The 72,089-nt window shown below is 32.6% G+C and overlaps 6 protein-coding genes across 8 annotated transcripts; 3 read left to right on the top strand and 3 right to left on the bottom strand.

The window, feature by feature from the left end:
* Positions 1-1,988: 1,988 nt before the first annotated feature.
* LOC124847093 (uncharacterized) lies at positions 1,989-6,656 on the top strand. The gene is made up of 10 exons (XM_047324486.2): positions 1,989-2,132; positions 2,416-2,668; positions 2,798-3,002; positions 3,234-3,324; positions 3,412-3,557; positions 4,482-4,725; positions 4,842-4,946; positions 5,061-5,243; positions 5,351-5,555; positions 5,994-6,656. The coding sequence occupies exons 2-10, from the start codon at positions 2,449-2,451 to the stop codon at positions 6,476-6,478; spliced, it is 1,884 nt and encodes a 627-aa protein (XP_047180442.2). The 5' UTR covers positions 1,989-2,132; positions 2,416-2,448; the 3' UTR covers positions 6,479-6,656.
* A 15,001-nt stretch (positions 6,657-21,657) lies between these two features.
* LOC148194081 (uncharacterized) lies at positions 21,658-27,511 on the bottom strand. The gene is made up of 6 exons (XM_088097721.1): positions 27,202-27,511; positions 23,192-23,693; positions 22,993-23,119; positions 22,636-22,914; positions 22,440-22,544; positions 21,658-22,360 (listed from the first exon to the last, which is right to left on the bottom strand). The coding sequence occupies exons 1-6, from the start codon at positions 27,509-27,511 to the stop codon at positions 21,842-21,844; spliced, it is 1,842 nt and encodes a 613-aa protein (XP_087953847.1). The 3' UTR covers positions 21,658-21,841.
* An 8,995-nt stretch (positions 27,512-36,506) lies between these two features.
* LOC148194080 (putative calcium-binding protein CML50) lies at positions 36,507-40,246 on the top strand. The gene is made up of 5 exons (XM_088097368.1): positions 36,507-37,104; positions 38,466-38,512; positions 38,631-38,806; positions 39,371-39,389; positions 39,919-40,246. The coding sequence occupies exons 1-5, from the start codon at positions 36,606-36,608 to the stop codon at positions 40,021-40,023; spliced, it is 846 nt and encodes a 281-aa protein (XP_087953494.1). The 5' UTR covers positions 36,507-36,605; the 3' UTR covers positions 40,024-40,246.
* Positions 40,247-54,453: 14,207 nt separating this feature from the next.
* Positions 54,454-57,976, top strand: EIF3E (eukaryotic translation initiation factor 3E). Of its 2 annotated transcripts, none has more exons than XM_088097525.1 (8): positions 54,454-54,607; positions 54,755-55,155; positions 55,901-56,128; positions 56,223-56,344; positions 56,508-56,727; positions 56,886-57,028; positions 57,349-57,486; positions 57,635-57,976. In XM_088097525.1, the coding sequence occupies exons 2-8, from the start codon at positions 54,793-54,795 to the stop codon at positions 57,732-57,734; spliced, it is 1,314 nt and encodes a 437-aa protein (XP_087953651.1). In that variant the 5' UTR covers positions 54,454-54,607; positions 54,755-54,792; the 3' UTR covers positions 57,735-57,976. The 2 variants fall into 2 exon arrangements, with proteins under 2 accessions (XP_087953651.1, XP_087953652.1); XM_088097526.1 differs by having other exon boundaries at positions 54,471-54,607; positions 54,752-55,155.
* A 1,612-nt stretch (positions 57,977-59,588) lies between these two features.
* Positions 59,589-61,176, bottom strand: LOC148194078 (putative glutathione S-transferase). Its single transcript, XM_088096971.1, has 2 exons — positions 60,758-61,176; positions 59,589-60,114 (listed from the first exon to the last, which is right to left on the bottom strand). The coding sequence occupies exons 1-2, from the start codon at positions 61,067-61,069 to the stop codon at positions 59,746-59,748; spliced, it is 681 nt and encodes a 226-aa protein (XP_087953097.1). The 5' UTR covers positions 61,070-61,176; the 3' UTR covers positions 59,589-59,745.
* A 3,567-nt stretch (positions 61,177-64,743) lies between these two features.
* On the bottom strand, positions 64,744-68,299 carry LOC124846606 (protein IQ-DOMAIN 12-like). Of its 2 annotated transcripts, none has more exons than XM_088097446.1 (6): positions 68,147-68,299; positions 67,538-67,675; positions 67,165-67,449; positions 66,470-66,670; positions 66,094-66,225; positions 64,744-65,431 (listed from the first exon to the last, which is right to left on the bottom strand). In XM_088097446.1, exons 2-6 carry the CDS (start codon positions 67,604-67,606, stop codon positions 64,973-64,975), a joined length of 1,146 nt encoding a protein of 381 aa, XP_087953572.1. In that variant the 5' UTR covers positions 67,607-67,675; positions 68,147-68,299; the 3' UTR covers positions 64,744-64,972. The 2 variants fall into 2 exon arrangements, with proteins under 2 accessions (XP_087953572.1, XP_087953573.1); XM_088097447.1 differs by having other exon boundaries at positions 67,538-67,670; positions 68,147-68,285.
* Between the last annotated feature and the right edge of the window lie 3,790 nt (positions 68,300-72,089).

The raw sequence follows: 72,089 nt of genomic DNA, 5'->3' as shown, positions 1-72,089 counted from the left end.
TAAATATTTTTGATATTTACTATATCTTGTTAATTTTAAAATATTTTGTAAAAATATATTTGATAAATAACAGAATAAATAATAGATAAATTTGTTATTATGGATTAGATTATGGGTAGACACTAAATTAACCAAAAGGCACGTTTGAATTTTTGGGGAAGTAGTTGTTAAAGTTTTCAAAGCTTTTGTCCAAAAGTTTTCATTGCGTAAATGAAGGTTGAAGTGAAGTGTAAGTTTGTTTTTCATCTGTAAACTTATAATTATTTTTCCTTTTATCATTGTTATAATAGTTGTACCTACCTTAACCGAGTATCTATTTAAAATATACGAATTCTAATATATTTATAGACGTGATTATAAATATTTTTATATTTTTATTATCACTCAACTAAACTAATATAATAATTTATTATATTCTACAAAATTTTATGCCATTAAATTTGTTTCATTTAATTAAATTTATTTCTAATCTTGTAAGTTGTAAAAAGTATATAAATACAAACTATCATTAAGAAAATATTTATTTAGTTTTTATTATTATTATTTATATGTGAGAGAGTCTCTTACATATATATCTTCTTATAATTTACTAACAACTCAATTACTCGCCTGACCCATAAAACATCACTCTCAATCATAAACTTTTAAAAATTATTTTAAAGTCAAAATAAGGACACAAAAAGTTTGTAAATACTAAATATATAAAATATACTAAAATTAAATAAATTTACTTTCATTTATATATTAATTTATACATATGGAAAACAATTTGGAAGACATGATCGTCTATAAGAACTAAGAAAGCTCGGTCCCTTTAACCTCTCAATTTAAAATATTCAAATTCTATTTTCAATAGAAATAATACTATTTTTAATTTCATCTAAGTATTTTAAATAATTTTAATTTGATTTTATTCAGGAAAATGATAATATAGTACCATGGAATTTGTAGTTCCAATGTGCTACTGAAAATAAGATGATGTAATTCAGTCACTAAAATCGATGATACACGTAATTCGTTATTCACGTAACAGAGAAAAAATATACTAATTTATATATTTTAAAAATAAGGATTTAATGGAGAACTATATTGTAACAGGGGAAAAATTTATGAAATTTTATTATTGAAACTTTTCTTTATTGTTATTAGATGGTAAAGAAAAAGAGAAGAATGTTGTTTAGGTACATTAATTAATATTCAGCTTAATTTGGTAGCTTTTTAATGAAAATCTCTATTACAAAATAATAGAAATTTGAAAGAAAAAAAAGTTAAAAAAAAATCACTGTGTAGGTTAAAGAAAACCTGGTGGGAAGAGATATTGCTGCAATGTAATGTAATGATTATAGGCGCATTCAATGCAACATGTTCTTTCAATTTTTTTATTTTTTTTTTGGTACAAAGACGGTGATATATATGATATTTTCCACTTTGCTAAATTATTGGTTCTATTTTAAGTTGTTTTTGTCAAAATGCTGCTTAAGAGAAATAAATTCAACAGGAAACTGGTGAAATCATCGTCTGAATTTTGTCATTTTGTTAAATGTGGAATTTTTTTTAAGAGAGAAATAAAAAATAACACGTAGAAATTATTTTTTGGGAAAATAATATAAAATGAAGTTTTTTTGTATTAAATTAACAAATTAAAAACGAATCAACTTCCGGAATTTGAACGCAAATCCCTCTGTTGAACCAACACGCATTTCTAAAATAAACAGATAAAAAAATATTAAACGATACTGAATTCGGCTTTTCTTAAATAAAATCATGAAATTGAATATTTTGGATGATAAAGACAAACTTTAAAAGGTAATTAATTAAGCTATTATAAAATAATACAAGCCTATAAACACAACTTAAAAGATTGATTTCAAATTATAAAATAAATGAGAGATTAATATTGTAATTTAGCATTTGTTAAAATAATTACAAGAATAACAATAAAAAAGAAAAGAAAATAGTTATGTACAACAAAGAAAGATGCTATTGAGAGGTGGGACCATGGCTGCTTCTCTTCTTAATGGCTTCCCTCTCTCTATTTAGCAGCACTAAAGAGTGGGGGTACACAGGACACTAAAGTTTAGATCTTTATGTGTCTAGAGCTTGAGTTGTTCTTCATTGAGCTCTTTCTCTAGGTAAAAGCTAGTTTTTTTGGTGGTTTTTTATGGTAATTGGTTTTGCATGTTGAGCTTATTTAGTAGCTATACTCTGCATTGCTACTGATTTTTAAAGGGCAAGTTTGTTTTGCTCTTGCTTGATTCTTGTTATGGTAATGTGGTTCACATGTTATTGGTGGGTTGAGAAGATTCGAGTTCATGTGTGTCTTAATGTCTTTCTGCTACTGTTTTATTCGGCATTCAGGAGTTGAAATGGGGTGTTGTTATTTTCCAGTTTTCTGATCCCTTTTGCTATGTGCAGATTGCATATAGGTTTGAGTGTTGAAGCTTTAAAATGGGGAGATATTCAACACCCTTTGTGGGTCTTCTTCTGCTGTTTTGTCTGGTTTCATCTTCCGAGGCAGAGTATTTGAAGTATAAAGACCCTAAGGTGCCACTTAATGTCAGAATCAGTGACTTAATGAAGCGAATGAGTCTGGAAGAAAAGATAGGCCAGATGACACAGATTGAAAGGGAAGTTGCTACTCCCGATGTGATAAAGAAGTACTTCATTGGTAAGCACTGAAAGTTTCTCATCAAATCCGTAACCAAATCAAGCGCTTGGTACTGTTTTTTGTATCTGAGTGTGTGCTGGATTTTTTGTTGTTAAAGAAATCTCTGTGCATGTTGTCATTGATGAACAGGGAGTGTGCTCAGTGGGGGAGGCAGTGTTCCAGCACCAAAGGCTTCTGCTGAGACTTGGCAGAAAATGGTGAATGAGATGCAGAAAGCAGCATTGTCTACTCGCCTTGGAATTCCGATGATCTATGGAATAGATGCAGTTCATGGCCACAACAATGTCTACAATGCTACAATTTTCCCTCACAATGTTGGGTTAGGAGTTACCAGGCAAGTTTATGCATGTGCTAGAACAGAAAGAATAGTCATGAAATGGTTTTAAAAGAAAGAGGGACAAATGACAATAACAAGTCATGAAGTTATAGTTGTTAATTTTGATCGGAGAATCTGGTTTTCCAACTACTAATAAAGTAATCCTGGTGGAAGCTATAGTTGTACATGTGATCTTTAAAATGAATGCTATTTTGTTCTTTTATGATAATGAGATCTACTGTTTAACAGGGATCCAGTGCTCATAAAAAAGATTGGTGATGCAACTGCTCTTGAAGTTAGAGCAACAGGAATTCCATATGTCTTTGCTCCATGTATTGCGGTAAATGAGCAATATTTAAATGTTTTGACCACATACAACACTTATATGTGTGCTGACATAACATGTTCTCAATTGATTCATCCACAGGTCTGCAGAGATCCAAGATGGGGACGTTGCTATGAAAGCTACAGTGAAGACTATAGAGTTGTTAGAACTATGACTGAGATTATACCTGGCTTGCAAGGAGATATCCCTGCCAATTCCGTCAAGGGAGTTCCCTTTGTTGCTGGAAAGTAAGATTTTTGTTTGTGGTTAAATGTTGCAGTTTTTTTTTATTGAGAATACAATTAATATATAAATGGGTTGTCCTTGAAATTTGTATATATGAACTTCATAAAGCACAAATGTTGGATGCTTCTAGTTAGTCTTCATATTGATTCTACCGAGGGCCTACTTTTTTACTGAAATTTATAACTTCTAATTCGTTTGACTTTCCTTTTTATGTTTTTGGTGACAGCATTGTCAATTTATACGTTTTCATAATGTCTCTTGCTTAAATTGCTTTTTTTTTTGGATAAAAGTTTAACTACTGTTGCTCCTTTCTAAAAGAAATAGCATTATCAATACTTGAAAATTCATTTTCACGTGGCACATGATCAGTTTCATTGAGAACAATACAATGTTTTGGTTTAATGGCAGACCTTGCTGTGTGCATTACAGAACATAATGGATGATCCTAGACATTTGGATTCTTTTAACCATTTTGATGGTTGGGTTTACTTTCTTTTGCATCCAAACCATTTATTGTTTCATGTACCAAAAATATAGGATTTTATTTTGAATTATTTAGTTGAAAATTGAAGGTTTAGAAGAGGCCTTGGCCACTAAACCTGCATGCAATGTGTTTCTCATACATACTGTACTGCAACATAAAGCAATCAAATGATCAAATAACAGTTTTATCTTCTCAGTGCATATCTGTCTGTGAGTTTGATTAGTTGTTATCAATCATTTTGTTGAGAATTTGAACCTCATATGTTCAGACTTATCAATATTTTTTCTTCTAAGAATATGGATATCACATGTTAAACTCATGCATTTTCTCTGGCCATCAATGTGGGGACACATTCTTAAGCATTCCTCATTTAACTTCATCAATATTTTTTTGTTGACACTTGAAACAAAAACTTCTTCTCATTTTAATTACTTTGATCCAGGAACAAGGTTGCAGCTTGCGCCAAGCACTATGTGGGAGATGGTGGCACAAACAAAGGTATCAATGAGAACAACACATTGATCAATTACAATGGATTGCTTGGCATTCACATGCCAGCATACTATAACTCTATTATCAAGGGTGTTTCAACAGTAATGATCTCATACTCTAGTTGGAACGGGGTGAAAATGCACGCTAACCGAAAACTTATCACTGGTTACCTCAAGAACAAATTACGTTTCAGGGTAAAAATTTGTATTCAGTCCTATGATTTTAATATTGACATGAACCAGTCAAAACATGTAGAAAATATAAATGAATGGAAATGCTTCATGTGACGCGCTTCTTTCCTACCTTTCAGGGTTTTGTCATATCAGATTGGCAGGGTATTGACCGGATCACCTCTCCACCTCATGCCAACTATTCATACTCTGTTCAAGCTGGTGTCAGTGCTGGAATTGACATGGTAAATTTTATTATCACTTCGAAAGAGTAAAATAAAGCTATATAAAGTGGCTTTTCATCATGAGAATTTAGTATTGTTATTTACTTTTTAGTTAACTGTTTCATTATTTATCAGATTATGGTTCCCTTCAACTACACTGAGTTCATTGATGAATTGACCCGTCAAGTAAAGAACAATATTATCCCAATTAGCAGGATTGATGATGCCGTGGCAAGAATCTTAAGAGTAAAATTTGTCATGGGGTTATTTGAAAATCCACTTCCTGATCCAAGCCTTGTAAACCAACTGGGTAAACAGGTATATTTTCTTGAGACTATTATCCTTTGGACAAATGCGCATGTTCTTTCTGCATTTCAAGTGGAAAGAGTTTGTTTCTTGATGGAGTACCATTCATGTGTAAACAGGAACACCGGGAGTTAGCAAGGGAAGCTGTGAGGAAATCCCTTGTGTTGCTAAAGAATGGTAAATCTTCTAAGAAGCCCCTGCTTCCTCTTCCCAAAAAGTCTGCAAAAATACTGGTAGCAGGAAGTCATGCTGACAATTTGGGCTACCAATGTGGAGGATGGACAATTACCTGGCAGGGACTTAGTGACAAGAATCTCACTTCAGGTAAGTCAGTAAGTTTAACGTTGGTGTCTGCCAAAATACTCTAAAACGACACAAATCTAGAATCCTGTTTATGTTACTGTCAGAATATGAAGAAGAGACTAATACTAGATTACTAGTATAAAAGTAAGGGTGATTACTTTGTATTTTCTATCTCACATAATCAGTATCATTTTTCTGTATGTCTAGTATAATAGCATTATCCTTTCATTACTTCATTCTGTTCTTGAAATCATAAATCCTATAATTTCACTAGTCACTTCCACGCAGTAAGTTGCATATTAAAATCATGATCTGTATTTACTTTTCAAATATCTATTCTGAACTTGTTTCAATCCTGCAAGGGCCGGCATGACATAAAAGCATTCATATCATATAAGCCACTTATAGTTTCTTTCTGTTGGAGTTGTAGAATCTGATAGAATTTCATTTTGCTCGCAGGTACAACCATCCTCAGTGCTGTGAAACAAACTGTGGACCCTGCCACTGAAGTTGTCTTCAATGAAAATCCTGATGCGAACTTCGTTAAGTCAAACAAATTTTCCTATGCCATTGTTGTTGTGGGAGAACCCACCTATGCTGAAACATTTGGTGACAGTTTGAATCTAACTATACCTGAGCCTGGTCCAAGTACAATCACCAATGTATGTGTGGCCATTCGATGTGTAGTTGTTGTCATCAGTGGCCGCCCAGTTGTGATTCAGCCATATCTATCAAAAATCGATGCACTTGTGGCTGCATGGCTTCCTGGAACTGAAGGTCAAGGTGTTGCCGATGTTCTCTATGGTGACTATGAATTCACTGGGAAGCTGGCAAGAACATGGTTCAAGAGAGTGGATCAACTCCCAATGAATGTTGGTGATAAACATTATGATCCTCTCTTTCCATTTGGATTTGGGTTGACTACAAACCTCACTAAGTATTGAAAATGAAAACTGATATTTTGATGTATTAGTATGAAAAAGGGCAGCCCTTTTGCACTAGGAGAGCCTTGAAATTGTCCATTGATGAGGATTTTGTTAACTTATGCTCATCTGGTGTATAAATTGAACCAGAAGCTTCAAAACATGAATTCAATGTCAACCATTGCAGACTTTTCATTTTGATTATGGTACGTTGCTAGTTTGTTTAATGTTAAAAGGGAAGTGAGTTTAGTATAAAATCATTTAGTGATTATATTTTATGAGATTTTATAGTAATTAGAAGTTTATTCATTATTATAATGAGAAAAGTTATTACTTATTGAAAAAAGAAATAATTGATTTTATAACAGCTTCTCCTCATAAGCAGTATTGTGAAAAAGGTTTAAATAGGAAATAAGTATCTTAATGTATTCGGAAATTGACTTAATGATCATAAGGTTTATCATTACAAGATTAATTTTATGAAATTGTTGGAAAGAATAAGTAATTCTTTTAGTAAAATTAAATATTGATGTATTCGGAAATTGACTTAATTAATCATTTTAAATATTCATATTTATTTATTCAAATCAATACTAAAATTAAATTTGTAAACTATAATACACATTTTAATACATTAATTTGTTTTATTAAATTACATATAAAAAGGTAAATAAAAAATATATTGTAATAAATATAAATAAACATAACTAATCGTATTAAAATTTCACACAATTTTTACTAAAGTGTCAATATAATTTCAAAACAATTAAAATTACAATAAAAAAACATACAAAGTCATGATTTTAAAACCGTAATACCTTTCTAAAACATATAACACATAACCATCCCAACATATTAATATATTATAATATTATTATTATAAAGATAAACAATATGCATAATAATTTATTAAAAAATATTAAAATATAAAATCTAATTAGAATTTTCTAAAACAGTTATAACACAACTATCCTTTTCAAATACTTTAAAAATAATATTAAAAAAAAATTAATCAAAAATTTAATTATTTTTTAAAATAATAAAAAATATATATATTAATTTTTAACTCTTACCAAAATTATTTAGTATTACATATCACTAATTGAAATATATTATTAATAAAACTAAAATAAATTACAAAATTATTTTATAAATATCGTAAAAAAATATAACTCTAACTGTTACTTTAAATTTAATAAACCAATATAAAAAAAATAACGAACATTCTCTAAGAATCGAGAAAATAGCCTGTTAAGAGTAGATAGATGTATTAAAGTAACAAGACCGAGCATTTGTGTTAATATAAGTCAACCGTATAAATAAGAATTTAAAACGCTTATCTAAATACTTTCTATCTCTCTAAAAACATTATTCTCTACTCTTTCTCTCCCTTCTCTCTAGAAATTCTCACCGGTGACTCATTTGTTCGACGATCAGGAGGCACCTAAGTGATCCTGGCGTCAAGGGCTTCCTGTTTCACCGTTTGGTTTAGCGTTTAGAACTGGTGTTCTTAGAATTTCCTGGAAGAGTAAGCAATTTTTTTAAGGTTGTAGAAGTTGTCCTGTTCGGTTAGAGGTAAGGGAAGCTAGTTAATTTAATTGATGAATTTACTGTGTATGTAACTGTTGTTTTGAAGATTGATGCGTATGTAATTGAGTGATTTTGGTGATCGGTATTGCTTGTATGAGCTGTTAAAATTTGTTATCATGTTGAATTGATTTTATGCTGAGTTACTGGTACTGTCTTACAGTGAATTTTGAGGAAGTGGGGTAGTGAAAATGGGAATTTAGGGTTAGACGTTAAATTGGTCAGTGGAAAGATTTTAGGTAAGATATTTAGGACTTGTTAAAGACCCTAAGTCACTCAAACTGTGCCAAAAACCAGTAGAATTGAAGTTGAGACCTTAAGTTGATGATGATGTTGTTTTGGATCGTGAATCTGGTAGCAGACCCTTTAGAAAATGTATAGAAAGGTTTTAACACCCTTAAAATAATGTAATTGATATATGATACAAGTCTGGAGGATTAGAAGTTGGGAAAAATGTTTAGTTTTGGTAAAGTCTAGCGTGTTCATCATTCTGCAGAAGTTCTGCAAAATTATGCAGAAAGTTGAACATGCGCGGTTGACCGCTCGACCATGCACTGTTGACCGCTCGGCCATGCGCTGATTGGCCGTTCGGCCATGTTCAGGTACTCGGTCATTAACTGGGTTCGGTCTCTTTAGAGTCTTACCCGTTCATGATCGTTCGGTCTTAGGTGGGTGAGTGGTCTCTTAGTGGTGTTCGGTCTTGTACTAGCACTCGGTTTCTTAGTAGTGCTCGGTCTTGTACTAGCACTCGGTCTCTTAGTAGGGCTCGGTCTTGTACTAGCACTCGGTCTCTTAGTAGTGCTCGGTCTTGTACTAGCACTCGGTATCTTAGTAGTGCTCGGTCTTGTATTAGCACTCGGTCTCTTAGTAGTGCTCGGTCTTGTACTAGCACTTGATATCTTAGTAGTGCTTGGTCTTGTACTAGCACTCAATCTCTTAATAGTGCTTGGTCTTGTACTAGCACTCGGTCTCTTAGTAGTGCTCGGTCTTGTACTAGCACTCGGTCTCTTAGTAGTGCTCGGTCTTGTACTAGCACTCAGTCTCTTAGTAGTGCTCGGTTTTCTACTAGGGTTCGGTCTAACCTTAGTCATGGGTCTTACATTAGTATTCGGTCTAAGTTATAAGTGTTCAGTTTAGCTCTGGTGATTCGGTTACTCTAGTGTTCGGTCTCATAGTAGTACTCGACCTTATTATTTAGGTTAGGTCTTAACTGTGTTCGGCCTCCGATGAACCTTACCATTAATGACTGTTCGGTTTTGTACTATTGATCAGTTTTACACTAATGTTCGGTCTTGTACCAGTGTTTGGTCTAGTTTTAGAAATCGGCCTTGTCCTGGTGTTCAGTATGGTCTAAGTACTCGGTCTTATACCCGGTGTTTGACAGTATTCTAGCGTTCGGTCCTTAACTGAGTTCGGCCTATGCTTAGGTCTGACTGGTCATTGACCGTTCAGTCGTACTCAGGGGCTATGTTGTTGCCTGTTCAATCTTCTACTACGAAGTGTTATTTGGTCTTTAAATATTGATTTCACTGTTTGGCTCTGTTTGCTTATTATAGTTGCATTGATCTACTATGTATGAAAAATTTTGTTAATATTCAAATAAGGTATAATGTTCCAACTGGTATGAAAGAGAATTCCAAGGAGGAATGTCTCATTGATTGGTTATCAAGGTGGTGGTAAAGTATGAATATGGACAGTGAAATTCATGGCGTTCATCCTGACATTCTAATGATTACCAATTCTCAAGTACAGATGGGTAAGTCATGTCGTGAGAATAACAGGAGGCCCTAGCCGAGGGGGGTCCTACGGTGAGTGATAACGGGCTAACCTCGTGTGGTAGCTGATGGGTTTCTAGTTACTACACCCACGGGTGCACGAATGGCCTCAAGCTACATATTCATACTAGTCCGAATAGTCAAGTCAAAGTGGTTGGTCAATATATGTTTATATGTTTTACACATGTTGTATGAGTATCTTAGTTGCTTGTTTGAATTGTATTTCCACATGAATATTAAATTACACTAGCTTAGCCTTGTTTTTCTGTGGTATATCTTTGTATGTTGTTTCTCTTTTGCGATGATCACCTTAATGATGTGAGCTTAAGGATGCAGTCTTTTCAGCTAGAGCAACTGAAGGGGGAAAGTGAAGCTTATGTATAGGTAGTTATTTGTTTTCTTCATGAGAAAATTTTTATTCACCAAATCTGTAGTTTTTGTTTTGTCATTATTCATGTAATGTTTACTTTAGTAGTTTTAGATTACTAAATTGGAATGTTACGCTCACATTAACAATAATAATATATTGTGTTCTATTTTAGATATCCATAATTACTTGAAAAACTTGGTGCCCGTAATTCTAATGATTTTTCTGTAATGAAAAATATGTTGTGTCTAGAAAAACAAAGGAGCTATTTTTGTAATCCTATGTTTCCAAATGATTTATGAGGAAGAGGGCTGTTTTGTTAGAAAATATATAGTGAGAAATATGAAACTGTGTTTGACTTAGATCACTCGAAACTTCTTAGATATATAAAACCTTTTCCTGACAAAAATTGTAGTATATTAGTTCCTTATAAATTACGATTTTTTTAATAATCATAATCTATTATCATTTATTTTTTAGTGATTATAATTTATAAATAATAATAAATTATTATTATTAAAAAACTGTAATTTAAAAAACTCTTTTTTTTACTACAGTATGATATATTATGATATTATAATAGTCAAGTAAACTTAAAAATAATCATATTCTATGACTTTTATTAATTAGAGTTGGTTGCTTCTCTTTTACACTTGGAAGTGTTACTAGGTATTCATTTGCACAATTATATTGAGGAATATATAAAATAATAAATATCAATTGAAGAAGAGGATTTACATTATTTCACATTTCACTTCCTTCTCCACTTTAATAATGTTTCTAACTTATCCCATATGATTTTTTTTTCTTGATTTATGATTATTTATTGTTGATTTGAGGTTTGGTATTTCTTTTTCAGTCTTGAAACATGTTCAAAAGGGAAAATGAGAATCATGTTCCAAATAGGACATGAGAATCATGTTCAAAAGGGACATGAAAGGTCCGGATCAAGTGTGTACATTAACATTAAATCTAATTTATTATAACTAAAAGAAAATCATTTAAAAACTTAAATAAAATATATTGAAAGTGTTTTGAATTTATAACATAAACTACTAATGTGATATGTCATCATTTTTTTTCCCTTAAATTCTTTATTTTTTATTTCTTCTAATGATGGAATGTGAAAAACAAAGAAAATTTGTTTTTGAAAACTTACACGTTGTCTAAAAAAATTAGCATTAAATAAACCGAGGCATTGAAGAAAAAATAAGCCAGAATTAAAAAAGCAAGGTCTTGACAGAATTCAAAATAGTTATTGGCATTCTAAATATTTTACACTTTCAACTCTTGCAAGGATTAAGGAGATACAAGAGGACGAAAAATAAAATAAAAAAATACTAATTTTATAATTTGGGTAAATAATGATTTAGATGTAATGAGTGTTGACATATTTAATTTTTAATTCAATAAAAAAAATATTGTTTTAGTATAAAATGTAACATTCTAATTTTAGTAGCTTAAAAATGATAAAATAATGTTATAACATTTCAATTTTTATTGTAGGCATGTATTTATAGTGATATTCATATTCTATAGACATAAACATAGGTCTTATCATTCTATTTTTCACAAGGTTAATCTTTTTCGCGCTTAGGACAAAAAAATCCAGTAATTAGGACCTATTGTCATTCTCTCTCTCATCATTCCTCTTTATATGAGTTGAATGGTTGGTAGTATATTAAGATACATTTTTACTAAACCCTCATTGTCAATGCATACACCATGATCATCACCACAAAGAATTTCTCCTTAAAATTCTCTCAACACCATCACCAAACATTTCCAAACAAAACCCTCATTTCCATACAAAGCCATCATACTCACAAACATACTTAAAGTTCATTTAAATCAATCTCAACCAGCCAAGAAGAAAATAAATCTACATATACACATTGACACTCAAAAGTGGCACTCAATGCTAGACTTCCTGCAAAAGGTAGCGCTCAGCAACAGTCTTGACCTCCAGTGTCATACCTTTCCCAAAAGGTGGCACTCAGCAATGGTCCTAGTGCTCAGTGTCATTCTTCTCGCAAAAGTGGGTGCTTAGAGACACTTTTTTACGTTAGGTACCGCAGAGCTAAAATGTTATAGACATGCAGTACAAGGAGGATACTCAATAGCACCTTAAAGCCGCTTAACGCCCAACTATTCGCAAAACTAGGTGCTCAGCATGACCCTGACACCGCTCAACGCTATTATTCGCAAAATAGGACGTTCAATGTCACTCTATTGTCGCTATTTGTATTTTGTGTTTTTAAAGGAATTTATACATGTTCAATTGATCAAAATGGTATTCCTTTCTCTTTGAATTAGTTCCAAAACCTTTTTAAACATGAAAACTCTTGCCACTTGGCCAATTGTCCATATTATAACTCTCTTAAACTCACAAAACCAAGTCCAAACTTGCAATATTCAAGGATAAAATATTCAAACCATAATTTCAATAGATCATACTCATCACACACATCAATCATTCAATCAATTCACCATACGATTATAAAATTTGAAATTTCAAATTATTTATAACTTAAAAATAGCGCAATTAGCTTCCTTACCTAAGAGACAAATGAACTTGTTATAAGGAATGCCAAATCCTTTCAAGCTCACAAGACCTTAACCAGCAAAACTCCTTTCAACTTGCAAGATGCTTTATCTACACATATAATGCCACAAGAAGGATCAGGACATACCATTATTATCACTTATCAACAAAGACTCATAGATATTAAAAAGACGCATGCAAGTGGCACTAGTGGAAAAAGAGGATTCCATGACGGGCTATTATGATAGGTGAAATCCACCTATCATAATACATTAACTAGTGGCATTTTTGAAATAAAACTAAAATATATTATGATGTATTTTAAGAAACCTATCATAATAGGTGCAGCGGTGACATTTTCATAATAAAAGTTACATATATTATGACAGGTAAAAGGTCATTTATCATAATAAGTTGGACACGATGACAAAATGAAAATTATGGAAAAAAACTGTTAAACTGATATTTGGTCGCAATAAATCAGAACAAACTAAGTTTCCCACTAATGTAGTAAAGGGACAACATAGGTATCAATCTAATGACTTGACTAATTAAGCTTAAAGCGTGGAATTAAATCTTGTATTATTTACTAACTATTAACTACTGCAAAGTGGGGAAAGAAATTTAAAAAGAAAATAGTAAAGAAATCAAATCTATTTAAAAGAAAAATAAAGAAATAAAATGTAATTTGAAATAAAAGAAAAGAAATGAGAATAGAACTCTAAACTACCTAAAACAGAAACAAAAATTAAACTAATATGAGAATTACATGCAACTAAAATGACATAAAACTAAAACTGTAAACAAGCAACTCAAATTGGAAATTAAAAGTTAAACAAATCCTAAAAGCCAAATGAATATGCTCATATATGAAGTAACTGAACTTAAATGTTGCAGACACATATGTATAATCTAAAGTAAAGAAATGTCAACAAGAAACACCTAAAACTAATGATCAAAAGCAAATAATCAGGGAAGAAACTCATGAATCAGAACCAACTCTAGTCTAAGCACTTGTAAAAAAATAACCTACATTATCAACATCATTATTATCATTCACAAATTGAACCTTCTCAAATAACAACTAAAGGAAAATAAATCCTAAATCTATAACATTTCCAAATAACAGAAAACTAAACTATGAAGAAACAATACCTAAATCCTCACTAATCAAAAGAAATATAACAATCTCAAAAGCAGAATTGAAGTCATAGGTGAAATGCACATTGAAGCGAATAAAAGAGTGCTTAGAGTTCTCAGGAAGACATCCTGATAATGTGAATCCCAATACAGGGTATTCTAGGTCATTTTTTAGAACCTCATTTGACTCTTTCCACTAATTTGTCCAACCAATGTTCATTTGCCTATTCATCAATCTAAAATTCACAAACAGAATTTAAATGTGCAAATGATCCAGGATAAAGTTTCAATTACACTCAGAAAGACATTCTAACTAAAGTAAGCCCATCACAGGGTCTTATAGTTCATATTTCAGAACTTACAGTGGTAATTTCTACTCATTCTCAATAAATGCAAATCTAAATATGATAAAAGAAATACAAATTTGAATTAATCTTTATGCATTGGACTCATCTCTGACTCAAGAAGACATCTTGATAAAAAATGCTCGTTGTGGAGTCATATAATTCCCAAAGGAACCATAGAGTTGCAGAGGTACAAAATCCAAATCATTTTTCTCAGTGTAAAACGAGAAACACTACATAAAAACTAAACAAAATCAAACTCAGAATCACAAAACAGACACAACAGAAACACATCAATGAAAAAGACATTTTATTAACGAGAAATTAAGAGTACAAGAAAAAGGTATCGAACGAGACGCAATCGAAGCCACCACGGGCTGTCACCACCGTGAGTTTTCAGTTAAACGCAAGAAGAACGGAAACCTACTCTACAAAAGCGAGTAAAACCCTAATCTAAAGAATGGAGAACTTTAGTGAAAAGTAAAGTGTGTATGTCTGTAATTACATGAAGAAAACCCCTTTATATAGGGTTCATCAGTAAAGAGGGAAAGGGGAATGGGAATAAACCTCTTGACGCTTCATGCTTCCCATCAGACGACTCTCCCTTTCTTCCTCGTGCTTCACAACTCTCAGCCCTCCGATCAACTTGAGCTTCTCACCTATCAACATTCATCACGTGCTCGAGCTTCGTCTTCCTCGAGCTTCTGATCAGTGGCACAAGCACTAGGAGCTTCCTTCCTCTCACATTACTTTGCTCTCTGCCCGCACAAGCCCTGACTCTCGTGGGTTCTTTTCTCTCCCAATTGATAATTGCTCGAGACATTGTTTTCTTCAAATGAATTGCACAACCCAGGAACCCCTAAAGCAGCTTCAGCCACCAAAAATCACCGTTCCACTTAAGCCCATTCCAATGCATTTTCACTAGACCAGCAGCGATAATGCAGTGTAAACGCAAGCAACCCAAATGCTAAGTACACCAGCGGCTCAATTCAGCAAATCGGTAGCATATCCTAAGTGTGGCAGCATCAGCAGCAGTGTAGCAGGTCAGCCCAATTGATCAGCCAACAACCTTCAACGGCCCACTTCAGCTCAATTTCTCTGGTGACAACAGCTCAATTTATATCTACATCAAAGAAAAAGAATCAATACCAAATTAAAGAAAAGGAAATCCAAAAATTAAAAAGAAAGGTTTTTATTAAAGATTTTCTAAAAAAATAAAATTTTCTAATTACTAAAAATTACACCTAAAAACCTATTTTTAACTACAATTACACAAAACTAAAGAATTTAAGAAAAAACCTAAAACTAATCCAATTCTACAAAATTAAAGACAAAAATATGCTATCCTAGACTTCTAAACACAATTAAAAGTACAAAACTAGGGAGTTATCGAAAACATATTATGATAAATATTAAAACACCTATCATAATAGGTGCAAAACCCCTCTTTCATTTCACTTCTTTCAATCTCGTCGTCCCACAACACAACATTCCCCATTTCATTTCTTTGAAATCTCGTTCCGCAGAGCTTTTGTTTCTCGTCCGCATTTCATTTCTTCCCAATCTCGTATTTTTTCTCTCATCCTAGAGCACAGAACACTCATCGCCTCCACATCTGGAAACCCTACATGTATCGAAGGCTCCACGCGCGCACTCTATTTGGAGCGTCGACCCCATCGACGACACGCCTCCACGCCGTCTCCTGGTGGCCGCCGAGGAATGCTAGCTTCCGGTCATTGATCTCAGCCGCTTAAAGGATAATGACGAGACTGTGAGGGAAGAGTGCAAGTCACACATTGCTAGGGCTTCACAGGAGTGAGGTTTCTTCTAGGTGGTCTATCTCAGTTTCGTCTCTTCACTAACTACTCACTTCTATAAGATGGATTACATTGCTTTTAGCTGTTTTCCTTGTTTGCATCTATCGTGGCAATCTTATTCTTGTCATTGTGTTTTTTAATTTACAAAAAAAAATGTATAGTGTAATTGAAACAAGTTAATAACTTTCCAAGTTCCAAGTGATACAAAATTGTCGTCTCTTTATCTCTTAAACAATATTGTTAAGAACATCGGGTGAGATTATATAAATTATTTTGCTGTCAGATTACCTGAGGTTAGATACTTACTATCCTTAACCATTATCTTCATGCCTTTATTTTGATACACTTTATTATATATGATGAATCCTTTAGACACAGTTTTGAAATTTTATATTGAAGTATTTTAACACTAGATTAAGTGACTCATGAGATTGTTAAGCTAGTTGCATGACTTTTTAGATTGTATAAACAATTTAATTATAATGTTGAAGGTACTGCAGCCTCAAGCAAGCAAATAATTAATGTAGTGCCTAATGGGGACTTGTGCACCCTCAATTTTCAATTACACTTGCAAGAGTTTCTTTCTTGATCTCTATGTGTAGACAAATTTTACAAGATTGGGGCAAATGATCTTTATGTGTTGGAATAGATTAGCATGCGAGCCAAACTTTGATGTCATATGTTAGAGTGGATATGATATTAATAATTGTTCATTTTATACAAAATATATAATTTGGGAAGCACCATCTACCATGAGACTATTAAAGATGATATGTTGCGAGTGGTGGTTGTAGATATTAAAGATTTTTCTGCTCACGTTCCTGTGCCTAGTGACGAGGTTGAAATAGTGGAACAAGCACTAGGGAATTTTATCATCTGGCCATCCAGATTGGCAAAGCCAATTTTAGTAAGTATTGTTATTCATACTTACCTTAATTACTTATGTATTTCTTGTATTTGGATGCATATATTATTAGACTTATTTTGTGGTCAAATGTAGGACATTTCTAAGAAGACAAACATTGTTACACCTCCACAACCACAATTGTCTTCTCTACAACAACTTGGTGCAGCGGTAGTGACAATGGGAATAAAACTATTGAGGTAGATATGCCTCCTGAACTGACATGCAAGACTACTACCACCACTTTATTTATATGTCATAGGGATATTTGTGAAATTATCATTGGTAATGATCTTCTCTTTACAACAGTTCTACAAGTTTGGAATTTGTAAGTTCAACCTTCACAAACTGTGAAAATACTCTCATATTGCATTCATGTATTGATTATAACATTATTTGTTCATATTGAAGATATTTACATCACCTCTGCATCGAGAGAAAGAATGCTACTATCTATGGATTTTTTTGACCCTATTATCATTCAAAGTGTAGGAAATAAATTCGAGGAGGTCCAAAAATACTTAATAGGGATGTTTGAAAAAGCTGGTAAAAAGTTCTATTTAGCACCTTACTTGCATAAGTAAGTACAATAATTTTGAATTCTTGGTAACTAATTTAAAAGTTATTTTTAATTAATATTATTGTCACTTGTAGGGGTCATTGGCAATTGCTAGTAATTGTTCTGGATTGTTCTCTTGTAGTTCTCTTATGTTCCTTGCATAAAAAAGCTAACATATTGTCCATCAAAAATATTTTAGAGGCCTAAGGTTTCCTTTCTATTTTGTTTCCTTTCTATATGATTATAATGATATAATGAATGTCTACCTTTTGTAGGTCTTTGGAAGCTCATTCAAGGTTGCGGGGTATTCCATCTGTATCTAGGAAGAAGATGCAAATAATGATACCTAATGTAAGAGAAGTTGACATTTGTTTTGTATTTTGTGATTTTGCTATTTTTATGAGGAATTGGCTTGTTGGTTTTTGTGGAATTTGGGTTTTTGTTGGTTTACCAAAATTGATCAAAGCTACATGGTACAAAGGTTATAGCTAGTGTTTGAATGAGTCTTGATTATTTGTATTTAATTTGCAGTGTCGACATCAATTGGGCAGCAATGAGTATGGGTATTACGTGATGAAGCACATGCACACCATTATTTGTACAAACATTATTGATTCATGGAATAAGAGATTAAGAAAGTAACTAAATACTTACCTAATTGTTCATTACAAAATTGTTCTAACTTAATTATTTTATTTGTAGATCTTTAATGATTCATCTCCAATGGAAGCTCCAGACATTGAAGACATTAGAACCAAGTGGGCTTCTTTTATTTTAAGTGTTAGTAAATTGTAGAAACTTGACTACAATGTAGTGTAGGTTAATGTTATATTTGGATTTAATATATGGTTTGATGTACAAATTATGTATTAAATATTATTAGACAATTTAGTGTTTGAAATGAATTTCATTATGTTAGTTTAATTGAATATGTGCATTTCATGTTATATTTATTATAAATTGATTCATGAGACAATAATACAAGAAATTAATTGTGAATTGATTAGAAATGTCAAATGTAATAATGAATTTTTTTTAACAAAACAAGTTTTTATGGTAGGTGAACAATGTATGTAATAAAAAGCATATATTATGATACGTGAACAATTAATTGTCATAATATATTCGACATATTATGATAGGTGAAAAAATCTATGTCATAAAACACTACATATTACGATAGGTAAATCCAACTATATCATAATATATTCGCTATATTATGACTGATAAGTGAAAAATTGTTATAATACACTGAACCTATTATGATAGGTGACAGAAAGTACATCATAATACGCTTAACCTATTATGACATAATTTTCTACTACGTCATAAAAGGCACAGACCTATCATGATGCTCAAAACTATGATGTCAGGCCACCAGTCATAATAGGTCATTTTTACCAGTCACAAAATGCGATTTTTTCCCTAGTGTGGAAGAATGCTCACATGCAATACATAACAGAAAAAGTCTAAGAAAAAAGAGCTTAAACTTAACTTACACGAAAGAAGAAACTGATGAATCTAATTTGAAGAACTCATTGCAAGAATTAATCATACTTTATTCAATTAGACGAAGAAAGAAAAAGAACCCTTAAAGAGAAGTCAAAAAACTTTAGAAAAGTAATTTCTAATAAAATATTATGTTTTAAAATTACGAAACTCGTTTATAAAAAAACTATTTATATTAGAACTTTAAATATTAAAATAATTAATGCTTAGTATTTTTAAACCATTCTCACTTTTAAAATATTATGTTCTAAATCTTTACAAGAAAATTTAATTACATTAATTTTGTATGAATTATATTAACGAATAAGATAATTAAACACATTAATATTTAACAATTATCAAATGTGTTTATTGAAAAAAAATAATTAATTGATGCAATTACAAATATTTTAATAAAACTGTATTCTTTTTCTCCTTGTACTAAAACAAAATATTATTGAGGGACTATTTACCTTTTTAATTTTTGTAAAGATTTTTATACTAAAAAAACTATCTACAATGAACTTTGTCATAATGAAAAGATAAATACTAGTCTTTTACCCCTACTAAAACCTTTCGGAATAAGATCTTTAAAGACAAGTTTCTAAAATTTCCTCTTATTTGGAAAAACTCCTCATGTTCAGATGATGGAGTTCATTTCATTTTAAGAAATTTTGGAGGAATGATGTAACATCCCAAAAATACAGTCTAAAACTATATAGTAGAATATTCACATTTAGCAATATTACAACTCAGTCTTACATTAAAGAGAACGTACGGTTATGGCCAAACGACCTTACAAAAAGAGTTACAAATTTAAATTGTACAAGATAAGCAATCCTGACCGAACGGTTTACAAAAGTCTATACCGAACGGTCAAGGAAAAACAAAAGGAGAAGGTGATCGAACGATCACCTTACTATCATACAAAACTACTGACCGAACGTCCTACTGTTCGGTCTTAACTTCTACTTCAACTAGGTTTTCTTCTTCCAACGCCTCTTCCAGCAGCTCATCTCCTTCTGCTCACATCCACAACGAATGATCATTGCAATGACAAAGACGAACGTACAAAACAGACAAGACAGGAAAACACAGGGTGAGCTTATATAATTTAATTCATGTATAAACATACATTTCATACCAACAAACACACAAGATAAATTTCATCATACGTTTCATTCAAAGCCTAATACTAGACTGACTGTCCGGACTGTATGAAATCTGTGTAGCTACAGACGTTCGTGCACCCGGGTGATGTAGTAACTGGGATACCCTCAACAGCTGCCACCCGAGGTTAGTCCTATCTGTCCAAATTAACCATAAGGATTAGGACCTCCTACCGCTCCCACACATGACTTATCCTCCTCTACGTGAGGACAAGTAATCACGGAACATCAGGATGAACCGTCAGCTTAGCATGCCCACATTTATACTTTACCAAATCCAATATACATTCATGAGTCATTCCTCTCCGGAACGCTCGTCCATAATCCACAACATTTCAATTCATATCACATTCTTTTCATCTTTCATTATAAATCATCTTAATTAAACCATTCGTTCGAAAATCATAAAGGTACCAAATACCAAACGTTAAGCTTTTACTCAGAACAAGAATGAACACTTGGAACGAGATGAGAGATCTCCAGTTTCAGAATAGATTAAGACCGAGAGGATTATTATCGGTTTGAGAAAGAAACCAAGTACAATCATATCTCAAGAGAACTATTAGGACGAACGTTACTTACAAAGTGAGCCAATTAGATGAACTGACTCTTGAGAGACCGAACACCGAAAAACCATGTCGAGTACTAAGGCTCTAGGTCGGAACCAATAGATATAGACACTTCAAGACATTCAAAGAATAATACTTAGAAGAATTCACATGAAGAAACCGAACGCTTGTGAATACTTAGCTTATTTGAGTTTAGCATTGAGAACACTGAATGCCAATAAATGACCGAGCACGGTAGAGAGAGAACTCTATTGAAGTTGAACGAACGCTATTTCTTCAAGATAGATTATAAAAGAACGAGTGTGAGCGCTTGGTGTAAGACCGATCACTACTCAGCACGAGCGCTTGGTGTAAGACCGAGCACTACTCAGCACGAGCGCTTGGTGTAAGACCGACACTACAAAAAAGTAGGGCATTACCGAAGGCCAGAAGCCCTCGGAAAATGCCAAAAGCCGTCGATAATGGACGTTTACCGAAGGCCTATCGACGGCCAAAAATCCTTCGGTAAATCCCTTGTCGCTAACCATTACCGAGGGCTTCTGCCCTTCGGTAATTACCGAGGGTCAGAAGCCTTCGGTAATTACCGAAGGGCGAAAGCCCTCGGTAATTACCGAAGGGCGAAAGCCTTCGGTAATTACCGAAGGGCGAAAGCCTTCGGTAATTTCCGAAGGGCAGAAGCCCTCGGTAATGAGCATTCGAGGGTATTTACCGAAGGGCGGAAGCCTTCGGTAATGGCCAGACGAGGGCATTTATCGAAGGGCAAAAGCCTTCGGTAAAATGCAGAGCAGGTTTTAGAGAAATGGTTTTCCCTCTGCAACCCAGACCTGTATAACAAATTTAATTTACAAACAGACCTGCATAACAATTTTCAAACACATACAAACATGCATAATGTGCATCTCAAAGATCCAATCAATGATCAATATCCAAGGCACATCAAATAATCCACAGGACATCCATTAATGTATAAATAATGTATTTATAGTTCAAACATAAAACAATGTAACACAAGGATGTTGTAACATCCAAAGTCTGTAAGTACATCTAACATTGAAATGATATCAACTCAAAATGTTCTAATATCCAAATGTTTGTCTAACAAGTAATAAGAAAATGAAACCTAATAATGTACATAACTATCATCAGAATGATTTTCATCATCCTGCTCCTCTATTGATGGCTGGACTGGTGTGGGTTGGACTGATGAGGGTTGGACTGAAGTGGGCTGCTGAGTGGCAGCAGGTGATGAGGACGGTCGTGATTGGGTGGGAGGGATATTTTGTACGTCCTGTGAGGTTTGAGGCAAGACAGTCATGACCAGGGCCTTAAAATTTGAAAACTCTGCTCTGAGATCAGTGAGCTCCTGGTCACGTTGATGGAGTTCCTGCCTGAGTTGAAGAACCTCGTCAGGAGTACTGGTGGAAGAAGAAGGCTGGTGCTTCAGAGTACCTCCTCTGGATGCTGTATAGTTTGCAGCAAGCTGTCCCGCACCATACACTCGTCCCTTTTTCTTCCCACCAACGGTGTCGATCCAGCACTGCGTCCTACGGATGTCATCATCTGCATTACTGGCATCATCCGGTGTAGGAGCTGACTCATGTTCAGATCTAACCTGTGAAAGTCTCGTAGAAAAGTCTTCCTGTTGAAACATTAAAAGCAATGTCAGAGAACGACAGTATAACAGAAATAAAAAATTAGTAATAGTGTTATTTGCTTACATGAGTCTTCCGAGATCTTTCATCAACAAATTCATTAGTTCCCTTCCGAACATGAGTCTGTGCAAAGACCTCATCAACATGGACCGCCCGTCCTAGAGCCTGTGCCTGTAACATAATTAAGAATTACAAGCGTACATATGAAATACAATATACATAACTTGTGTATGAAAGAAAAAGTTATGTAATGAGATTATACCATACGAATGGCATGCTCATGAATGGTGATCGACCCACCAGTATGTAGGGTGCCACCCCTTTCAGACGCTCTGTTCCGCTGGGCTTTGGCACACTTATTGCGGAACTCTACTGTATTCCAATGGGCCAGTAAAGAGTTCCAAATGTGCTCACCCAGCCAGTTAGGGCGCTGTGCTGCATTCCGGGCATCCCTAAACATCTCTGACAGCCGATGAGATGCTTTCATGTGGAAATTTCTGTGTATCTGAGTTTCATGTTCAGGTTTCCACTGCACCTTCATCTGTAACATTAAAGAGAACAAACATTGATTACAGAACACACTAAAATATTCCCAACATTAGTGTAATAGATTGCTCACCTGAAAGCGCTGCCAGAATGGCTTCCTGTCGTCCTTAGGTATTGCTCCCCAAGTAGGCCATGGAGTTAAAAACTGTTGCTTTATTGAACGTGTGATGGCCTGGGAAGCAACCCTAGATGGAATAAACCTGCATAACAAAACTCATTTCAATTACAATATGGTTTAAACATCAAATGATATCAACAGATTATAAACTTACCCTTTACCATAGGGCTCAATCCATGGTCGATCATGGAGGGGCGGGTCAAGATCTTCAGCATCACCACTTGAATCTGGATCACCAAGTGGTGTGACGGTCTCAGAAGGAGGTACAGAAGATGAGGAAGGTATAGAAGTAGGGTCAGAGAGAGGAGTAGGGGTAATAACAATAGGGGGAGGAGTGGGGGTGGCAATAATAGGAGGAGGAAGAGGGTCTGTGGCAGGGGTTGTAGAAGGGTGTGCTGCAGGAGGAGGAGAAGGGTCTACTGCAATGGTAGTAGAAGGGTGTACTGCAGGAGGAGGAGGAGTGGGGTCTACTGCTGGTGTAGGAGTCTGTATAATAGGGGTAGGAGGAGGCCCCACAGATGATGAACTACCGGGAGCAGGGGTAGGTAGTCTAGCAGGCACCCTAAGTACATACTTTGGTGTCTGTCGTTGCCTCTTTGTAGGCCTTGCTACCCCTTTTCCTTTATCAGGACGCTCTGAACCTTGTCCTGTCATTACTGCATTGAAATGGTTACAAACAAAGCGAATAAATATAAATAAATAAAGAAGGATGAATTGTTTTCAAAGTCAATGTACAAGTAATTGCATACAACTTAAAGATGGTATTTTAGATAATGGTAATGAAATGATAGTCCAATTTGCTACAATAGATGTTCAACATTCAATCATCGTCATCATGATCATCATCTTCATCTTCATCTTCATCATCGTCTTCTTCTTCTTGTTCTTCTTCTTCATCGTCATCATCATCATCATCATCTTCTTCTTCTTCTTCTTCATTTGCTTCTTCTTCTTCTTCTTCTTCTTCTTCTTCTTCTTCTTCTTCTTCCTCTTGTTCTTCATCACCTTGTATTGTTGCTTCTAATTCATCTCCATCACCATCAGGGTCGACCAATGCGGTTATACGTTCAACTTCGATAATTTCTTGTGGTTGTGACATTTGGTCAAGTTGGTAGGCTACATCTTCCTCAACTTCATTTGAGTCTATGCGACCTCTAGGCTTCGTTTGTATTGCTACGGCCCAACCACGCTTGTCAATATTGCGAAATGGTGGATATGACACATAATAAACCTGTCTCACATTAGATGGTAGAATGAAAGGATCAAAAGGCCCATATCTTAATCTCTGGTTCAGTTCGACAATATTAAAGCGTGGATCGACTCTAGTACCAGCTCTAGAAGGATCAAACCATTCACAATAGAAGAGTACCACTCTGTTTGGAGAAGTAGTGCTGTTGTACTCTAACTCATATATTTTATGAATGATGCCGTAGAAATCATCATAAGACCCCTCTGTTAGGCCCTTGACATACACGCCACAATTTGATGTTTTATTTCCTTTAGACCATTCATGTGTATGGAATTTGTAACCATTGATGAAGTAAGTGTGCCATTCTTTGACACATCTCATTGGCCAATTGGAGAGATGTCTTAACTCTTGAACCGTGGGAGTTAATGCCTGATTAAAAACCTACAAAGGTAGTAACAAAATTATAAAAGCAATGGTCAAATTTACCTTGCTCTAAACGTAGGAAAAACTACGGACCTGATTTCTAAACCAATGCGGAAACTCTGAGTGTATTCTAGCAGAAGTGTTTCCTTCTGCGACTTGCTCAGCCACAACAAATGAGCTGGTACAAATGAAATTCATTAGTGTATAACAATTAAACCGTTTGATAGATTAGAGATGGATGATGACATACTCAAGGTACGGCTTTACTTCACTGCAATTGATCAAGACATGGACATGAGCAGAGTTGAATTCAGCATCAGTTAACCAGTGAGTGAATTCTTTCCCTGCGTGACGGCCTGTTTGTCGAAAAACTGATAATGCACCTTCACGTCGTTCAACTTGCCATTGCATTTCATTTCTGACATGAGTGGGGGACAACATGAAGTTCTTGAAATAATGTGAACAAAAATAAGTTGTCTCTCTGTGCAAGTAAGCTGCACAAATTGAGCCTTCCACTCTAGCTTTATTTTTAACTGAGCGTTTGGATTCTCCCATAAACCTTTCAAAGGGATACATCCACCTGTACTGCACGGGTCCCCCAAGCCAAGCTTCATATGCAAGATGTATTGCAATGTGCTCCATTGAATCAAAGAATGCAGGAGGGAATATTCTTTCCAATTTGCAGAGAATAATCGGGATATTTTCATCCATCTTTTTAAGGGAATCTTCCTTTAGTGTCGTGCAACACAAATCTTTAAAGAAGTTACTGATTTCTATCAGTGGATGTAACACGTGTGTTGGCAAACAACTGAACGCAAGAGGGATGAAAGTCTCCATGAATACATGACAATCATGACTCTTCAACCCTTGAATAGTACCGTTCTGAACATTGGCACATCTGGACAAGTTAGAAGCATATCCATCTGGCATTCTAAGCTCCTTGATCCATGCACACACTATTCTTGTCTCGTCTTTTGACATGGTGTAATTTGCTTTTGGTTTAAATAATCGGCCGTTACCTTGTGCCTTCAACTCTAAGTCTTTTCGTCCACAATACAAAGGTAAATCTTTTCTTGCTTTCTCATTATCTTTTGTCTTACCTTTAACATCCATGACTGTGTTGAAGACATTGTCAAAGAAATTTTTTTCTGTGTGCATGACATCGATGTTGTGTCTTAGCAAGTTGTCCTTCCAATAGGGAAGTTCCCAGAATATGCTTCTTTTAGTCCAATTATGCCATTCCCCAAACCCTTCTAGCCTATTCTGACCAGATTCAGTCACTTTTGGATAGTCTTTCACTCTTCTCCACACGTGTGATCCAGTCAACTTTGGCGGGGGCATATCCGTTTCAAGTTGTCCTTTTCGAAATGCCTTTTTGTTTCTTCTAAAGGGGTGATCAATGGGCAAGAACCGTCGATGGCAGTCAAACCAACTACTTTTCCGGCCATGACTCAATTGGAATGACTTTGTATGTTCCATGCAATGTGGACAAGCTAATCGACCATGTGTGCTCCAACCAGATAACATGCCGTACGCTGGGAAGTCATTAATAGTCCACATCAAGGCTGCCCTCATAAGGAAATTTTGCCTCCTTGAAACGTCATACGTCCAAACACCATTCCATAACTTCTTCAAATCATCAATCAAAGGCTCCAAGTAAACATCAATCAATGATTTGGGATTAGATGGACCTGGTATTATACACGATAAAAACATGTAAGGCTTTGTCATGCACATCTCAGGTGGTAGATTGTATGGGGTAACTATCACGGGCCAACATGAATACGGTGATGCAGACGCCTGAATGTACGGGGTAAACCCATCAGAGCATAAACCAAGTCTGACGTTACGCGGTTCACTACCAAAGGATGGATGTTTACGATTGAAGTGCTTCCAAGCTTCACCATCAGAAGGATGACGCAAAAGTCCCGGAGTTTTGTTACCATCATGCCATGTCATGTGTTCTGCTGTTTGCATTGAAGTAAACAATCTTTGTAATCTTGGAATTATAGGTAAGTAGAACATGGACTTTAATGGAATTGGTTTTTTTTGCCTCCGTCCAGCATGCATTGTCTGATATCGAGGTGAGCCACAGAACTTGCATTCCACCAACATTGCATCATTTTTGCCACTGTCATTGTCATAGAATAACATACATCCATTAACACAACAATCAATCTTCTTCACATCCAATCCCAACTTTGAAACACATTTTTTGGCTTGGTAATAATTCTTCGGCATCAAATTGTTTGGTGGTGTCAAATCTAACATCAGTTTTGTATAGAAGTCCACTGCTTGAATGGGAACGTTCCAATTAGATTTGCCAGCCATGAGTCTAATGCACACTGACAATTTTGACTCAGATGAACCTTCAAATACAGGTAGATTTGCCTCTGTCAGTAAATTGTAAAACCTCTGCGTCGTTTCATTTGGAGGCTCTTCATCATGACTATCGTCTGCTTCTGCAGCATGGTGACGAAGAGCATGGTCGACCATCTCTTGCATGTAGGCAAATTGATCTATCTCACATGTATGTACAACAGTATTCGAACCTGATGCAAGTCGTTTTTCAGCTGCAGTGGAGGTCGAAGGAATTTCTTCACCATGAAATGTCCAGACCGTATAATTAGGCATGAACCCTTTTTGGTAAAGGTGAACTTTGACGACTTCATCTTTCAGAATGCTTGTACATTCGCACTTCATGCATGGACATCGAATCCCTCCATCAAGGGCATAATATTGATATCGTCGAGCCGTCTCCACGAACTCTTCAACTCCAATGACAAATGATTCCTTCAAACCTCTCCTTCCACTATAACAACGGTCGTACATCCATCCACGATGGTTGGGAAAATGGGCCATGTTCTGTGACAAGCCAAACAAATACAAACTTAGCCAAAATAGCAACACTCCATGTGACATAAGTAATAAACCTATTACTACTCAAGTCGAACATGGAAGGCAATTTGAACACTATGGTCATAGGCATTCAATAAGGGCATGCAAAGAGAAGTCCTCGGTATCGAAATGCCTTAGACACACTAAGGGGTTGTGTATTAAACTTGGACGAGACAACTTATTAGTACTGAAGTACTCTTGTCTAGAGTAGTCCCAAATATTTTGTAGGTTCTAAGTGTTTAGTGTATTCTTACCCTTCTCATTGTTTTGAGAATGTGTGTAGTACCATAGGTTTTTAAATGACTACTTCACTTAATCAAGTTATAGCCTAATAAATGAAAGACAATGTAAATGAACACCATATACACATGAACATAATTTAGGCAATCAAATATCTATAAAAGCATGGATATATAGTATAATTTGTGGTTTATGGAATTCTTTGCATTTTTAGTACTCATTTTGAAGAAGAAAAAGTTGTATTGGGTGTCTATTTTCGTGCAACAGGGATTTTGTGCTATTTGGTAGTTTAAACAAGTCCTAATTGTTGTTTTAAACTTATTTGAATATTCAAATATTTGCCAGATTCATGTATGTGCAATTTGCATATTCAAACCTCATTTTGTAGTGAAATTGGGAACTAAAAGGGTCAATCTGCTATACATGTATATTGTACACCTATTTCTATTAGTTTTAAGCTTGTTGGCATTTAAAAATTGACCAATTGAAGTCATAATTTGGTGCTGTCCTTGTACATTTCTGGTCCACTTTTTGATCTGCTTTGGTCATAATTAATGTGTGAAATAGTGGTGTTCTAAAGACTTTGAGGTGCAGTCCAGTTTTAGAAACATTTTCCAACTAAGGTGGCATCTTAGGAAGTGGAGAAGGACCAAAGGTTCCGTGATAGAATGCCACTTATACAAAGAAGTATAAAAGAATTTATACAAAGCCAAGTGTGGCTGCTACAGCAAAAGAAATGAGCTGAAATATAACTCTAAAGTGATGTTTTTCTGCTGCAAGGAAATGCTGGACAGCCAATGGAAAGTCCTCTTAAAGTTCCCTAGTAGCAAAGTTAGCAAGACCTCCACTCCTTAAGATGCTACCCCTTTGATAAGGTCCAACTGGATGTTAAAACTCTACCAAAATATAAGGTTCCAGCAGACAAAAGGCACAAAACCAGTGAGTGATCAAAAAGAGTGCTGCAACAAAGTTGAATGCAGAAATAATTCTGACAGCAGTATATGGAAGTCAAGAAAAGTGATTTCTAAACACTTTGGGCTGGAATAAAGGCTAGCACACAAAAGGAACTTGAGATAGGGTCTAGAACAGATTAAAAAAAACAAGAAAAAACCAAAAACAGTGATTGAATTCTGTGCAATGTAAATGTTTGATGAAAATTCAAAACTGTTTGATGAAATGCCACAAAGAACAGTAGATTTTGTATTTTCTGGTTTTTGACCTTTCAAATCTGGATTGCAGGGTTGATATTGCTTTTTATGAATGCTATACAATTGGAGAAGCATATATATGTATTTGGAAACTTAAACCCAGCTTTTGCCAATCCAATAATGAGAATAATGAGTATTTCAAATGGCAAACAGCAACAAAAAAAAAATGCTTACTGCACCAGAAAGTGATGTGAAAAATGGTGCTTTGAGATGCAAAAATGAGTTGATGTGGTTTGATGACAGAATTAATGGTTCAAGCAACTGTATATCATCATAATAGGTGTGTCCAAGCACTCAATCAGCAAAGAAATTGACTGCTGTAAAAGATGACAAGTGCACTAATAAAAAAAATGAGGAAAATTTGGTGATGCAGCAAGTCAATACCAATTTGGCCGAAAAATTACCATATGAACAGTAACCAACCAAATTCAATTCACCAAAAATGACTCCAAACTCAATGAAACTGATCTAAAACAGACTAGATCGCAATATGAGGTGTGCACTTGCATATTTCAAGTAAAATGATGGTTCAAGATGTGAAATGATACCTTGACTATGAAAAGAGCAATTGGACAGTGCAAACAGGTTTTAAATGATCAAATGAATGTGTTCAAACAGTTGCAATGCACAGAAACATACACATGCTCGAAATCATAGTCAGAGTTGCTAATTATGCAGCAAAAAAAACTAGAAATCTGCATTAGAATTTAAAAAATTGCATAGAATCAAGGCTGGCTGGATCAAACAAGATAGAAGAATGGTCCTATGCACTAGATCTAGCTTAGAAAAGATGAGCTAGAAGATTAAAATGGCCTAAGATAGAGCAAAGACATCAATCACGGTGAAAAAGATTGAATGAAAACTGTGACAGCACATGAAACCAGATTTCTGAGGAACACTACTATGCTTATTGCATTCTAGTGATTAATACTGGTTGGCACTGCTTAGAACATGTTTCACATCATCAAATACACTTGTTCCAAGCTTAAGAACAGCAAAATGTGCACTGGAACAGTTTTTTTGGATATTGCACCAGTTTTGAAAATTCTGTGCAGACTTTGAAAATCAGAAACAATTTTCTTTTTGCAATGCTATAGCTCATATGATCAGTCTAGACATTGTCTCACTGCCTTATATGATCAATAGATGACTACATATGCATCAAACCTCAGATTAAAATGCCAAATAAAAGCTGGAACAGATTTAAACCAATGTAACAGTAAAACACGGCAACACTTGTGCACAATACTGGACAAAACTGGAGAATGAATTTGAAAGCTGGAATGAACTCATACAAACATTTTTCACCGTTTAAAATGATCAACTATTTCTAAACCAGATTTTGGAGGAACTCAACTATGCTTATTGCATTGTAGTGATTAATACTGATTGGCACTGCCTGGAACATGTTTAACATCACCAAATAAACCTGTTCAATGCTTTACATGCAAAGAAATCTAGACAAAACAGATTGCACGTGATCAAACCAGAGAAGCAAATTTGATGCAGATTTGTGATTACAGAATCATGTGTGGACTGATTTAGCACATATAATCAAGGCTAGACATTGTGTGATTGCCTTATATGATTCATCTATGGCTACACATGCACTGGAAGTCAAATTAAACGAAAAATTTATACCAGAACAGATTCAAACGCATGCTGACAGAAGTTAAAACTGCACATAGGCACATGACATTGGACAAAACTAGAAAATGACTTTGAAAGCTGGAATGAACTCATACAAACAATTTTCACCGTTTAAAATGATCAACAAACTTTAAGGAAAAGCAAATGCATGATTACAGCACTCACAGACACGAATTAAACCAAAACAGAATAAAAAAAATTTCTGAAACAGTGACAGAGTTTGACAGCACATGACAGAAACGAAAATTGAACAAAAGAGAAGCTTATCTCTTGAAGACAAGCGTGGACGTGCTGGCTCTTGAGTAACAGTATGGATTTGACCGAATTCATAGTTATAACAACTTTAAAATCACTAAATGAAGTTGTTGGAGTGATTAGTTTTGACCTACAACCACTGCTATGACATTTCCTGTCTTGAACCACCAAATTTTGACTCAATTTTTTGGAAAAAATGAACCAGACAGCACTTGTGTAGATACTGGTAGCATCTTCAGGGGTGGAAACTTGAATGGCTCTTGATCTAAGTGGCTATACAGCAACGAAAATTAGCTTACTGAAACATCATTCTGCAGTGAGAAAAACAGTGAAAATTTGGCAACTCTACTAGCCAAATTTGGAGACACAAGCAAAATAGTTGACGGATTGTAAGATTGAGTGACTATCCTCTAAAAGAAACTTGGTACAGAACCCTAACAAAGTCTAGAACTGAGATTTGAAGGTTAAATGAGAAAGGAACGAGCAAGGTGTGGGGGGGGGTGGCATGGTCCTGCCAATAGCAGAATGAAGAAAGAAATAAAAGGCAAATATGAGAAGAAGTGTACAATACACATTCTTATTGTTGTTGGCAACCTTAACACATTCTTATTCTTATCAGTTGTTATCAGTTTTTTAGTTAATATATAAACTATAAAACAACTATAACTTTGGTTCCTCCTTCTACTTTCGTAACTTGGGGGATTCATGATAGTATATAACCAACATATATGCATGTTGGTTTGTCCTTGTACTCTACTTCATCCTTATAGTTACATCATGAATTGGTGTAATGAAATTGGCTATACTTAAATGTTAAAAGGTTGGCTTGTTGTTATACCTTGTTTACAGGAATGTTTGAACCAATTTTCCAAGGTTTAAGTATTTTAGAACATGTTATAGGGTCCAGTTTTACTTTTTCTGCACATTTCGTGCAATAAAATTCAAGTTTTGGCATTTTTAGTTCATATCACCAAGGCTAGACATGGTATCATTTCCTTATAAGTTAATATCTTGCTACACAACCACCTAAGTACAGATTGAAAATGAAAATAAAAAGCTGGAACATATTCACACAATTCACAACAGAACCAAAAACACCAATGCTAACAAATAATTAAATTTCAACCTCATGATCAAGTTCAATAATGCAGAGCTGGAATGGTAGGAAATTCATTATGGATGACATCAATTACAAATAAAACTTACAGGTTGTAGATTTTTGAACTGAAGCTACCACTTACAGCTGCCCTATTCAACCAATATTCTGTTTCAGCTCCTCTTCCTAAAGATGCTACCTCAAATGAATAAGGTCTCTAAGTTGGAAACTGCACCACAGCACTTAAGGTCAGCACAAAGTGAAAACTTAAACAAGTATTGACAAGGATCAAACAAGAGTTTCTATCACATGTCTACTTCCCCTACTCTTTTATCAATAAATTCAATGTTTTCTTGTCACTGCTCTTGGGGTAACAATCCATCAACTGCTGAGCTTCTGAAAATAATGATCATATATTTGATTTACTTTTAAGTACTTGAAAATCTGGTTATAAGAATCATTTCAACAAATGGAAATTTGGAGTTTGAGTCCACTTGTTCATCTTCTTATCAAATTGGAAGGTAATAAAACACTTGCAGGCATGTATTCAAAAAGCTGTTTTTTTAAATATATATATATATATATATATATATATATATATGTATATATATATATATATGTATATATATATATATGTATATATATATATATATATATATATATATATATATAATTCTAAATAATTAGTGGCATCAATAGAATTGGGAAATTTTTTAGGTTTGATGGATGTTACAGAAAATATTCACAGGAAAATGCTATAATCAACATTCAATCAATTAAAATACCAAAAATTCTTGAGATCTATACAAGTTGGCCTTAATTGACAGCTAAAGATTATTGAGGTTACCTTGAACTATGGTTGAGTAATACGTAGGTGCTAGGATCTATACACATTCAAATAACTTGTAAAAGACAAGGTTGAAAGAGTAAAGTGATCAATGAATGTATGCACTGAGTGTGAAAGGGTAAAGGCATCAATGAGAGTTCAAAGAGTAAAGCCATCAATTTTGGCAGCTGAGTGTGAAACCCTCTGTCTCAATTTAACTTCTTGCCTTTGACCAAGTGAAAATGAAGAAGGACAACAAAATGGTAATTAAAAAAGTATCACAGATGACTCTATTTTAGTTTGTAGCTTTGGATCACAGGGGAAGCTTATATGAAGTGGTAAATGACCAACTAAGGCTTGCACTGTGAAATACAATATATATTCAACAAAGAGATGATTGACAATAGTACTTTTTTTATTTTAAGTCACATTGAATGAAAAATACAGGGATATAATGATGACATCAGAGCACATGGGAATGATGAAAAGAAAAAGAAGATTTGATGCAGAGACTGATGCAGGATTTCTAGATGAAAGAATTCATAATTTTTAACCTACACGCTCCAGCAAAGAGATCTTTGTATTTTTTCAAAATGAAACCTATTTATGGATGGAAACAACATAAATTGGATGGAAGCAAGTCCCTACTCCATTGATCTCAAGCATAAGCTATACGAATTTAAAGTAAAACTTGCAGTAAAAGTGTGTATAAAATAATATGAAAACAATATGAAAAATTTAAGCTATACAAATTCACAAAGCTAAAAATTTAAGCAAAATAGTGAAAACAATATGAAAAATAGCAAAAATGAGGAGTAAAGAGACTTACATATCCACGGCAGACAAGTCCAGCACCTGGGTTTTCTTCGATTGTTGCCTCCTCCACGCACCACGAAGCCCCTCCTCACCGTTGTGCCCTCCTCCACGAAGCCCTCCTGACGCACGCACAACAAATTTCTGACGCAGCCCCTGCAACCACGGAACGTTGGGGAATGTTGGTGACTGAGACGACCTCCGACAACAAAACCTCCCAAATTTGGGCAATGTTGGTGACGGTTTGATGGCTGGAAGAAACGAGAAAGCTGGTGAGTGTTTGATGTCTCCGACAAAGGGGGAATGCTGGTGAGGGTTCGAAGAAAGAAACGCAATATTTTGGCTCGAAAAATGAAAGTTAGCAGAGGGAAACCAAGTCCGCTGGTGTTAATTACACGAGCACCTTACCGAGGGTCATATATCCTTCGGTAAGTTAATTCACTAAAGCCAATACCGACGGTCCAAAGACCTTCGGAAAAAAATCCTTCGGTAATTAGTGCATTTCACCATGGCCTTCGGTAATCATCTTTGTGACCGTCGGAAACGTAATTTTACCGAAGGGCAAAAGGCCGTCTGTAAAAAGCCTTCGGTAATGACTGAATTTCTTGTAGTGCGAGCACTACTCAGCACGAGCGCTTGGTGTAAGACCGAGCACTACTAAGTGCGAGCGCTTGGTGTAAGACCGAGCATTACAAACTTATATTGGAAGGTTTTATAAATATAATAAGATACCATTTGGAGTAGTATTTAAGAACAAACGAAAATATACAATTACCTACATATATATATATATATATATATATATATATATATATATATATATATATACTTAAGTTTATAACCGAATACCAAGAAACAACTATGTTTGGTCGAACGCTCATGCACAGTATTACGAAATGAAGACGCTCGTCCTCAACTAGGATTCTTCCCAAATGAAAGAATCCAATTCTAACCAAGTTTACTAGAAAAAAACCAAACGGTCAATGATCGTTCAGTTACGAACGTACACTCTCATAGTGAAAATTCATACTTTGAAATTATCTATCTCAATTAAATTTCTCAACATATATCTTCATAATTTCATATATTCATATCATAGTCAATTTTCATATATTTCATACATCAGAACATAGCACAATCATATTTCATTTCCAATCATTAAATCAACGAACGTTCATGCAGCACAACAACATACAAATTAAATTAGATAAGCTTCCCTTACCTCTGAGCGTGACCGAACGTTCCCAGAGGCAGAAATACGGTTCGCCCTACTACAAGTCCTTCTACCCTCAATGCTCAACACTTCTCCAAAACTAAACCAAACAAAAGACTAACAATGGCTCAGACAAGATGACATCATGCAACCAGAACTTGGTTTGCATGTACCAGATAACGAACGACTAAGGTCAAGAAGAACTTACCAGTTTAGAAGTCGAAACCGCTCGGTTCAAACTGAAGCTCTTGACGCCGGAAGTGCTTCTACGGTGCCTGAACGGAGATCAGAGAAGAGAAAGGGTGATATTTGGTAGAGAGAAGGGAGAGTTTTTAGGGAGAAGAATGAGAAATGAAAATATCACAGTTTGGAGAAGAAGGTTGCATGCAGAGAGTGTGACGTGAATTTTCAGAAAAATCAGTTTTGCTTCTCACGTCAAAACGAACGTCCGCTCATCTGCCAACACCTGCCTTCCATTATCAGATTTTCGGATCATCGTCGCTTGACACCTGGCGTCCGTTCAAAGGGGTTTTTGGGTGCGTTTTTAATGATTCTGACAAATGGAAAAGACAAAAATCTTTTCAAATAAATTGTTTTTGAAAGAATTTTTTTTCTTATCAATAAAAAGAAATGAAACATTTTATTTTGATATGGGCATTTTAATAAGACTTTTACCTTTACAAGTTTTTTTAAATTTGTGAAAGAATTCTCTTCAACATTGAATTCTCTTAATAATTTAATCATCATTGTCTTTTGAATTATGAAATTACAAATATTCCCTCAATTTACTTTAAATGTAATAAGGTTAGAATTTCATTTCATTTAGGAAGTATTTGCATCGCAAGTAAATTATTTTTTAGAAAAATAATTTCATTTTCTAAAACACTCTTAGAAATATAAATAGATCACTTTTTTTTTTAGAAAAACACTTCGGATGTTAGCGATTCTATTAACACTTGTCTATGTTTTCTTTAAGGGACATGACAACTTTCATTTTCTCGTAAGTTCTTCTTTTCTATTTTGTCTTTTCATTCTTTTAAGTTAACCAGTTAATTTTTTATTTTCTCATTCTAGTTTTAAATACAAAACATGAATGTAATAAAAAAAAATTATTCATATCATTCTCAATCCAAAATTTTAAAATAATAAATTAATGAATATTTATCCATATATGACTTGTAATTTTTCATTTTTATTTAATGTAAAATTTAGATTTGCACTTAAATTTTCAAACATAAATATATACAATGGTAAACATAATTGAGTTATATATTTTAGTATTCTAAATTATGAAAAAATAAGACAAATTTAAGTTTCTTAAGTATAATATACTAATTCAGGTTAAATTTTTATCATCCTATCAATCTTCATTTCTATCTACTAGTACCAATAAAATTTCCATAAAAGTAAATTATACATTACCAACTTAGAAAACAAATGGTGCACACATTAAAAAAAATTAAACATATAAAAAATTAAGAGGAACTAAAAGAAAAATGTGGTAATTTATTAAGTAAAAAAAAAAACTTATTAAACCAACACAAAAATATACATTTTTACATATTTCTAAAACTCCGTGAAAAAAAAATACCATGCTAAAATTTGCACACGCAAGTGGCAACACGCCAAAACCGGTCCTGCAAATATAAACTAAACAGTAAGGTGAATTCGTACTCCAAATATCAAACACTTTCATCTCCGTCCTTTCCTTCACCAAATCGTAACATCCAACTTTTCTCACTCAAATTCCCTTCGACATGTCCGGCTACCCTAACCAGCCCACTGGCTACGGCTACGGTGCCCCTCCGCCGTCACAATACGGTGCTCCTCCGCCATCACAATACGGTGCTCCTCCACCGTCGCAATCATACGGCGCCCCACCGTCCGGCCAGTCCTACGGCGCTCCGCCGTCTGGCCAATCCTACAGCGCATCCCCCTACAGCCAGCCGTCCGCTCCCTACGCGGCTCCTTACAGCAAACCACCGAAGGAGGGGTCCCACTCCCAAGGCAGCGGAGGAGGTTATCCTCAAGCAGCGTCTTACGGGAGCCCGTTCGCGTCGCTGGTTCCGTCGGCCTTTCCGCCGGGCACGGACCCGAGCATAGTGGCGTGCTTCCAGATTGCGGATCAAGACGGAAGCGGCTTCATCGACGACAAAGAATTGCAGAGAGCGTTGTCTTCCTATAACCAAAGCTTCAGCCTCAGGACCGTTCATCTTCTCATGTATCACTTTACCAATTCCAACGTCAAGAAGATAGGTACCATTTCAACTCTCTTGAAAATTTTAGGTTTTCCGGCGCACGGTGCTAAGCTGCGCCGGTGTTTGTTTTTTTTTTTTGTCGTTTTGTTATTTGCGCGTTTTGGTTTACCTGCATGCGAAACGCGTGTCGTGTGCTTTGAATGCGAATGCAGTTATTGTTTTACGCGTTGTGGCTTGCTAGTTTAATTTTGGGTATATGACTTTTCGAGTTAGCACCTTCTTGGTAGCACGAAGGATCCACTCTATGTGCTGGTTGCTTAATTTCCGTATGGAAATTTAATAATATTAAATTAACTTAATTAATTAATTACTAATTGGTGAAGCGTGGTTTAATTAACCATTTCATAGATTGTTGTACCACTGTTGACTTGTATAATTAGTAGCACTCACCAGTGGTTCAGATACTTTTTTAATGTCATTAAGTTAACTGGTCATTTATTTTAAACGAATTTTGTTTTACTGAAAATTACGAACTTTAGAAAATAGAATTTGTATTCAAGTGCTTTCTTTAAAGTAGTTAGAGTATTGCAGTGGGGTTAAATGCTTTCAAATATACTAATAAAACAAACAACTTTTAAAAAGTAGCCAAGGGTTTTTTAAATTGGAAACAACAAAATGTGGAAATAGTTTGTTATTATTTTCACAATAAATGCATAATAGTAGCTTTACATTTATACTTCCATGAAAAATTTGTTGACTAATTTATAATTGCCCACACAATTTCATTTTTCACTTAAAATATTTAAAAGTTGGTAAACTCTAAGGCTATAATTGGTAAAATAATAATTAATCTTATCTTGAATACAATTTTGAAACAAAAGATAAATAGAGCAAGAAGATTTTTGTTTCCAATAGAAGCCATACACGTAGAGATATTAATATTAAACTTATATTGGAAAAGTGTAATACAATTAAGGTTAAAAAGTTGGCTAACGTGATTACTTGACGTGGGTATAGTGGCCCTATGTCATGCATGACTTTCTTTTAGTTCGACTATATCTTTTGAACGATTAAATGGTTCTGAAAAATTACTGGGTCACACCCGTTAAAATTTTATTTCGTACTGTTGATTTGATGTTGACTGTAAGGATTTGGTTTGGAAAATCATGTGCCCTCTTGAATAAATTTTTTTAAACTTGAAAAATTATTTTGAAACTGTATAGTCTATCTGAAATTTCTAGCAACTCTTCGTAATCAATTATTTAAGATTGTAGCAGGTAAAGTGTTTGAGCAGTTTTGTTACCGTCACTCTTCTCTTATTATAGATAGTAAATAATAGTTCGTAATGTTTGGTATTACTAATATGATTAAATTAAAGGAAAGTTTTTCAACTTTTGACTTCGTCGTAATGCATTGCAGGACCCAAGGAATTCACATCTCTATTTTACAGTCTGCAGAACTGGAGGGTATATGTCCTTTCCCCTTTTACTTTTATTCACTGTTAATTATGATTTTTCAAGTTTGCCAATTATCCTGTCTTTAAATTGGAAAGTTATTCTTCTAACTCACCGATATTTGTTGCAGTCCATTTTTGAGAGATTTGACAAGGACAGAAGTGGAAAAATCGATTCCAATGAGTTGCGAGATGCTCTACTGAGTTTGGGTTATGCTGTTTCTCCTGTAGTATTGGATTTGCTGGTTTCAAAGTTTGACAAAACTGGGGGAAAAAGCAAGGCGATAGAATATGACAACTTCATCGAGTATAACATTCCTACAAATCTTGTCTTTTTATTCTGGATACAAATTTATTTTATATTATGAAAATCGAAATTTAGCTCATCTGAAGTAAGGATAAAATAAGTAGTTTTAGTGTTGAGTAGAAAATTGACAATTAATACTTCAGTAAATTGACGATGGTTTGTTATGTACATGTCTATAATTTCAGCTATTGATTTTCCGATCATGAGGTCATTTACTTTATCATGTTAAATAAGTTGTTCACTTTGGAGAAACCATATCCACTTAGTGGATCCTCCCCTCGATATCTTTTCTATTTTTTTTTTGTTAAAGTCCAATGTTTTGCTTTACTATGACCGAAAAGACAGAGCTTCGTCCTTGTACAATAGGCTTAGACTCTTCTATTTTTTATATATTTGTTATATATTGTTAGTTAAGGAACCGCATTTTCCAGATTTAAAATGGAGCAACTTACAGTAAAATTTCTCTTTACAGGAACATTGTGCTTACTTTTTTCTTGTTGTGTTGTGTTGTGTGTGTATAACTTGAATATATAAACTGATTTCTTTCCATGTTTACTGATGCAGGTGTTGTCTTACTGTTAAGGTGAGCAAACAAATCACTGATTTATTTATTATTCTTTAGTTTGTGCAAATAAACATCTAATTGTTCTCATCTGATACCGAAATCCGGAATAAACAGAAGTAAAATGACAATTCTAGTGATAGCGGTGCTGTGGCATTATCAAACTGCATGCATATTTACTCAAACGATACATAACCTTTTAAAAATTTGCTTTATTGCCAATGTGTTTTTGTTGATCTTGGTCAGTAAAAATTAACAGTGTTCGGTACGTCTTGGATAAGTTTTATAACTATTATCACAGGCTGACAAATGAGACATGAATATACTGTTTCTTAGATAAGTTGAGTCTAAGATAGTAATCTTTGCAAAAGCATATGATCCTTTTCGTGAAATTTACTGTTTTATTTAGATGATTATTGAAACATATTCAACTTGGTCCTATTTCTTAGTGTGAATCACAAATTCTTGTCTAATGAAACGGCTAATTTTGAAAAATTAAAATCAAAGGGATGCATCTAATTGAATTTATTTATCCAATTTCCTATTGCAGGGACTAACTGATAAATTCAAGGAGAAAGATACTGCGTATACGGGCTCTGCAACCTTCTCCTATGAAGCCTTTATGCTGACAGTCCTGCCATTCCTAATAGCCTAGGAAAGTAATGGTGTGTGGTTGGGTATGGCCAAGCTCTGTATTTGGTTTGAAAATGTGTGGTTGAATTGCTTTACTATTGCATGCCTTTAAATATGCTAGTATTCCTCTCCTGTTTACTTTATAAATAATTAAACACTATGTTTTCTGCCTCTTAGTAAATTTTTCTTTGGGGGCTGCTGTTTGTGAATGAAGCCAGAAAAATGAGATTCCCTTCTACTGCTAATACATCACCAGATAATAATTAGGCTATATTTATTTACAAGATAACCTCTCTGATTTTCTTCAAAGAGTCAAGAGTACTTGGTACTCTATTATCCTTTATAATTACTTTATTACATATGCAAAAACATTTATGTTAATTATGTTTTAAAATATTTATCAGTAATATGATAAAAAAAATTCAATGAATTTCAAAATGTTGTCATGCTGCACTGTATCATTATCCTTCTTCCATATAGACAGAAACAGGTACACAATCATTTACAATTTTTTAAGGAAATAATTTTAGAGAATTTCATGCTAGTTTTCTGTATATTATACAAAATAATTACATAAATGTTTTCTTTTCATGTTATAAATATATCGCATAGAGACAGAAAGTGAAATGATGTTGGTTATATTTTATAGACATATTTGATTATGAATTTTAAACTTGTTGCTTTTTTGTAAAAAAATAAAATAAAATATGGATCTCAGATGACTTTAACTGATTGATAATATTAAAAGATATTTAATTCGTCAATGTATTACATATAAACATTAAATACAAATGTAATTATAGTTTATAAATTGATTAGTAATTTATGTTAATGCAATTCTTTTTTGTTAGAAAAACACACATCTTACCTTTGACTAGTCATGGGGACTAATATCGGAACACGTGTTTGACAATAAACGATAAATAAATAACTATAATACATATTTTTACTAAAATGAACCGAATAACAAATTTACATATTGAAATCAATAAAAATAAATGGAAAAGATAAGTTTGTATAGCCATTATGTTTCCATATACCGATTTTGTTGGTCCCACACACCACTATTACCTTATTCACAGAGGAAAATAATGTAGGTGTCAAAATTGTTTGTTTGCAGTGATTTGGATAGAGAGGGATTGACTCTTGCATAGCGGAAGAAAATACAGGAAAACGACGCTTCTACGATATCTTAAATTATAAAAATATCTTTATCTTTTATACAGTATTACCAGTTCAAATTATTACTTCATTCATTTAAAAAAAATAATTTAATATCATTTTAATTTTAATTTTCTATTTTAAATAATTTATATTTTATAATAATAATAATAATAATTTTATTTAAACTAATTATTTACTCATAATTTATTTGAACTTAATTTCTACCCATCTTAATTTATTTTAAATAATAAATCTCAAAAAAAGTTATTTTTTATTAGGTTTAAACCCTCGGAGGATGGTCCTTGTATTTATATGGGAATCTCAAATGGCCATCTTTTTTTTTTGTCTCAATTGGGTCATATTTTTTGTAAAAATGAGTCAATTTTATCCTAACCGTTAAATGCTCTCAAACAACGTTAAGTTTAGCTGAGCTGTATTTTATATTTTGATGACGTGGCATTGTTCATTAAAATTGAATGACTGATGTGTTTTAAATCACCTTCCACGACGTCGATGCTTCATCATTACAGTTCACAAACATTGATGTGTTCATGTTGCATTTCAAAGTGAGACCAGAAGAGAGAGAGGAATAAGGGAATTATTCATGGATCATCTATAAACATTAAATTAATATGTTACTTTAAAGTTAAAATTAGATCAATTTTTCATTTGGGTCTGGATATAGTTTGGGGCTTCATGTTTGATTTTGTTCATGGTGCTTAATATTATTGACAAGATGATGAGGTGGGTGGTAGGAGGAGTTGCGATACTAAAGTGTATTTTGATTCTTTTTCCTCTGATAGTGTTGCTTCTTCTTGTATGCTTTGTGGTGTGAGGTTTCATCCCATCATGTGCTCTCGACAAACCTTTAACCAACCCAGAAGTCGAAAGCACTGATCTTTATGAAGAAATCTACCATAAAGAAAATGAAAAGACAATCAGGGACAGTTTTGAAAGCACTGATCTTTATGACCTTGCTGACATTCAAAATCACACCAAATTGAGCACTGCTTTTGAAAGCCTCGCAAAGGCAAACATGGCAGTTTTGAGCACAAACTTGATGTCAGAATAGCAGGTATCCTCTAGCATGGTGACGGTGTTGTCATTGGTGACAAAGGACAAGCAATCGGCCATGGTGAGAACAAGGATTGAGCAGTCCACAAACGGTGCTGGCGTTTGAGGGGATGGTGCGCTTTGTGCTAGATCAATGGCGCATAGAGTCATGAAACACACCATGAATGATAGTTTTGATGCCATTTCTGGAGAGAGAAAAATGAAGACAGAGTGAGGGAAAAGGAGAAGTGAGAGAATGGAAGATGAGGTGCTCCGTCGGCGGAGGAGAAGAGGAGTTCGACAAACGCGCCCCCGACAACGGCGTTTTTTAGTTTGAGAGGGAGAAAGGGTGTGTGTCTGGGAGTGAGGGTTTGAGGGGTGGGGGTGGGAAGAAAGCAACTTGGGCGGAGGAGCGGAAGAGGTAAAAGGTGATCAATGGTTGGAGGGAAGAAGAAGCATCGGCGCCACGTGGATTCGATGATTTAAAACACATCACCCATTCAATTTTAATGAACAATGCCACGTCATCAAAATATAAAATACAGCTCAGCTAAATTTAACGCCGTCTGAGAGCACTTAACGATTAGGGTAAAATTGGCTCATTTTTACAAAAAATATGACCCAATTGAGACCGAAAAAAAAATGATGACCCATTTGAGATTCCCATATAAATACGAGGACCATTCGAGGGTTTAAACCTTTTAATTATCATAAATAAGAAAAAATTGTTAGTTGTTAGACTAGTGTTGAAACCTCTAACATTCCATTTTAGTAGTATAAAACTACTAAAATACGACATACATAAATGAGAACTTAAAGTAATTTGAGGTTACTAGGACGAGAGATCATATCCTTGACGGACCAAAGATTATCTATCTTGTTGTTTTTTCCTCTCAACCAAACATTGAATCCCCTGAAAAATGTCTTCCTTAAGCTCACACCGGTTAAGGTGATTATTGCAAAAGAGAAAACAACACACAACATACAACACAGAAGCAAGGGTAAGCTAGATACCAAAGAAATCATATCACATTTATAACATAACATACATAAATTATTTATATCACATACATCATTCCAAACATCTTAACCTGTAAAGACCTTAGACTTGACTATCCGGATTATATGAATATGTAGCTATGACAGTTCGTGCACTTGTTGTAGTGAAAGAGTTGGCCCACCCGAAGCTACCACACAAGGTTAGTCCGTTATCACTCACCTTAGGCCAATGAAAAGCCCTAGGCTAGGACCTCCTGCTATTCTCACGACATGCCTCACCCCTCTCTACTTGAGAATAGGTAACCATTAGAATGTCAGGATGAACTCCAAGACTAAGTTTCCCATATTCATACTTAAAACCTTTGAAACAACCACTAAGAAATTCCTCCTTGGAATTCTCTTCCACACCACTTGAAATCATACTTTGAAACCATACTTTACTTCCATTTGAATCGCAACTCAAGTCTTTGATGATTATAAAATCCATTACATACTCATACATAGTCCCAAGTAATTCACCACATCATTTAAATCAAACAAGAACAAATAAGAAAAGAGTAAACTAAAACCTGGACCATTCGCTCAACGCACGTCATTCGCTAAGCAAATAAAACTGATAGTGCTCCTATACCCCAACAATTCGCTTAGCGCACACCATTCGCTCAACGAATGTCCTTAGACAGACAACCCACTTATATCACTACTCGTTGAGCGAATCCACTCGCTCAGTGAGTCTGCATAATTCTACAACACCAAATCTATAGAATTACGCAACCTACACCAAGTTTATCAATTCCAACTATTTTTCCCAACTTCTAACTCTCCTAGATTGTATTATATACCCAATTATACTTAATCAAGATTGTCTAAACACTTATAACCCAAATCTAAACAAAGAAACTCAAAATCTCACCCAAAAACTTTCAAAAACTCAACTTAGGGACCCAAATTGAATTCTACCATTTGTGACACAATTTCAAGTAACTTATGGGCTCTAACAAGTTCCAAATGACTTACCAAAACTGTCTAAACTAACCATTTGCACACAAAACTCCAAACTCCAATTTTCACTACCTCACTTCCTCCAAATTGAGTTCTAACACAAGTATAACTCTACTCCATCCTCATTATTTACCTACAATTTAGATTTCTACCACTTCCAAGATGTTCAACCTGCATCAAACCAGTTCATAACTAATCTCCAATAACTCAAAACAGTTCACCCACTCTTGCTCACCAATTCTCTACTCAAAACCCCAATTTCAACCAAATCACTAACACATAATAACATTTTTCATCCAAACAGTTTAGTAGTCATATATCATTAAACTTATACCACATACTTTAATTAAAAACAATTATCTAGCTTCCCTTACCTCTATCCAACTCGCACAACTCTAGAAATACTCCGACCGAGGCTTGCACCGCAAGAAATTTCTAAAAACACCTACAAATCACCGATTGGCGATTAAAGAGAAACCTTAGAACCTCAATTGAACCAAGAAACAAAGAAGAGAGAGTCTTGATTCATGCAAAACAGAAACGTCGTACATGATCAAGAACCTTAGAATACCAAAGAAAAGGGTTTTTGATTTACTTGCTCTAAACAACGAATTGATCGATTAAGGTTGTAGACCTTGACGCCGTGATCGTCTAGGCACCTCCTGATCATCAAATAGATGACTTGAGATCAAGAACTTCTAGAAAAAGAATAGAGAACTCTAGAAAAAGTAATATCTAAAGATAACATGTTTTAAAATAATGAAACTCATTTACAAATAAAATTATTTATAATAAAATTATTTAATATTAAAATAATTAAGTCTTAATGTATTTAGACTATCATTACTTCTAAAATGCCATTTTCAGGACTTTTACAAAAGTTAAGGGTTTTACAAAACAAATAATCACATATAAGTTGACCAAAATTTATTTTATTTTTTAAAAAGGTTCTGTACGAGTTTTTCCATTATTATGGAGTTGTTGAACTTTATTATTTCAACCTAACACGGACGAATTGATGAGGCCTACTTAAATGAGTTCAACTATTTCATTTCTTAGGGATTGACGGGAAAGAAACCTATATTTACAAAAATTAAATATACAGAAATTATTATACCAAACTTCAGAACCCAGGACTTACATATATTCTTTATAATGGATTTCGGTAAGAAAAAAGAAGAGTAATTTATTTAATTTTAGAAAATTTGAAATTATTTTACTATAAAATATATTATTTCGGAAGTAATTTAAAAGAATGAGTAATAAAATGAGTAAAATAAAAAATAATAATAAAAAATATAATAAAATTAAATAGTATAAAAAATTGTTTATTGAGAAGAATAGATCGGATATGGGTACACATTTCACTTGCTCCTTACACCTCACATTTACTTTTTACACCACAAGATTATTGACACCTAATATATTTTTACATTCATCCCTCCTTGTTCCGTTTTTACCCACTCCACATATATTCTATTCCATTATTACCCCTACTTTTAATTACCATCTATATTTTAGACAATTCTTTTAAAATCAAAATTAAAAATTACAAAATTTTACAATAATATTAAAAATTGTAACATCCCAAATTTTCCTAGTATTTAACTATTACAGGATACATCACAAATATTGATATTACACAACAGTTAACTCAAGGAAAACATATAAATTCTATTACATTTATCCATAAATAATTTATAATAAAAAACTTCATATGTATACCCAAACATATTATAAGAATACGTCCTACACTGAAACAAAAGAAAACTTTTAAAACAGAAGGAAAGGTGGGAACGTCCTACTCTAAATTTTAGCTCCGCTACCAACTAGCACCTGCTCCCCGGAGATCCACCTAAGCTCACACCATAAGGTGATCATTGCAAAAGAGAGACCACATACCCAAAGGCATACAACATAAAAGCAAGGGTAAACTAAAATATCAAAAGATTATACAAACATTTAAAAAGAACAAACACAATACACATGCATATTATAAATCAAGCAACACATAAACTAATTCCTTCCACTTTGAAACCTTTATTATCGGATAGATGCATTGACGTCAAACTCATAGGGAACCTGCACCCGTGTATGGTGGAGCAACCTTGCTCATAAATAACAATAACCACATCCTCAACCACCACCAATAATGTCATACACCAAGGTTAATCCGTCAAACATCTATGGCCCTGACTAGTGACCATAGACTAGGACCTTTTACTACTTTCCACAACATAATCACTCATCTCTACATGAAATAGGGTTATTGAGAGTGTTAAGATCATTCCCCAATCCAGGAGTCCCTACTTCAATACATAACACAACATAACCAACTTAAGATATTCCTCCTTGGAATTCCTTTTTCACATGATACTTGAAATCCACACCTCACACATTATTTGAACATCATTATCACATCTCATACATAATCATATTCATAACTTTATTTCCATACAACATTATAAATCAATTCATATTTCACAATAATTATTATAAACCAATCATTCAAACAATGTCATACATTGAACACACTTTAAGAAAATATATAAAAACTTAGTTGAAAATCTGATATTTTCGCTCAACCACCAAGTTTGTTTGCTTAGCTAAAGCCCACTCGCTCTGCGCACCAAGACTCACTGTGCGGAAACAGAAACAGTGGGTTCTACTCATTCACCTCTCGCTCAGCGGGGAGTTCGCTCAACGAGACTGCATAGTTCTGCAACATTAAATATGCCGAATTTACATCCCTCAACCCCTCATGACCTATCCTATGCTTATTTCCCAACTTCTAACACCCCTATATTGTATTCTAGACTCAAATATACCTAAATAAACGTTTCTAAACCAACTTAAACTTATTTTAAATTGATTAATCACAAGATTTCAATCCAAACTTAATCAAAACCTGACCAAAATTGAATTCTACAATTTCTAGCTCATTTTTAAGGAACTTAAGAACTCTAACAAGTCAAAAATGACTTACTAACACACCCCATACCAAAATATCATCAAATATACCTCCTCTCATCATTTCATCATTAAATACTCAAATATACTCAATTAAAGTAGTTAAAATTAGCACAACAACAAAAATTACACCAACTCAGTTTAATACACATATAAACATCAAACTTACACCACAAACTACCCCGGCTCTCTAACACCCGATCGTTGCTCCCGCCGCAAGGAAAATTCCAGAAATACCTTTTGTCCTTATGTTTCATACTTATTACCAAGACACAAATGTGATCATTTTAACTTTCTATACTTATTTAACATTTACCTAATTGTTATTTGATATTTATAGTATTATATATATCTTTAATATATAACATTGGAGAAAAGAAAATATTAGTAATTTAGTCTCTCTTATATTTGGTCATCTTGTACCTTGGAATCCTTTTATTTTTTTCTTCTCCCTCCACCTTCTTCCACCTTCCTCCAATTCGCATTTATTTAAAACTACAAAAACGACTTTCAATGTATCTTATTTTCTAGCTTTGATGTCAGACTAAACTTCGACATCTTAACTAGAGATGTCAATTTGACGTCGGGATAAAAAAATGACGTTGAATGACATCAACCATGAAGACACCTGACATCCATGTCCGTTGAGCAATAGGATCTGTATTATTGAACGTCAATTTTGGGTAGTAAAAATGGGGTGAAATTGATGTTGGTCATGGCTGGGGCCAAAGTTAACTAATGTTTATTAATACATTAACATACATCAATTTTAGGTTTATTTTTAATAAATTATTCATTTATACAATTTTAACAAACCTGAATAACAAGAAACCAACATAATTTTGTATTCAATGTTTCCAGCACAAAGTTTCAAGATAAAAGTATGAACTAATAAAAACTAAAACTAAAAACCCATAAAAACTATCATAAATAAAGGTTTAAGGTATGATTGTACACATGCATAACAATATTTAATATTCTTTTTCTTGAATCCTATGTCAACTTAAATATTGGAGTATCTTTAACCGGTATTATCTGAACAATTTTAAAAAACAAAAAACAAAAGATAAAAGTAAAGCCGAATAGATTATTCGAGTTAAGAGTTCTCAACCGTCCATATAAAAACAGATATCAATATTAATTTTTGGTTTATTAGTTTTTTTCCTTTAACTCGTAAAAAAATAGAAATAAAAGAATTTTACTTCATTTTTTAATCTCAAGATTCTATTTGTCGTGATTATACAGGATCAACATTGTAATTATGAAAGAAGTGGTGGAACCACACATTAAAACGAGTCTTCTCCTATGCCAATATCTATGCACTGCTTGGCCGCTAAACTTCTTAATACACAATATAGCTTAATCGACCTTCATCCCTCATTGTATATTTTGAAATTAAAAATATAAAAAATATCAAATTGGTAATAATAAACTGGTTATCGCTATGTGAACATATGACACCCAATATTATTTTAGTAAAACATGTGTAATAATTGTATTCTAGTCAATGGAATGCAATTACATATATAATAATTTTTGGCATAGATTGTATACGATGAAGGTGTTTGTTATTATATTCAAACAAGAAAAACACATAATAAAGAACAATTTGACCTTAAATAATTTGTCTTAGTTGGATTTCTCTCGTTGCAAGAATCCGGCATTCATTCGTTACACTAATCCTGTTTAATAGTTTTAATCCAATTTCTGTGTGAATGTTGGTTTTAATCCAATTAATTAATTAAAAACAAAAAATATTTTAAAATATTATAAACTTAATTATCTTAAATATTAATGTAAGACATGATTTTCCAATTAAAAATAATAAATTAAAATATCATTACGTCAAATTTATAACTCACTGTATGAATTATTTTTCTCTATTTAAAATAGATATTAGGATGCAAAGATAAACAATTCTGATACTGAATCACTACATGAAAATCTTTAATTATAAAAAAAAAAAAATTCGCCAGAATAACAAAAGTTTATTTATATTATTGAATTACCGACAACAAATAATTCTTCGATAAAATGATTTCCAATAAATTTTATCAATAAAACAGTACATTCATTGATAATTAAGACTACAAGTTTATCTATAAATATCTATAATACAATTATAATATAGAAATTCTAATTTACAACGACAGATTATATATCAAGGAATATATTATTGTTGGTAAAATTTTATTAGTAAATATAAAAAATTTTGTAGTCAATATATGTGGTTAAATAATTTTTTTTATCCTAATATTATGATAATTTCTTAAATTTTGTTTATGTAATCTTAATTTGATCATTTTTAAAAATGAAATGAGCCGATACAATATATTCCATTAAATTCATAAACTACAGCACCGCATAACATTTGTTGTTAAAGCCATTTGTCACTTTCGTTAACAAATTAACTCTTAATAATGATGTGTTATTCGTTATTTATGTTAAGAGTGGTTATTGGAACATCATTATCGTTAATTTGACAAAAAAAGAAGAAGAGGAAGACTATATTGATTTAGTTTGAAAAAAAAAGTGAAACTAAATGGAGAACATTTAAAATAATAAGACAAAAATACAAAAAATTATTAAAAATCCTTTTCAACCAACTCATGTAAAAATTGATGACACATAGTCACAAGAGAACAAGTAAAAGGTTCACAAAAAGGTAAAAAGAAATAAAAAAATACCGTGAATCTTGTTTCTTCAAACATGACAATTCCTAAGATATAGATGTTAGCGCTCTGGCCTCCACCTATATACTAACAAATAAAATAATTAGCTAACTAAAACTCGTTCAAACACAAAACAAATTAAATAATAATTTGTATTAGTGTTTGGTTAACTGATATTAATTTATATTTTTTTAAATATTTAATAAAAACTAATGTCATTTTAATTAAGGTTTCATCATTTTTTTAGATCACTAATTTTGCTGAGAAGCCTTAAATAGGTTCTCACTATTTTTTTCCTCAATTGGGTCTTATTTTCGAAAAATTAAAACAATTAGGTCTTTGTCATTAGTTCCGTACTAATACCGTTAAAGAAGGTGTCACGTGTCAGTTCATGGTTTTTTTGATTTTTTTAATATTTTTTAATTAATTTCATTTTTATTTTTTTTTATTTTTTTTTAAATAAAATAAAAATTGTCACGTGTCAAACTGATATTGTGTCAAACTGATATTGTTAAAGAAGGTGTCAGGTATCATGATGTTTATCTCTTGCGATTCTCATCACATAACTCATTCTACTTTATTTGAGTGTAAATAATTATTAGAGTTCAAGATACCTCATTTCTTACTGCCCATATGTCAATGCATACACTAACAAAACCATAACCAATCCTCTTTGGATTGCTACTAATCATTGAGATAAACATCATCAAACAACCTTTATATATAACATATACAAAATCACGCATTAAATATTCCATAAGAGAGCATATGAAAAATATAGTTAGACTTTGTTAATTTTTGCCCAAAGAAATTATCATTGGAACTCACAAACTTAAACTCTCACAAAAGGCGCCTAACGAGACCGATCTCACCCATTCATTATCAAGTTAGTGAGCTCTTTGACTTTGGTTTCACTCAGTGAGTATTTATTGCCCAATAAACACCAAGATAATAGCTCTCTGACTTCACCCAGTGAGTATATTTTTGTTTAGCAAGTCTGCATAATTTTGTTGAACATAATTTTGTAGATTTATGATAATCTAGCCTTGGAATTTCAGTCCAACAACCAGCACAGATTACCAAAACACAAAATTCAATGATTCAAATAACATTCTCTATAATACCAATCAAACAACATTCTCAATTTCATCACGTAATTCAAGTAACCAAATTATAATCCTAATGTCAATTCCAGTCACAAATTCTTTTTCATACACGTAAAACACCTTACAAGTATACAATTATCAATTATAATATCAATCACATGAAAATTGCGCAATTAGTTTCTCTTATCTGAAAGACAAATTAAACTGATAAAAAAATCCTTCAAACACATTCATACACGCATAAAACTCTATCTATCTCTATAAACAACACAAACACGATCTGGACACATCATTAGATTTATTGATTAGCATAGACAGGTAAAGAAAACTCAAACACTACATGCAAGCCAAAAAAGGCCACATGTAAAGAAAGAACTAACGGACCAAGAAAATGTAAAAAAAAACCAACTTATCTAATGAAGAAACTAGTAAGACGAAAGTGAAGAACTCGTCGCAAGAATCATCGTAGCGATATGTTTTAAAAATAATATGTTTTAAATGAACAAACTGTTATAAAATATAGAGAAAAAGAATAAAGCTATAACGGAAAAAGTTTTATAAAAATAATGTTTTGAAATAATAAAACTCATTTATAAAAATTGTATTTATATTTTAGACTTTTAATATTAAAATATTATTTCTAAAACACACTATTTGTTGTTCATAATTTTAATTAGAGTGTAAATTATTATTATTTTTTATTTGATTAATTAGAGTTCTTCCCGTCCATGTTAAGAGTATTATTTTTTATATGTAAAAATAAGATTCTCACACCAAATATTTGTTATAATATTTTTGTACTTGATGTAATAATTTTTTCATCATTAATATAGATGTTATTTTTTGTCTGTAGTTAGGATTTATTTTCTAATGTTAATTAACTTTTGGGCCAGCAATAATAACTAGAATTACTTCTTTTTATCAATGTTAATTAAGAAAAAATTTCCACCAACATTAATAAAAAAATTGTCTAAAACCCCAACTGTCAACATTGTGAACATAACTGTAATAGATATAAGTTAAATTATCATAGATGAACTCAACATCAATTGAATTCTTTATTTATAAATATCAGATGAAAAAATCTTAGACAAATTTTGACAAAAAAACATTAATTAAAATTGATTAAAAATATTATTAATATTAAAATTTTAACAATTATTAGATATCAAAATAATCTTTTGAATTTTATAATATTCGAAACATTTTATTTATTTTTTATCCATGTAAAATATTTAAAATAAAATCAATTCAAAATTAATTTATTCAAATATTTTAAAAATAATAAAATTTGCTAGTGAGATATTTCCTTTATTTATAGCTGGACAATAATCACTAGAGTTAGTAGTTCAGGTAAGTGGACAAATGTACATTTTATATTGATTTAGGCTTTATTTTATTTAATTTTTACACCCCTAAAATGACCTTGGACAAACATCCTCAAATTATTAATTTGTAATGGGAAATTTTGCTTCATTTAAAAACAAAGTTAAAAATCACTATAAATTTGACCCCTCTTTTTAAAGATTTTTTTAAGTGATACTAAAGTAAATCTCTTTAAACAAAATATTAGATTTCGAGATTATTTTTCTTAATTTTATTATTTTAGATTGTCCACTTTATAATATAATTTTAAGAAAATAATTATTTAATTTATAAATCACGATTAAGATAATAGTTACAAACTCCAAAAAAACAAAACAATATTCAGAATGCATTACTGCATGTAGATGTTCCCAAATATGTAATCTGGGAAGTTTTCAATGTCTTCCCATATAAATGAGATTTTAAATTTAAATAATAGATAAAAATATTTTAGTAAATGCAATATAGCTATAAAGTGAAAAAAAAAAACAAGGAAGAAAAAATTTCCCAATTTCATATAAAGCTTTTAGTTTCTGCACACTTATAATTTCCTTACACACCCCCACATTTTTGAAATTATATTTTATTTTTGTAAAAATAACTTATGAATTACGTTTTTTTTGGAGATTTTTGGAATAAGATTTATGGAATGAGATTTTTGGAATAAGATTTTTGAATTAAATTTTTCAAAAGAGTTGAAATATATTTTGAAAGCCATAGAATTTTTAAATATTTCCAAAACACCTACAATACCTTTTGAAAAGAGTTTTTGGAAACACTTCATATGAAATGCATTTCAGAAAAAATTCTTTGAAGGCTTTTGCTTTTCTTTTTTATTTGCTTTTTTTCTCTTCTTCATCCTCTGCAGCGCTTTATGGGGTGCTAGAAGCAATATTCTTTATATAAAAAGAAGAGAGTTACTCCCTACACCATCACACATTGCTTCCTGCACCACCACACTTTTTTTAAATTCCAAAATTATCCTTCATATTCTAAAATATCCTACACCTCCTCCTTTTCTCTTGAACGGATGTCGACATCCGTTGAAGAAAAAATCTTCAACGGATGTGCCACATCCGTTACGTTTAGTTTTCTTTTTTAAGTTTTTAGTTTTTTTAAGTTTTTAGTTTCTTTAAGTTTTTTAATTATTTACTTTTTTCTAAAAATTATTACTTAGTTATTTATAAATTAATTTTATTTTTTATAATAAAATAATTATTATTAATTTAATTTATGTATAATTATTTTAAATAATAATTAAAATACTTTTTAAAAATTTATTAAAACGCATTGAAGTTTTTTTCTTTTTAAAGTTTTTAGTTTTTTATTTTATTATATTTTAAATTAATATATAAATATTATTTAATTTTTTTAAAATTATTATTTAATTAATTATAAATTTATTTTATTTTATTTAATAAAATAATTATTATTAATTTAATTTATGTATTATTATTTAAATAATAATCATAGTTTTAAAAGTTCTATTAAAACGGATTAAATAATAATCATAGTTTTAAAAGTTTTATTAAAACGGATGTGGCAATCCGTTAACGGATGTCGCCACATCCGTTGAAGATTTTAAAAATTTATTAAATCGGGAAGTTTTTTCTTTTTAAATTTTCAGATTTTAATTTATTATATTTTAAATTAATATATAAATATTATTTAATTAATTTAAAATTATTAATTAATTATTTATGAATTAATTTTATTTTATTTAATAAAATAATTATTATTAATTTAAGTTATATATTATTATTTAAATAATAATCAAAGTAGTTTTAAAAGTTTTATTAAAACGGATGTGGCAATCCGTTAACGGATGTCGCCACATTCGTTGAAGATTTTTTTTTTTTTTAAATAAAAACAATAAATTAAAATATAGGATTTGTGAATGGACGGATGTCAACATCCGTTGAAGGTAAAACGGATGTTGATATCCGTTTTAGAGAAGGGTAAAATTGGTATAGGGTGGTGCAGGAAGCATTCGGTGGTGGTGGAGGGAGCAACTGGCTAAAAAGAAAGCCTAAAAGCCCAAAATATTAACATTCCAAAGCCCAATAGTATTTCGCAGTTATTGATAGATGCATTGTTTTTTCATAAGGCAATAGTGTTAGATATTTTTCTCTCATTTTACCAAAGTCTTAAACGATACCGTTTAGTCTTCTTGCTTTTAAACCCTATTCTCGAATACACAGTGTTGAGTCTCTGCATCTTGCCTCTGTCGGAGCCCTATCTCCACACGACGACGCCGCAGCAGCAGCAGTAGGAGGTAGGTTTTCGCTCATCCACCACCTTTGCACGGAAAACACGTTTCCTTTCCTCAACACTCCGATTTATCGGAACACATCACAAATAGATTATTTTATTGTATTGTATCAATCAGTGTTTGAATCAGTATTTGCGTGTGCCCCAGCAGAAGAAGTAAGAATTTGGAATCCGGACGTGTGGAGAAAAATGGCTGATTACGACCTTACCCCGCGGATGGCGCCGAACCTCGACAGGCATTTGGTGTTCCCTCTCCTGGAGTTTCTGCAGGAGCGCCAGCTATACGACGATGACCTCATCCTGAAGGCGAAGATCGACCTCCTCAACAACACCAACATGGTTGATTACGCCATGGACATCCACAAGAGTCTCTACCACACCGAGGATGTTCCTCATGACATGGTTGAGCGCCGAGCCGAGGTTGTCGCCCGCCTCAAGTCCCTCGAGGAGGCCGCCGCGCCCCTCGTCTCCTTCCTCCAGAACGCTGCCGCCGTGCAGGAGCTTCGTGCTGACAAGCAGTATAACCTCCAGATGCTCAATGAGCGATATCAGGTTTGAAGCAAAATAATAATCAGTCCTCACATGGTTAGATATTCCTATGAGAGTGTTGCATGGCAATTGGGTTTTAAACGTCGTTTTAATTAGTGGTGTTTGGAAAAAAAGAATTGGATTTGGTGGATTAGGATTGAAATGTTGAGAACAAATTGATAACTTTAGGTAAGCTTTGGCTGGTAGTGGTAGGATAGGATATAATAGTTGCTCTAAAGGTTTTTAGTGATGTTATTATGCTAGTAAGGTTTAGAATTGTCCCTTGTTAACGAGGATACAGCGAAACAGTCGAATATGTTTTTTATAACAATTGACATGCCTTTGATTACATAGAGTTTGGATAAAATGTGTTGATTTTTTTTGAAGGATTTTATTGGTTGTCGGGTTTGGTATACTAGGACTGGAGTCTTTGTACAAGAATTATAAGGTTATTTTTAGCAGCTTTGGATGGTGGGATAGGAGTACTAGATACCCAAAAGGTTCTTTAGACTACTAAGCTTTAGAAAATTATTTAAGGTAACTGACTACACTTTTTTTAATAATTTCTCTCTTATAAGCTTTTGATTGAGATTGTATATTGGTAATGTGATTGCTTTGATTGTTTCCTAATCTTATTTAAGCATTTTGTTTTCTTAGTTGTTTGCTGTTGTATTTAGTGGTTCTTAAAAGATTTGTTTCAGTTTTGAAGTTTGAATTTTGTTGTGTTTAAGTTTTGCTGACTGCTTAAGTTATGTGTTTGTTGGAACAGATTGGTCCTGCACAAATAGAGGCACTTTACCAATATGCCAAATTTCAGTTTGAGTGTGGGAACTACTCTGGTGCTGCTGACTATCTTTATCAGTACAGAGCTTTGTGCACAAATAGTGAGAGGAGCTTGAGTGCATTGTGGGGGAAGCTGGCAGCTGAAATTTTGATGCAGAACTGGGACATTGCTCTTGAAGAGCTCAATCGCTTGAAGGAAATCATTGACTCAAAGGTTGTTCTCTTTTGTCAGTTGATTTTTGAAGTGGATACATGTACTTGTTTGTTATGCTTATTATATTAATACAAATTCGAGAACTTTGTTGCAGAGTTTTGCATCGCCTTTGAACCAGGTGCAGAGCAGAATATGGCTGATGCATTGGAGTCTATTCATCTTTTTTAATCATGACAATGGAAGAACACAAATAATTGATCTGTTCAATCAGGACAAGTATGTCACACCTATCCTTTCCTAGGATACTGTAGATTTACTTTTATTGTTAATCCTTGTCAAACTGATCAATTATTTCCTTTCTTTGGGGATGGTTTATGGCTGTCTCTTCTGGGCTTAGTATTTACGGTGTTGCTTCATCTAACTATGATATAATTTTCAGGTATCTAAATGCTATCCAAACTAGTGCCCCACACCTTTTACGATACTTGGCCACAGCATTCATTGTTAACAAGAGAAGGAGGCCACAATTCAAAGACTTTATTAAAGTTATTCAACAAGAGCAGCATTCATATAAAGATCCCATCACTGAGTTTTTGGCTTGTGTTTACGTCAACTATGACTTTGATGGGGCACAGAAGAAGATGAGGGAATGTGAAGAAGTAAGCTTGTTTTTTTTTCTTTTGCTAGATAACATATATCAACTATAGGAATGATGTAACTCAAGTGGCTTGCTCAGTTTCCCTTTTTTCATATATGTCCATGATACCTGTATTCATGTGGCTTGATTATATTATACTTACTCATTTTAAAATTGCAGGTAATTCTCAATGATCCCTTCCTTGGGAAAAGGGTTGAAGAAAGCAACTTTTCAACTGTACCACTGAGGGATGAGTTCCTTGAAAATGCTAGGCTATTTATCTTTGAGACATACTGTAGAATACATCAACGTATTGACATGGGGTATGCACTTTTCTAGTATAAGAAGTCATAGCTATCTATCTGGCTTTATAATTTTTCCAATATGCAATAACTTTGCACCTGTGAAAACACAATGTAGCTCTGCCATTGATCTTTTGTTCCTCTTATTTTGTGGCCTTGAGAGGTTTTACTCTAGGTCTTGACTGTATTTCCCAAATTTATATCTTTTTTGTTATATGATGTTATGTTTTATTATATACGGTTTCCTGTGGTCTACTTTTCATGTTACGCACCTAAATGACATATTGGGGATCTGTAACCAAAATTATAAGATAGGGTTGCTCACTTGTGATATTTTTCAGAGTGCTTGCTGAGAAGTTAAATCTGAATTATGAGGAGGCTGAGAGATGGATTGTTAATCTCATCCGTAGCTCAAAGCTTGATGCGAAAATTGACTCTCACACTGGAACCGTTATCATGGAGCCTAATCATCCAAACGTGTAAGTTAACATTGATCACTAATTTGAGAGACAAGGGCTTTTCTTGGTTCTTCATGTATTATACTTTTCTGCCTCAGTCATGTTGACTCTTTTATCTACATGTGTGTCAGTTTTTATGGCCATTGATCTTTAATTACTACCTCTGCAGGTATGAGCAACTGATAGACCATACCAAGGCCCTTAACGGGCGCACCTACAAATTGGTTAGTCAACTTCTGGAGCATGCACAAGGTCAAGCAGCCCGATAACTCTGTAGGTAGATCGATGAGAGAGTATTTGTTTTATCTTTCCGGATGCATCATTTTGTTTTTGGTTTTATTTATTTTGGATTTAGAATTCAAATTTGTGGGCTATATACCTCTTGGAGTAGGTTCTCCTGATGTTACTTGTGGATCCAAACAACTAGTATTGATAACCATTTTGGTTAAAATGTTTGCCATTAACTTCCTCACTTATCATCGCAGCTGCAGAAGTCAGTTTTTCCTTTTCATTTCATTTGTCTCTTCCTAATATCTGCTGAGTAAACCATCTCCCTAATGTTTCACGAAGTCAATCTTAAACATGTGAAATTATATAAGCAGATCCAAAAATATTAGAAATCATGTGCATTGTTCAAATGTTTAAAAAATGGACGTAGTGACGAAATTGATGGATATTGAATATTTCATGGATTACATGTGTAATTCTAGTACTTTACACTGTAGAAGCAGAGAAATACTTGAGGGATCAAATTGATTGTTGATTACGTGTATTAGCTAACTTTCATATTTTATTCCTCATCATCTTTATTTTTCAAATTTTGTAAATATTATGAATCCATTAAATTTGTATGAGAGGATGTTGTGTAGAAGAGATCAACGTTGTTTTTTGTTAACTTGTTTTGTATTTATATTTTTCATATATTATATTATCACTAAATAGAATTGGTAAATTACGTTGAATGATGAAAATTGAGTTTAAATAGATAATTAAACTTTATATATAACTTCGGCTTTGCAAACATTTTTCTTGCTGTTTAGTTTGAAATGGGTGCTCTAAGACAAAAGATAAATGTTTTACATTTGTGTTTTGTTGGGATTCCTATGAAGTTCAATGAAATAGCATGATATATGCACAAAATTATAATATTCATATAACAACTTTAAATGAATAAAGATGTTAAATATACAATATTTTATATTTATGATAAATACCCTTATAATAAATTTATTTATTTAATTTAGACATGTATTTAATGTATTAGAAGAAGAAAAATGTGTAAGAGAAAAATTATACTATTTTATTAGAGTGATTTTTTATTATATTTATAAAAACAACTTTGAATTACACATAAAATAAGTTGGTAAAATATTACTTAATAATAAAGTCATAAAAAAAGTAATACTAATGATTATAAATAAAATTAATTTTAATTATTTAAGTCTTCATTACATACTAGTAATGTAAATTCAATTTTTTAAATATGAAATTAAATGATGAATTCTAACTTCAACTTATATTTATTTTAAAAAATTATTTTTTCTTTCAAAATTTAATAGCATCAAATTAACTTAAGTGAAACGTCTCCTAAAATAATTTTTTTACCGTTTGAAACCAAAATATATAAAAACAATTTCTATCACAATGCAATAGACATTACAAGAAATAAATATGTGCAAGCTAAGTAAATAAATGGGCCACATTAATTTTTGTGTAGAAAGTGACAAACAATATTTTGATTCAAAATAATTGCTGACAAAAACCTGTATTGCACAGAAAAATAGAAGAAAGGTAGAAGAGAGAAAAAAATAGTTAACGCCGTTTATATGAATTTAACGGAAGGAATTTCATTGATGCAAATTTTATTAAGTGAGGACATAATTGACGCATTTTTTAAAGAATAGATTAATTTGACATTTTCAAGCGAAACTTAAAAAAAAGATATTAAACCAAATAAATAATATATAATATATAATATATAATATATTATCTCAAAATTTTAAATTAAATATAATGTATTGATCTCTTATATAAATTTGTTCACTTAAATATAATAAATTTGAATACTATATATCTTTGATGATAAACAATTCTAAAGAAAACATAGATTCTCTCTTGAGAAATCAGTAGTAAATCACCAACAATTGCATTATTACATGAAACCTCACTGCACATAAAACTTATTAAGTATTGATGACAGACAATTACATATGATAACAGAAGCAACCCCATATAAAGAAAAACTGAATTCCAATACAAACAACATGAACGAATTATAAACTAAGAAGATTTATTGGATGCCAAGGAACGAGTATAGTTGATGCCAAAGCTGAAATATTCAACAACACTTTGTCTAGATGGAATGCAATCTTTGACAGGTGAAGTCTGAATGAAGTTTTGAGTCCATTGATGAAGAGAAGGAAATCTCTGTGCATTGAGAAGTTCCATCTCTCCAAGCTCTTCAAGAACACTGAGCCAATGAGACAACCATCCAGCTGCTATATCAAGATAACCAATCTTCTCTCCTCCAAAATACTTCTTCCCTTCAATTTCTTTTTCAAGAAATCTCAGTGACTCCAATGCACCCTCCACAGCCTTTTCCTTCTCTTCTCCTTCAGCCACAGCTGCTCCCCACACACCATACAAACACTGTTTCCAAAAAAACTACCTTCATCACACACTTTTTCATCATCTTCTCAGCATCACAATCAATCTAAATCCTATCATTTATAATCTCAAATTTTCTCCAACTTCTAAATTACACATACATAGCACTAAACAAATGCAAGAAAGTCTATGAAACTGTGTTTTTCACAGCAGATCTTTAACTATGTGATGTCTTCATCAAAACTAGTTTTAGTTTATAAAGTCTTAAAACATTCATCAAATTTTTATACCATTTGATCTTCAAATTTTTTAAAAAATAAATATAATTCTTCTACACCAACTAGTATAATTTTGATGTGTTATACTCTACTCTAGAGTAAAGTTTGAACAGTTTACACCATTTCATTCATTCATTTATTGTAAAAATTACAATTTCACATCACATTTAACCTTATAAAATTAAAACTTCAGTTTTCAATAAAGTCAAAAACAAAGAACAGTCAGAGAACAAATTCACCCTGTTTCAGAGATACCATAACCAAAATGAAACTATAAATTTAGACCAGATCTTGAACAAATTGAAACTCAGTTCAGTCTCAGAATCAACTCTCATACGTTGTAAGTTATATGGTGAAATGAAATGAAATAAGGAAAAGGGTAATGAAAAGGTTGAATGATATTGTACCTTCTCATCAATAAACCTGGCCCAGAAGCGAGCATGTGCTCTCTGATAAGGATCAAGAGGTAGCAGAGGGTTGTTCTTCCAGGTCTCATCTATGTATTCAAGGATCACAAGTGATTCGGCAATTGCTTTCTCATTGTGAAGAAAGACTGGAACTTTCTTATGAACAGGGTTAGATTGAAGAAGCAAAGGACTCTTATTTGCCAAATCTTCTTTCAAGTATTCATATTCCACACCCTTTATCCTTAATGCCCACTCAATCCTTGCACAGGGGAAGCTTTCATGGGTAGCAATCAGCTTCACTTCTTCTCCCATTCTTTTGCCAAATCTTCAAAACCCTTTGCTTCAAATCTCATCTTTTTCACCCTTTTATACTCATCACCATTCTTTTATTTTATTTCCTTCCAAAATTCAATATTCACATTCACTCACAAGCCAAGTCAAACCAAATTATCACATCAATAAACAAACTTTTCCCTAAGCCATTTTACCATAGTAAAACCAGAAAAAAAAGTTAGGTTTTTTCATCAGATATGTTTGTTAAATTTTTATTTTTAGATTTTACATTAAATTAAACTTATTTTATGTTTTTCTTCTTGCCCTTTTTTTTCCTTCTAAAATTGTTTATAGAGAAATCTGTTTGATCATAGATGAACTTGAAAAACTGGGACTTGGTAGCAGGTAGTCTTTCAAGTTTTTGGGGGAAGTCTGGTTCTGATAATGAAATTCGTGTTTCTAGGTCTCTAATTTTTTAAAATAATATCACAGATAAAGGTTTTAACTTGTCCTAGATTTAGATTTTTTTTATTTAAATTTATTTTAATCTATTAAGTGTTTACTTTTTTTTATAGTTTTAGTTTATTTAATGTCATTTAATTATTATATTAAATAGGTTTAATTATTATATTAAGAAGGTGATAGAATATATTGATTATTTATCTTTATCTATTAAGAAACGTAATAAAAACTAGGTCTCATCTGGGTGTAAATACGAAAGTGATTGAATATGATGTTGTTATATAATATATTTTTGGTCCGAATAATAAAAATCACTCATTATCTTATATTAACCTAATATTGTCCACATAGCTTATATTTCTTAGAAAAATAAATAAAATGATGACATAAAATAAAAATCATGTAAAAATATTAAATAACAAAGACTTATTATTCTATATAAAAAATATTTAATAAAATCTCAGATAAAAGTACTAAATCTACAAAAGACTTGAAACGTAAGCACCTTTAAAAGGTGAAAATGTTCACTCAAAAATTTTGTATATATTATTCCTGTGTTGTTTTAGAAGAATATATGGAAAATAAGCATTTGTCCAAATTTGACCAGGTGTGAATATGTTTTTTTTTTTAATTTGACTAAATTAAGAAAATAATGTATTTTTTGCTAAATAAAAAAGAAATACGTGCGTACATGTTTGATTAGACAATTGAAGATATTAGTTAAATACCTAATCATTTCAAACTTGGTCTCTCATATGTTTATCTAATCCAAAGATATGTTAGATTCGGTAATTAAAGGTTCAAACAAATTTATAAATAAATTAGATATGTTGGTGTAACCAGTTCAACTCATTTAGTTGTAAGATACAATTTTTTTATTATAATCATAGTTATTATCATAACATATAAAAAATTTAAATAAAACTAAATTATAAATAAATTATATATATATATATATATATATATATATATATATATATATATATATATATATATATATATATATAGGGGTTTGCTAACGCGCAGGTTAAGGGTATTTTAATAATTTTCATTCTCAAAACTTTAAAAAAAAAAAAGAAACCCCCCAAACCCTTACTCACCTCTGTCATTCCTCTCAATCCTTTCTCTTTCATCTCTCTTACTCCAACCTTTTCTCCCTCATTCCTACTGTAGCCCCAATTGAAAAAATCAGAAACACTTGTCTTTAAAAAATTTGTCTTTGTAAAGAGTTGAGTCATTGACATATTCACCTTCAAGGCAAACGTTCATTCAAGATCTCTTCAATTTCATCTAAAAAAACCCTCGAGGCCAATTACCAATTCTTTCGGATGTTATTATGCTTGTGAAAATTAGATAAAATTATATACGACAAAAATTATAAAATGAAAACTCATTATAAAGTCATTTTTTGTAAGAAATTGTTTAATAACTGAGTGTTTTTGTTATTTTTCCAGGCCAATTACCAATTTCTTTGATGTCATTATGCTAAAACTCATTATAAAATCATTTTTTGTAAGAAATTGTTTAACAACGAGTATTTCTCATTTTTTCCATGTCAATTACCAATTCCTTTATGCTTGTGAAAATTGAATAAAATTAGAAAAGACAAATTATAAGATGAAAACTCATTATAAAATCATTTTTTTTGTAAGATTGTTTAACGATAAGTGTTTCTGATTTTTTTTCAATTGGGACTACAGTAGGGATGACAGAGAAAAGATTGGAGTGAGAAAGAGGAAAGAGAAAGGGTTGAGAGGAATGACAGAGGTGAGTAAGGGTTTCTAGGTTTCTTTTTTTTTTTTTTTAGTTTTGAGAATGAAAATTATTAAAATACCCTTAACCTTAAAACTTAGAATCCATGATATATAAAGGATATTTTTGTCTACTAAAATCCGGTACACATTGCTAAAATGTACCAACTGAAAAACAGAACGCGTTAGCAAATCCCATATATATATATATATATATATATATATATATATATATATATATATATCTTAAATTCAATGTTGAATACAAACAATAACTTAAAAAAAAATTCAAACATGAAATCTGATTAATAAAATCACTCAAAATCAATATTTAACTTTAATTTATCAAAACTCATTGGTAAAATTCTTAAACCATCGTTTAAGTAGAAGGGCTTATTAATATACTTTATATACGTATCTGAAATTCAAAGTTCACTATGTAAAATAACTTCAAAAGTCTCAAATATCAAACTTAATTAAAATAATTTTAAATCAACATTTAATTTTATTTCATCAATTCAATCTTTTGTAAAATTTTCCAAAAGTCAAATAATGTAGAAATATATCACCTGCAATTTTTGTTAGTTGATTAATTGTGAGTGTCCCACACCCCACCCTTGAAACTCAAATGCAGAAGTAAAATTTTTCAGCAAGATGTAGCTATCAGAGCAGCGGAGAAGGAGGCAATAAACACTTCAACTTCAGAAGTGGATGAAGGAGACGCAGCAGATCTGTGCGACAAATACAATAAGAAAGGAAGAACAACAATACAGAGGCGAAACCCTCTACAGCAATACAGAGGCGAAACCCTCTACAGCAATACAGAGGCGAAACCCTCTACAGCAAATTACGCAGAAAGAAGAAGGAGGTCCGAAGATGCAGAAGCATGCGGCAAGAAGAGGACAGATTTCGATGCCAGCAATGACTGCTCTGGAAGGTCTAAACAGAGAGAGGGAGGTCCGGTCATTCAGAGGAGGCAGTGGTTTCGGTCCGGTCATTCAGAGGAGGCAGTAGTTTCTAGGAGACTTGTCTCTGATTCTGGATATTTTTAGGGGCTGCCAGCGACCATGACGGTCGGCCGTCGGCAGACAACAAAGACCACCGGAAGAGATCAGAAAACCTGCTCTGATACCATGTTAAACACAATGAAAATTATATATGGAATTAATCCAGGGGACAACAAAAAAGTTAATATATTTTGAAGAAGAAAAAATCGGATTATAATATTTTTTTTATCATCAAAACATATATACTAAAAAAATATTATTATAATAATACAGAATTTTGACTTATCTGTTATATTTTTTTACTATCTTTTTTATTCAAGTTAGCTTTTAGAGAATCGTTTAATTATTATTTAGATTAAAAATGAAGATTGAAATGTGATAAATATTTAGTATTATATTAATATAAGAATAAAATAAAGTTGATTCATATAACATATTTTTTATATCTTATATTTTTTAAATCTCAAATAATCCCACCATAACACTAGAAAAATGAAAAATAAAACATGTATACACCATTTTCAATAGTAAGTAAGTAGTGACAATTTCTCATCTTGAAAACCAGAAAAAAAAAATGTAACAGTCAGACAAAGCACTCCATACATGTATGTGAAGGACCAAACATCAAATAACCTTAGTTTTCCCTTGTGATGAGACTTCAGCAGATGATGCATTGAAGCAGATTTTACATCTTACAGTGATAACAAAAGGCTATTTTCACTTTAGCATCTTTGTTGGTAACTTGCATGGTTTTCATTGGTGCTGCTAGTTTCACCATAACAAGAAGAGTAAAAGGAAATTCCTTCATTGTGATTGGAGCATATGTCAAGAATTCCTGTTCTTTGCTTTGGTGTGCTAACAGACCTCATTTTTGCTTTGCTGGATTCAGTGACAGCCATGTATGTAGGAAAAACTGGAGAATTTGACATTGAATTTTCATCCCCATTTAAACTTCTTTTTACAACAGAAAATGATTTCCTTGGGATTGAAATCTGTGGACTCAATCCTTCTTGCCATTCTTGTTTTGCTGTCATCAAGTTTGTAGGAAGAGTTATTGGCTTATACATCATATTCAAATCGCATGTTTCTTTATGCAGCCACTCTCCAAGTGTACGACAGCTCTCTCTTCCAAACTTCATGTTCTGCATACATTCTTCCACCATTTCCGGATTTTTTCTCTCCTGAAAAGGATTAATGCATCATCATTATGTTATTAGCTCTGATATTGTCGATGAATATATTTTCAAGAGAATTTACTTGAGAGATATTACATGTATGCGACATCAGTTCAATCCAGATAAAAAATTAATATTACTTTTAACTTATCACCTCAAGACAATGGATTTTATAGATTTTTTTTATGGTATTTAACTGTCATTTCTACTAGATTTAGGTTTTGATTATTCCAAACATATTATACAATAAGAATTACTCATGGAATGTTTGAACAAACTCTTTGCTAACCACTTTTACAAGAAAGATAAATGAAATTAATTGACTATGTATCTAAGTTTTTTATGTCAACTTTTTTTTCTTAAAATACTTAAAGCTCCTATGTGCAAAGGTCACTAGTAGCAATGTTTGAAAAGGTAGGTTCATTTTTCAAATGGCTTGACCTTTTCTTTTATCTTAAAATTCTTTCTTTCTCTCTCCAACTTTTTCTAAACAATGAGATAAATATCAAATCACATTGAGGTTCCGTAACATTTAAATAACGTTTGTGGGGTGAAAGTTACATCAAGCAAGCATAAACTAGTCCTTAGTTATTAGCTTTGGAATTCTGTGTAGAGAGTACTGTATCAATGGCAAAAGTAAAATAAAATTCAACTGTGATCAGTGTTACCCTTTGTGAAGAAGAGTACTGTTTCATACGCTCTCTTTTGACCATGGCCTCTTGTTTTCTGTACCATATAGCTTCAATGTCTTCTCTAGATAGCAAGCTACAATCCCATGTTCTTTGACTATCGCATTCAGACTGCACCAAAATTCTTTAGTGGATTAATCAAATGGAATTGTTCAAACTTAGTAGAAACTCTGATATCAAAAGAAAAAGCTATTCCACCTAACTAACATATGCACCAAGTCAAATGAATTGAACCACTGACACAAAGTAAGCCAGAGAAATCAATGTTCAGTTAACTTCTTGGTACATTTCCTTCATTCTTTTTGGTTGTTTCTCATGGTTTCTCTTCTACTAAAATAAATGTCACAAACTTTACCTTCAGTTCCTTATCTTCTAACTTTTTCTTTTGCTTGGTATGTTCAGCCTTATGGCTACTTCTTTCCAGAATTTCCACCTGATTTCTTGCATTGGAGTGAAAATTCCGTATAGTGTTTGACATTCGACGTCTCACAGCTTGTCCACGAATTATGGCTTGCAGCCTTATAACTCCCTTCAATGCTCTTAATGCTTTCCTAGCCTGTTACATTCCCAGCTTCTTAAAGAGAATCAAAATGATCAAAACTGAAACTCACAACTCAAATTCTTTGTAGAAAAAGTAAAAGTAAATGATGGTTTTTTGGAGAGAGTTTATATACGTATGACATCACTCTAATCCTAATAAGAGATCGACGCAACTTTTAACCAAAAATCTCGAAACAATGGATTTATGAGTTTTTTCTTCTTACGTGGTGTTTAACTTTGTCATTTCTACCTTATATGAAACTTAGACTCATACTTCTAACAGGAAACCAGACATGATTACCCTTTTTCATTCGGTTCATCTATTTCTTCCCAATAAAATAGACGAGTATGCTACTAAAAGGAAGAGAAAAGAAGACTTTGTTCAATTTAGAATCAGTTTACTTATGTCTACATAAATCTCTTTCAAACAACAAACCTAAACTTTGAAGCATGTTGACAATTCAGTGAAGATTACAGAAGATGAAAGTAGAGGGTTTTGAGAAAACTCACAAGATGTGCACGGTATGCGCTTTGGATCTTGATGGCAGCTAAACTTCTGTCTCCCTTGGAAAGATATGAGTAAGAACGAGAAGCACCCGTGAGCTTGACAACCTCAGCAGCAGCATGTGCAGCAGCAACTGCAGCTTCAGCAGCTGCTGCAGTTGCAATAGCCACAGTTAAAGCATGTTTTCTCTGTTCTGCACTTGCTTCAATCAATGTCTTATTTGGAGCTGTAATTGTAGGATACTGTCTCTGCTTGATCCTTCCAAAACTCCACCCCCACTTGTTTGGCTTCTGAAGTACACAAGGAAAATTTTTAACCAAAATGAGTACTTCACCATTGTTAGACAATTGTTAAGTTTGTAAATGTGAATAGCCTTACTTTGTTGCCCTTTGGCTCAGAAGTGAATAGCCTTTTTACCCATCCAAACCAGCTCTTTCTCTTTGCCATGAAGATTTATGGCATCATTCAAACCGAATTCTTCACACAACATTTCTGTTCTTGAAGCACATTTCTGCTCTTGATATTGAAGAAAAAGGGGGGAAAGCAAAGAGTCAAATTTAGAGATTTAAAATACAACTTTCATTGTTCCTACTAAACAATTAAGATGCTTTAGTCATCATTCTATTTTATTTTCTCACCTAGCTGTTCTATTCATTTGTCAACATAAAAGAAACCTACCCCCAATAAGGACCAAAACTGCCACTGATCAACTTTCATTTTCAGTAACAATCATTTATTGGCCCAATAGAACTGAAATATACCATGAACAGTAATGCTTTTCAATCATAAAAAAAGGTAAAAGGAAGAAAAAAACACCACATGTAAAGTGCACACAAGAATATTTCTCAAGCATGGTCATATCAATGCTAAAAGTTAGGCCACTTCAAGAAACTACCCTTTTCGTAAAGCATGCTACACCTAGTGACTTATGTTGCATGAAGAAACAGAATGGCTTGGTGATTGAAAAGAGATGAAATCCATACATACCCTTTTGGATATTCCAAACTTTTAAGCAAGTTGATGATTCCCCAAGTGAGGTTTTTTGTCCTTTGGGTGGGGGGTGCCTCAAAATTCTTTGCTTGATATCAATGTGTTTTGACACTGAGCACCATATGCTTTGATTCTTTTGTTGTATATATAATACATGGTGATAATAGTGTGAGAGAAGTTTGCATTGGGAAAGCCATAAGGATGAGTATTGTTGTAATGATGTGGAAAATGGAGTTAGCCTACTTGGATGACTTGTGGTTGCTGAAAAGGCAAACTCCATTGAACTCCATGGGGTCTCTCTTGTCCCTCTGCTGTTGCTACTGTCAATTTCATCTATCAAATGTTTGGTTTAGTCAAAGTCAGTAAAATGAGTATTTGGTTTTCTACCTTCCATTCCCTCCGGAAGGAGCATGGGGACAGGGAACTGGCCATGGCAGTTAGAATTGAAAATGAAAGGGGACAATTTGAGTTGTTCAATAAATAAATATATGCTTTACATTATAATAATCTTATGGACAAATCATATTTTCACATCCAATTTTTTTTATTGTTATCACATTACGTTTCATTATCTTTTACTTTTTTTATTTTTCTTTTTTTATTTTTCTTTATAAATACAAAAGTTAATCACTATTTTATTTCTGTAGTGGGTTGTATTTTGTGCAAACAATCTTGTATATATGATAAAGTATCTAACCATATGTGTATATATATATATATAGTAATTTTAGTTGTGTTTGAGTAATATTGTGCAACATGTATAACAATCGAACTCCTTCAAACATCAATCTCTCATTCAAATTTTAGCATTAATTGAACAAAAAGTTATAGATATATAATTCTTAGGCCAATGTGTTGTGAAAAAGAGAATAGTTTTCTTTATTTCTTCTTCATAAAGAAAATGATGGTGGTGGTCACAACCAAATCAAGCATGAAAACATATTGGTAAAATATGACAACTAAATGGTTTTCTTTTAAATGTGTGGTTATAGGGCCAACACGAGTTCCCATTAGTTGTTTTAATGAAAAATGTCATCTTTATTTAACCACCTTTATTGAAGTGATTTTTTTTGTCATAGTCGAATTAATTGTAACACAACTAAAAGTCTCACTTTCTTGTAACTCAAACATTGAAATTTCTCTGTACAATATGTTTATCAATTCATGGTCATTAAGACAAAGGATGCACAAAAGAGTAAACTTCAACGAACTGAAAGGTCTACAAAGAGTGAGTCGTCATATTTTGAGCACGTAGAATTCTTGCACTCAACAAATGAATCTTCATATGGGATAAAACAATAACAATCTAAGGCAAAATTTATGCAATGAAGGAGAGTACACACGATAAAGCAGTTTCATCCTATTTGTTACTCATACATTCTTGATGTTGTTGATGTCGTGATTGATGGCCATTGTGGCTATAAATGAATTACTACATCATTGGGGTTGGGGGAAGAGTAATAGCCCTTTATCCAACATGATCTCTACAAAGAACTTGGCCAGTGGCGTGATGAATACGTAATATTAGTGGGAAGTTATGAGCGACTCGAAGAACTGAGGAAGTCTTTGCTAGTAGAGTCACAATCAGCAATACACTTTCGTATATTTCATAGCGTATTAATTGTTTGTTTCATTTTTCTTTCATAACAGTTTATTTCATTTTTCTTTCATAACAGTTTGTTTCATTCTTTACACGCTAATGCGAACAAGTCGATGACTATGCCCGACATTGGCTATGTAAGTACTAATCGATATAATTTCATCTTAGTATGTTTGTCATATGGTTCAAATTATACTATCTTTCCACTACATAGCATACCGTTTTTTGATACAACATCGATTAATATGTATAGGACACATTCATGTATGTCATTTTATGCAGGTAATGTTATTATTTTTTGCTTGCATTTCAAAATAAGACACGAACATGGTCATCTTTTTCTACAAGTAGGATGCAAATATTTACACATTTCATGAGCGTTACTACCTTTTATATTGACATAATTAAATTATGATATTTGTGTAATGTGAAGAGATATATAATTAAATATTGATAATTGTTTGTTAATTAATTATAAAGTGTTATAAATCTCACATTCTCTCCATTGTCAAATAAAGTATATATAAATGAACAATTAGGTACATATGTACTAAAATGATTAATTATATAAATAAAATGTTATTTCAGTCAAAATATTACAAAAAAATTCATAATAAAATAAATACATAATAGAAAGTATCATTTTCGAGATGAAGATGATCGATTGTCACATATATTTCGACGACTTCTACTTTTCGGTGTATGTTTTTCAGTCGATAAAAGATCATTGTCGGTAAAATTTTGGCCACGTTACTCAAATAATCATATTCACGATGACAAAAAAGTTAATAAGCATTCCCAAATAAATTTTATAACAAACATTATAGAATTACATACTAACAAACCTTCATATGTAAGCAATATGTGACCGATAAACATGTCATTTGGAATATGTTGTCAGAGTTAAGAAACAAGATTGAGTCAATCCTCATCAGCAAGAATAACTAAATTGATCCATTAAAAATATCATTAATTTATAAAAATTAAAATACAAAATTTCGGAAAAAAAAAACTTCAAAATATAATGAAGGCCAAAAACAAATTTACAATCGATTTTAAAATTCATTAATACTTCAACGGTTCCCACAATCCGTTTAACATTTAGAAATTGATTGGCCTCACATTCTGCTTAAAGCATACAACCCATTCTCTCTCTTCCTATATATAGTATTTGGTTCACTCAATGAAACAGACACACAACTAAAACTGTGAAAACAGGCTATCTGGTCCATCACGGGTTAGCCAACCAAACCCGACTCATTTATTAGTGAGCCAAAAAAATTGAATCCGGCTCGACCCACTACAGGTTGGTGGGTAAACAGGTTGGTTCACTGATTCACTTAATTACAATTTTTTTAAATAAAAAAAATTACAAATTTTCTATAATATAAATCTAAACAAATTTCATTCTCAGATTTCACTCCCAATGGGTGTTTAATTAATTTTGAAAAATAAAAAAATTAATATTTTTTTCAAACAAAAATAAAATAATAAATATTTTTTTATTTTATTAAAATTAAATTTTAATAAAATAAAATTAGGTAGATGGATTGATGGGCCAACCTGACCCACCGGATTCAACCCACATAAGTCAGATTTAATGAGCCAGATTAAAATCTGACGTGCATAAAAAAAATATAATTTTTTCAGCTAAAGTCAAAACAAAAATCGAATAGATCTGTCCATTTATCGATGGACTACTGGGTGCACTGACCATTTATTAACATGGTCAAACAGTGAAATGTAATAAAATATTTACCTTCAGTTAAAAGATTTTCACCCAGAGTCACTTTTGTCATTTTAAAAAAAATTAAGGATATAAAGAGAAAGACTTGTATGTGCAGGAAAAAACACTCTTATTTTTGTTTCCATGTTCTTGATTGTTAGAATTGGGCCAATACAATCTTATTTGCATTATTGCTCTCTCCTTTATTTGGGTTTTGTGACAGTCTCTACATTCGAGTGTTTCAAATCTCAAATATTTACGTTGTTCTTTCATTTTCATCAACTTCAATGTAACCAATATTTTCAAATTTGGGCGTTGCTCCCTCCACCCCCACAGGCTTCTCCCTCCATCTCCCCAATTTTCTATGATTCCAATTATGTCCTAAAGTTAAATTTTTTTACTTTTATTATTTTAATATTTTAATTTATTTAAATTTACATTTTCTATTTACTGTCTACACCTACCAACCTTTCATTTCCATCTCTCACTTCTCACTTCCGTAACCTCTCTCTCACTTCCGTCTCCAGCTTCTCCATTTTCTTTCTCCATTTCTTTCTCCACTTTGTTTTTCATTTTTGTAGAAGACGGTTTGGTGTGGAGCAACACTGGTGCGG

This window comes from Vigna umbellata, chromosome 8 (assembly GCF_029865625.1).
Source record: "Vigna umbellata cultivar VRB3 chromosome 8, Vumbellata_1.0, whole genome shotgun sequence".
In the NCBI taxonomy this organism is placed as follows: domain Eukaryota; kingdom Viridiplantae; phylum Streptophyta; class Magnoliopsida; order Fabales; family Fabaceae; genus Vigna; species Vigna umbellata.
This window is presented reverse-complemented; position numbering and strand designations above follow the sequence as displayed.

What these genes read in the sequence shown, in the direction of transcription:
- LOC124847093 (XM_047324486.2), top strand. Translation starts at nt 2,449, where the DNA reads ATGGGGAGATATTCAACACCCTTTGTGGGTCTTCTTCTGCTGTTTTGT. An exon ending in GATAAAGAAGTACTTCATTG is followed by an intron (nt 2,669 to 2,797) that starts GTAAGCACTGAA and finishes ATTGATGAACAG; the next exon opens with GGAGTGTGCTCAGTGGGGGA. An exon ending in GTTCCCTTTGTTGCTGGAAA is followed by an intron (nt 3,558 to 4,481) that starts GTAAGATTTTTG and finishes ACTTTGATCCAG; the next exon opens with GAACAAGGTTGCAGCTTGCG.
- LOC148194081 (XM_088097721.1), bottom strand. Translation starts at nt 27,511, where the DNA reads ATGGCCCATTTTCCCAACCATCGTGGATGGATGTACGACCGTTGTTAT. An exon ending in TGAAAAACGACTTGCATCAG is followed by an intron (nt 23,694 to 27,201) that starts GTTCGAATACTG and finishes ATTTCAATGCAG; the next exon opens with TAATGACAGGACAAGGTTCA. An exon ending in CATTCTGGCAGCGCTTTCAG is followed by an intron (nt 22,915 to 22,992) that starts GTGAGCAATCTA and finishes TTAATGTTACAG; the next exon opens with ATGAAGGTGCAGTGGAAACC.
- LOC148194080 (XM_088097368.1), top strand. Translation starts at nt 36,606, where the DNA reads ATGTCCGGCTACCCTAACCAGCCCACTGGCTACGGCTACGGTGCCCCT. An exon ending in TTCCAACGTCAAGAAGATAG is followed by an intron (nt 37,105 to 38,465) that starts GTACCATTTCAA and finishes AATGCATTGCAG; the next exon opens with GACCCAAGGAATTCACATCT. An exon ending in ACAGTCTGCAGAACTGGAGG is followed by an intron (nt 38,513 to 38,630) that starts GTATATGTCCTT and finishes TATTTGTTGCAG; the next exon opens with TCCATTTTTGAGAGATTTGA.
- EIF3E (XM_088097525.1), top strand. Translation starts at nt 54,793, where the DNA reads ATGGCTGATTACGACCTTACCCCGCGGATGGCGCCGAACCTCGACAGG. An exon ending in TGCTCAATGAGCGATATCAG is followed by an intron (nt 55,156 to 55,900) that starts GTTTGAAGCAAA and finishes TTGTTGGAACAG; the next exon opens with ATTGGTCCTGCACAAATAGA. An exon ending in CATCAACGTATTGACATGGG is followed by an intron (nt 57,029 to 57,348) that starts GTATGCACTTTT and finishes GATATTTTTCAG; the next exon opens with AGTGCTTGCTGAGAAGTTAA.
- LOC148194078 (XM_088096971.1), bottom strand. Translation starts at nt 61,069, where the DNA reads ATGGGAGAAGAAGTGAAGCTGATTGCTACCCATGAAAGCTTCCCCTGT. An exon ending in CCAGGTTTATTGATGAGAAG is followed by an intron (nt 60,115 to 60,757) that starts GTACAATATCAT and finishes TTTTGGAAACAG; the next exon opens with TGTTTGTATGGTGTGTGGGG.
- LOC124846606 (XM_088097446.1), bottom strand. Translation starts at nt 67,606, where the DNA reads ATGGCAAAGAGAAAGAGCTGGTTTGGATGGGTAAAAAGGCTATTCACT. An exon ending in CTGAGCCAAAGGGCAACAAA is followed by an intron (nt 67,450 to 67,537) that starts GTAAGGCTATTC and finishes TGTGTACTTCAG; the next exon opens with AAGCCAAACAAGTGGGGGTG. An exon ending in TAGAAGATAAGGAACTGAAG is followed by an intron (nt 66,226 to 66,469) that starts GTAAAGTTTGTG and finishes ATTTTGGTGCAG; the next exon opens with TCTGAATGCGATAGTCAAAG.